This window comes from Anas platyrhynchos, chromosome 1 (genome assembly GCF_047663525.1).
Source record: "Anas platyrhynchos isolate ZD024472 breed Pekin duck chromosome 1, IASCAAS_PekinDuck_T2T, whole genome shotgun sequence".
Lineage (NCBI taxonomy): Eukaryota > Metazoa > Chordata > Aves > Anseriformes > Anatidae > Anas > Anas platyrhynchos.
In genome coordinates, this window is record NC_092587.1 from 29,811,277 (window position 1) to 29,883,365 (window position 72,089).

The 72,089-nt window shown below is 35.5% G+C and overlaps 1 long non-coding RNA gene across 1 annotated transcript; it reads right to left on the reverse strand.

The window, feature by feature from the left end:
• Positions 1–18,258: 18,258 nt before the first annotated feature.
• Positions 18,259–37,231, reverse strand: LOC140001616 (uncharacterized). Its single transcript, XR_011807036.1, has 3 exons — positions 37,082–37,231; positions 30,413–30,445; positions 18,259–28,247 (listed from the first exon to the last, which is right to left on the reverse strand). It is a non-coding gene; the product is annotated as an uncharacterized lncRNA (long non-coding RNA).
• Positions 37,232–72,089: the final 34,858 nt, after the last annotated feature.

A 72,089-nucleotide genomic window follows, 5' to 3' on the forward strand; every position in this document is an offset into this window, starting at 1 on the left:
TGACAGGCAAGAATAAAATTTACAGGTTGGGGAAGAAACAAATATAGATTCAATAATATTAATCAAAGAGAAAATTGACAAATGCTAGTTTTTCATTAATTTGAAAAACATTTATGAGGCTAGCAGATTGGCTGTGAACATACTTTGAATTCATAAGCTTTTTCTGAATGTTCTGTATGTGTTATACAGAGATGACAGATTGTTTACATTGGCTGTTCAGTTCAAACAATCTTACAGCATTTCTGTCCCTTTACTGCCTGACAAATTTATTAGCAGAACAGTAAGTGAAAAAATAGCAAATAATACACTAATGAAATTTCTGGTTTCCCAAAATAACTACTGAAAGCATAAAGAGCCCTAGTTATTTAGTCACACAGTATGTACAATATGTAGCCCTTTTTATTTAAAAAAGAACAGAATTCAAACACAATCCTCTCCTCATTGAATCACCTTGTCATTTAAAGAGATTTTGTGATTCAGCAAAACATAGAGGGTAATGCCCTACACAGAAAATCCAGATGTGCATTGCCATTGTCAATGTGTTTACATATATTCTAACCTATTTCTGCATTAACAGTGCTAGCTTCTTGAATGTTCTGGTTCTTCAAAGTACACTTTGGAAAAATATTTTCCCTGACAACATTATTCTATTGTGTAAAACAAATAGGTGCAAACATTAATTTAGCTTGGAAGGTATTTTTTTCCCTCAGAATTGGTTGAAAAAGCTGCACTGAGAGAGAGCAACAGCATTCTTGGAACAAAGTGGGTGTTTTAGGCACTTTAATACTAAGCACGTCATTTATCCTCAATTCTCCTCTTCTATAGCATGCTGTCAATGGCTGAAAATAAAGGCAAGCATAGTTACTGAACCTCTACATGAATCCTGAAAAGCTGGTAGTGCTGCAAATGAATTAGAAAATCACTCAAAAGAAAGGATAACAGAAGCAAATCACACGCAAAAGTTTTCACACAATTAAGAGAAAGGTGGAAAGTACAAAATATCAGAGGTTCTGCACAAGGGAGTGATTTAATCAACGTCAGTGTAACCAAACATCTACATTGCCAGCTGGCATATGTACAAGGAAATGTCCGCGTGGCAATTTTCTTTTTCTTTGTTTCTTCTTACTTTGGAAACACATGCTGTGCCCTTTGCATTTTCTACATCTGAATGACAGTTAAAAATAGGAGTAGACATGTTGGGACTTTGTCCTTAAAGCTTTCTGTAAGGAAGCCTAGGTAAAGGGTATATCAGAGTCTGCACAGTTTTCCTAATTGGCAAACCTGCTCCTGCAGATCAATTTGCATGAGAACTTGCATAATGGTACCTTTTTTCCTTGAAGAATTCTTCTGGCAATACAGATACCCTGAATGTCTTATAGGAAATTTTAGGACTCAATGAAATTGCATGAAGCTACAAAGAAAAAGCCAGAGATATGTCCCCAATGTAGATTCCACAGAATTATCAACTTATTTGCTCCGAGGAGCAATTTTTATTAGAATCTTTTCTTTCCTACTTGTACCAATCACTTTTCACTATATTCCACATGTCTAGATAAAAAATACTATAATTGCAAATCACAGCCTTTGGTGTGATCATAATTGTTGTTCTGTGTGCTCCAAGAAAGTAGGCAGGCTTGTTCTCCCACTTCCCCTTGTCTACATCAACTAACACTTTCCTTCACTACTTTAGTACTTTAGTACCCTGTTCCTGCAGGAAATACATGAATTCCTAATTTGTTGACTTGAGACTCTTCTGTTTGCTCAGTAACCCACTACAGCAAAATGGCCTAAGTTAAACAGAAGAGTGTTTTCATTCACACTGCAGCTCCACAACAACATTAACCAAGCTAAATTAAAACCCCTGTGGTGCCTTTTCCCTCTTTTGCCCTATAGCCACATGGGTGTTCTCTGCACGTTGTGGTGGTACTCAAGCCTGTGTGACACTTTTTCTATATTTGTAATTTTTTCAAGCCAAACTGTGTCAGAATGAGCATAACTAGTGCTTGTAGCAGGGAGGCGGAGACTACATGGCAAGGTCCTGACTGGATGCAGGAGTCAAGTTTATTTAGGATGCCTCAGATTGCTATGGCTCAGCACTGACTCAGCTGATTTTAACTGAAAGAAGAAGGCACTCACCTCCAACAAGAGAAACTCCTCCAGCATATCTGTAGCAAGCAGCTGCATGGCTGAACTGCTCACAAAGGCAGTAGTCTGTGAAACAAAGAATTTATGCTTTTGAAATGAGCAAATCCATCCAACGCAAATCCCTAACAACATTTAAAGAGATTATTTATTTATTTATTTATTTGGGAGGCTTTTGTCCAAAATAAAAAGGAAAAAAAAAAAGGCAAGAAAGTGCAAAATAAAATAAAATAATAATAGCTCTTGCTTTACAATCACTGTCACTGATTGTATCTGTAGGCCAAAAATCTTTATACCAATAATCAAATAAGAAGAATGTGGTTTGAATATGGGGAATTCTAACTGTTGTAAAGAATGGTAAAAAGTCTTGAACTTTCTCAAGAAAGCAGCCATCAGATTGATACTAATATTTAGTTTGTTTACAATGGGGTTTAATACTTGTATAAGGAGACTCTCGTGTGATAACTCTTCTTGGAAAGCAGGGCTTCATGCTCGCAACTAAAGTAATAAATGCTCCATTTGAAGAGGATTATCTCCTCCCTCTCCTCTTCTGCTTTGCCAAAACAAAACAGGAGGTGGAGAGAAGGAGGGGGAGATAATCCCTTTAGCATGCAACACTTCACACCTGCCAGGTAAGTAATAAATGCTGCATTCCGGAGGGATTAGCACAGTAGTTCTTGTTTGTAGTGGAGCAAAATATATTCAGACATCGGACCAAGCCCTTGGGACTAAAGTCCAGCTGGGGTTCTATCATTTTCTTATGTACCTGCTGCATTTGTTTGTTTTCTAAGTAAATCAAATACAACTGTAGAATGAAAATAACAAAAGCTGAATTTCTGGGTTTATTTGTATATGCTGTGAGAAATGCTAAGCATGTTGATAGGAACCACTGATAATGGAATAACATTTTATGATTTAAAGATATGCATTCTACAAGAGCAAAGGAAGAGTCAGGCTCCATTCAATATAGGCTCCATTCAGCCTATATTCCAAACAATCAGTGGTCTTTGAACTGAAGATATCTTGAAGGAAGTTCATACTAGTCAGTAGTTAGTGGATTCACAGTGCAACTCAGCAATCTGTGACATCCTCTGTGTTATAAATGAGGTCTCAACTCAATCTGAATTTTGTAATATTTATAAAACAAATATTTCTAAAAGGCATAAAAGGCAAGTAAACAGCGCTGGGTGTGCGGGGAGTCTACGCTCCACCAACATCAAAACATTCTACACAAACATCAAACATTCTAAATATATAGAACATCGCTTTACATACTAAACGCAAGTATGCCTCAGGAAAGGTAACAAACAATACAATCAGGAAAGGTAACAAACAGTCCTTTAAGTTCCATGACTTAACAGTCTCCATTTACCTTTCCTTATCTTGATTACAAGTAAGTCTCCATTTTCCATTCCGTTTGAACAATATATCTCGCTTTAAGTGGTCAAGCAACTCGGTCTTCAGGCCTTATGTATCCCGTTCTTCCCGGATCAACGTAAAAGCATATCCATCTCCTTTTCAAGGCCAATGAGGCCTGGGTCAAAAGGCACATCCAGGTCAGCAGGGGGTGGAAAAGCAAAAGCTTTCAATGGCTGTAGCAGCAGAGGGGCCCATGGCGTAGCAGTCAGATCAGTAAAGGAGCCCGCAGCTTCCTCACTATCTGGCAAACCACACGTTTGTGATTGTGGCTCCACATGGCTCTTTAAGGCCTGTAAGGTTACCAGGACAGTCTTTGTTTCTAAGAGCGTATGATTCCCCATAATGCACAACTGCTTACCAGCGAGAGGCAGTTGGAGAGGCAGTTGTGTGCACGGGTCTGCTTCTCTCAGCTCGAGCTTCTCTCCAGCTCCAGTGTGCCTATTTCCAGCAACTTTCTGTATGAGCTTCTCTGAGCAGTTTGCTGAGTTTGGCCGAACCTATCTTCATGAGGCAATCAAAGTTCTTGTTCCTGTTCTGGTCTCCATTCTGCCAGCCTGTTCCTCTTCTTTTTCCTGCTTCTTTATTGATGTAACTTCATCATGTTGCCTCTTTTATCTTGAGGGCAGGCTTCCCTTTTATACCCTTCTCTCCACAGCAGTTCTTTTCAAAACAACTTTTCATTGGTAAAACAACTTTGAATGTAACAACAACAGCAAACACCCAGAAACATCCATGCCTTAATGGCTGGAGAACAAGCAACCCATCTGGAGTACAAGAAAACGGAGACTGCATGGAGTCTCCTGAATCACCCTTCTTTGTTCCCTGTAAACTCTTTTATATTCCTGATGGCCTCGTCGTTAAGAGTCTAATGTTACCTCAACCACGGGGCTTTCAAACCCCCATGGCCACATTCCCAAATCTCCCCCTTCTTTTTTAATATCAACCATTTCCTGGACACAAATTACCACTCCATATCACAGAATCACAGAACTTCTAGGTTGGAAGAGACCTCAAGATCATCGAGTCCAACCTCTGACCTAACACTAACAGTCCCCACTAAACCATATCCCTCAGCTCTACATCTAAACGTCTTTTAAAGACCTCCAGGGATGGTGACTCCACCACCTCCGTGGGCAGCCTGTTCCAGTGCCTCACAACCCTTTCGGTAGAGAAGTTCTTCCTGAGATCCCAAGAGGCCGCATTTGGGGACGGAGGCAGCAATTGCCTCTTACACTTGTATTTTTTGATATTGACTTTGTATTTTACTGCAGAAAATATAGTTTTTTAATATATTTTAAATAGTATAAAAGCTGATACTTTTTTTTTTTTTTGGTATTATATTTGAATCAATCTGTCCAGAATTCCTTTTGGGGAATTGCAGAAGTGGGTCTAATCTGAACCAAAGGGGTTAAAAGGGTAGAAAGATCCTATCATTTTCAAACAATGAGAGGATCATGATCTCTTATTCTCTATTTTTCCTTTTTAGGACTTTCTATTATCTTGTTCCATGTAACTTGAGGATAGCATTAGAGCTAGATTATATTAACTGTGCTTTTCTCCATATCTTTGTGTGCTGCTTGAACACAGACAAGATAGATACCAGACAGGAAACCCCAGAGTATATCAAATGGTATCAGATACCTATGTTATCTACCTGAATCATGCTCTACATAGTCTATGTGTAATAGCTTTTGACTATAATGGAAGTTCAGACACCTAGTTTACATGTTGACATTTTTACTTACATGTCTTGATTTCAGATTGAATCCCCCCTTTTTTGTCCCCTGGTTTCTAATATGGGCAAATAAAGAAGCTATCCCTTCTGTTCAAGACAACTATGGCTAAAACATTTACCTTTCTTCTTCCTGGGGTGAATACAGTTTCACTTTCCCTTGTCAAAGATGTAGTGGGACAGTCGAACATATCTCTAGGCTTGTTGGGGCTTTTTAGTCTCAGACACAGGACAGATGAAAATTTCCCCTTGCTAGAGAGGTCTCAGGTAGCCTCTGCGTGACTCAATTCAGTACCAACCCACCTTAGGAGCTCTCAAATTTGCAGAAAATAGCCTTTACTCTTTGGAGACAGCTAAAATAGTTGTTTCTGTCCAGACATCGTAGTTTCATGCCTATGTTAAGTTCTCTGTTACAGTTCAGTAAACATAAAATCTTCATAGGTAAGTTATGTAAAAGGATTGTCATATCACTTTGTAAAGGAGGAGGTGGGAACATGAATGACAACCTTCTTCATGAAACTCATAGTAACAGAAACATAGTAAGCTGAAGCCCAACTTCAAAATAATAATTTCTTTTTTATTTCATTTAATTCCACAGGATTGAAAAGTAGATGTACAACAAAGACAAAAGAGTTAATAGGAAAATATTTTTTGTTGTTCTGAAATGCCCTTTTTATCATCTACAAAGAAAAGTTAAACTATTACCCAGCATGCCTTTTATTAGGAGAGCATTTCAGCAGGGAATATCGCTACATAAAATACAATCATTAGCTTCACTGAATGTTAGGTATTGAGTCACTAAATATAAACCACAATAAACAGATAACAAAATTTATGATGTCATCATACCTGGAAGAATATATAGAGGACGATATGTGCTTTCAAGTTTTTAACAGCCCTGCCATACTGACTGTGCAGTCTTGTACCTAACTAATGAGAACAAGCATTATTTAGATTTGATATGTATGTATTTTTAATTCCATAATTTTAATTCTTGGAAAGGGCATAATTCCATCTACTATGGAAAAATTAGTGGAGAAAAAAAATATAATAAAATAATTTTCCTATCATTCTATCTGGGAGACAGAAGGCAATCCAGTGTCTAATTCAAATACCATTTGCAGATATTAACATTTTCTTAAAAAAAAAAAAACAAAAAACAAAAAAAAAAAAAAAAAAAAAAAAAAAAACAAAAAACAGCAAGCAAACAGGAACTATCTCAGGATATCAACTCAAAATATTAAATTCCCTAAGAAAAAATCTTAATGCTATCTGTCCTTCTCTGTTTTTTCCTCCCCTCCCCCTCAAAAAAGCCCAAGGAACATCACAGAATCATAGAATAATTTAGCTTGGAAAAGACTACTAAGACCATCTAAGACCTCAACGTCCACCCTTTAACCTAGCACTGCCAAGTCCACTACTAAACCATGTCCCTAAGAACCACATCTGAACATCTTTTGAAGGCCTACAGGGATGGTGACTCAACCACTTAATAGGAGCTTTTCCTTAACAGGATAAGCAATGTCCTATTGCTTGTTGTTTGGGAGATGTGACTGACACCTGCCCCACTACAACCTCCTTTGGTGTAGTTGTAGAGAGCAATAAGGTCACTCCGAGCCTCCTTTTCTCTAGGCTAAACAATCTCAGTTTCCTTAGCTGCTCCTCAAAAGATTTGTTCTCTAGACCCTCCACCAGATTTGTTGCCCTTCTTTGGACATATTCCAGCACCTCAATGTCCTTCTTGTAGTGAGAAGCCCAAAACTCAACACAGTACTTAGGGTGCAGTCTCACCAAGCATGTCTGTAATTCATGATAGTTTGTTGGTACCGCATTCTGTCCATACAGAATAAAAATAGAAACACAAAGAGACAAAGTCAGAAAATAGAAAAGGACCTTCAGGAGCTAGAGAAGAGCGGGAAGACACAAAATTTGTATTTGATTTGCTTCTGTTAGTCTCATTTTGGATTTTTTTCTAAGTTCAGTGCTAGGGAACAGACATAGAACATGGGTTGCTGTTTGTAATAATCACAATAATCACTGTAAATAAAGGCAATGAAAGCTTGTCATTACACAATCAAATCTGTAAACTATTGTTTCTGAAAAGTTAGGATGAATGAAGGTACATCTAGGCAGTACAATAAAAATTGAAGACGAAGGAAGGCTTCTGCCAACTCCTTAGCTAAAATGGAGTTAGTGAGGAAGCAAGACCAGGTAGGGGGATTTGACTATGATAGCAATACAGGCAAATGGTTTAAGATAATATTGTAAGCTGAATGTTAGAAGATCCAGAAAAGTGTGATGGAGACTTAAGTAATGCCAGTAAATATAAGCTTAGACCACATAAGACAGATGAACATGGCACATCCAGATGGTTGAGCATCAGAATGTTAGGAAGTAGTAGTGTGGAGGAAGAAAAGATGGTTTAAGATAACAACTATTATAAGTTTCTTTCAAAGAAGAGATACTAATGATAAATCTACAGTAAAGGCTTTCAAGCCACATGACAACTTGAGGTTTCCCCAATCCAAAGTTTTTTAATTTGTCTGTTTCTCAAGAAAATTGATGGGATAGATGTCCAGCACACTGCCAGATGTGATAAAAGTATAAACTCCAGTATGCATATTCATTAGGTATAAATTGAGTTGATACTTATTGAGAGACAAGAGAATAAAAGTCCATTCAAGATGTCATAAAACAAGCTAGAAGGCATTTGAAAACAAGATCCACCAAGTCATAGGATCTGACAGAAAAGTTACCCTGAATTATATGGCTCAGCTAATTGATTTATTTATTTTTTTAATGGAGCTAAACAAGTCCCAATGGCAGAATCATCTGACACATATGCAAGAGCATGTGGATGAAATTTAAAATGTGGTAAGCATCTAACAAACAAACTTCTGTTGCAGACAGTATAAATGACAATTAAAAAAAAAAAAAAAAAAAAAAAAAAAAAAAAACAAAGGAAAAAATACATTTTAAGACCTAGATGATGAAAATAATGGGAACACATTACAAAGAGCAACACAATTTAGGATAATAAATATTCTCCCTTCTTTGCATATCTTTTAATTATTTTTTTTTTTCCTTTAATGCATCCCAGGCTATTTTCCTATCTTTATTTTTTATTTAGCTCTTCTGAAACATTCTGTAATAAGGATTCTGACTATGTCTAAAAAAAAACAGAAGTCATATAGTTTTGATAATTTTCTGTCTACCAGAAGGGTTGTATTAAATTGTATTATATTATGACATCCCACACAAATAAATAAATATGGGACTTCATCTATTTGAAGAGTTTTAGATGTAGCATAGAAATTATAAATAGGACATATATATATAGGTGTGAATGGAAATACTTATAACAGGTCATACATATCTGAATAGAGGCATATATACATTCTTACACATGTTGAGAAACATACACAGTCATTTATCCTGCTATTTTTCATCACTGTGTTTACAATTACTTTGTCTAGTCTAGGTTTAAACAACTTATCTCAGGTGAGATAGCTAAGGAGATGAAAGTCCACATAAAAAGCTGAAGCTTTTGGAAAACCTTGCTTATAATTTAAAATTACTAAATCTGCATTTATGAAAATGAATTTATGTTTGAAAATGCTACCATTATTCTATATTTTTGAGGTAGTTACTATTATGTAGTGTACATTTGCCAATTAATGATTATTATATTTATTTTGGAAAGTGGGGATGTCTGCAGTTCATATCAATCACTCATTGCTGTGTTAATTAAGTAATATCTTGTCCCAGTACAAAACAAACACTACTTGTTGAATACAAGCTTTCAATACCTGCTTGCAAAGAGTAAAAATATATGTATTTCTTAAGGATTGTTTTGGTTTGAGTTAATTGTTAATTGAGTTAATGCTATCCCATTACTTCCTAGTTTTATCCTCACCACCACCCCAAATGTATCTTTTCACATAATTACCTTTTTTCCCTCTTTATTTAATCAAAGTCTAAAAATGATAAAATGGTTCATTATATCTCCTTGCATTTACACACCACTAATTCTCCATACAAAGAAAAAAAATATATCTCTAACAGTAATTTTTCATGTATTGTCTCAGAACAAAGTTGATTTTATTATTATTACATAACTTCAACAAATATAATGCACCTGTATAGAGACATGTTGAGTTATGCACTGGAAATAGAAGACCTGCTCTTCCCATGTAGTAGTCCAGAAAAGCAGTAAATCAGTCAGATAACTACATGAGCTGTTTACTGAAGGCTCCGATATCTCAAAACATTTTTGGAGCCAGGTTAAGGTTTATAAGATGGATAAGAATGTGTGTGAAGGGAATTTAATTTTTTATTTATTTATTTTTTCAGTCATTCATAAAGACCAGAGAAATGTAAACATGACTAGAAAAAGCTTGGTGTCATTTGATACAAAATATTTATTGAGAGAACAGCAAAGCTGCCAAGGAAAGGTTTTACTAAAAGGGGAGAGTGCAGTGAATTAAAAGAAAAACAGCTTAATTACTAGAAACCGCCTAGACACTTAGGTACTAAAAGAGTAGAAGGGAATAATAAAATATTTTATTATTCCCTTCTATAATAATAAATAAATATATATTTATATATTTATATATTATATATATAATAATATATATTATATATAATAATAATAATAAAAATAAAAAAATAAAAATAAAAAAATGAATAAATAAATAAATTAAAGAAAAAAGAAAGAATGACTTAAGGGACTAGGAATCCACCTATTGAGAATATAGGGGGAAAAAAAAAAAAAACTGAAGATGAAGGGGGGGGGAGATTTCAAGTGATAGAGGGAACAAGGTGTGAAGACAAGAAGGGCTGGGAAACAACGTGAGATTTACCTCCTGTTGGTGGCAGGGTAGTGTGGAGAGATGGGACAGGAGAGCTGCTGGGTGCTGGTAAATCTGATCACAGTCCTGGCAGAGTGCAGTGCTTAGAAAAGACAGCCAATATAGGTGAATATGGAAAGTAAGCAAACAGGCCAAATAATGAGCTACAGAAGTGAAAGGGAAATGGTGTGTTTTGGATGCTTGTCAGACAAGATGCAGAAATCATCTGGGGTAGGAACTGAAGACAGAAGTACAGGGCAACTTTCAAGTAGGGCACTTGAAAGATGGGCACTCATCTTTCAGAATGATGAGCAACCATTGGTAAGAGCATTCAACCTGTGTTCAATCTTTACCTTATACACCAAATAAAGATTGCGTTATTCCTCATGGTTAAAAGGCAACATTTCCCAGGCTCTTCTACCTCCTTGAAAATCCCCCCCCCCAAAAAAGAGAGTCTAGACACACACAGAGATTGCTTCTGTTCACATTATAACAAAAAATGATTTTCTCTGATTATTGAATATAAAACACAAGTTTAGGAAAAATGGAAACATTCCGTATAAACATCTGAATATTTCATATATTGTGGCAAATGTTTTCAAGTGGTTTCCTTTTCATTGTTCTGACAGTGAATACAGAGGAAATTAATGTTATACAACAAGCTTTGTGTTTCTGAATACTTCCAATAACTTTGATGTGTTTGTGTATTGACTATTTGAAAAAAAAAAAAAAAGTAAAATAAAATCTTAAGATACCAGCATTAGAAACTGATTATTTTGCAATTTCATATAAAACAATGATTTTTATTGTTCTTTACAGAAATATAACAATTTTGAAAATATTTCATATTTCATTTCAATATTTCACTTAGATTCCAAAATTTTCTCTTATATATTTTTTTTTCAATATTTTTGGCAAAGACAAAAATCACAGTGATACAGTCTGTCTGAAAGTAATCAGAAAGCAAGTAATCAGAAAGCTTGCAGTTAAGTAACTAAATGAATGTTTTCATACTTCTTTCTTTTTAGAATAAATTAAATTACGGAGTAATAATTTTTTAGTGCAAGATAAAAAAGCTTATCAAATTGCTTTCTTTTTACTCTATACGTCTATGTTCCTTGGGATATTTTGTGTGGATAATTAACTTTATTTACACAATGGTGCATTAGATGGTACTTTTTTTGCCCCTGTGCACTTCCACACATATGAAAGAACAGTCCTGACTGGCATATTAGTACATGCAAAATGTTGGACTTTGTTTCAGTTTTGCACAGAATTACCAATATCACCAGTGGAATTCAGCTGTATTCTGTATTATTCCATATTATTCAAAGCTGTACAAAAAATAATTAAAGACCTATCAGAAAAATAAAAGCAGAATTCTACAAGTAATCACAAACATTGCATTTCTGTTGTATTCAACTGAAATTAAAACAAACAAACTAAAAAACATCATTCAGTTTCTTTGTGCAGCACACTAGCTTGGAACCCTAATGTGGTAATCATAAAAACTGAAGCAGCAGCTTAAAAACTTATTCTCTGTAACACAACTTTCAGTGAAGGTCACTGAAATTTCAGTGAAGTTATGTGAACTCCAGCTTGTTGGGCTTCCATAGTGTGAAACCTTGAAGATTTTTCTCCATCTGAAAAGTACTTGATATAGCAAAATGCAATTTTATGTCATCTTGTTTTACTAGCTACAAGTTATTTCATTCTACGTTAAAGTTACCCTAGTTTCTTTCTTAATGAATCTAATTCAGAACGTCTCAGTGAAAACGTTCTAGCCCTATGAACCAGGCAGAGCTGCCAAGTATTTCTTCACCTTTGAGTATCACTTGACTGTTATGCTTACCTTGAACTGACCCCTGCTTATCTGCATTTTTTTTCATCCTGACATTCAAAACCTATTATGTGATTAGCCCACCAACCAGATCTGTCACTTTCTTTTTATGCTATTATTTTCCATTATAGAGATATATCCACGTCATTGGAATAATGAAATTGTCACCAATTAGAAGGCTTCTTGCAGACAGAACTTAAATTAACTGGGTCTGAACTACTGGATTTACTTTTAGTAAGAAATAACCACAGGCTACTGTGCTACTGGCTACTATGTCGAGGGGGGGGGGGGGCGGGGGGAAGGTCATAATTCATCTTCCCAGTTATTTTCCTTTCTGAGTAATGTTTTGTGAATCAATCAAATATCTCCCTATGTTTAAAGTGCAAATAATGATTTAAAAGCCTCTATTACCACTGCACAGAATCTGTCTGAGTGCCGCTGTACACTGCTTGTGGCAGAATGATAAGAGCTTCATCACAGACAGCCCACATTAGTGCTCTGATTAAAAGGCTCCCTTTTGTCTCCATTTTCAGGACCTTTTCTCCACAATAAACTGCTATTCTAAGAAATAGCCCTCTGCTGCAATCCCTTTAGAATTGTAAGAGCTGTATAATGACATCCATCAGACAATTGTCTGAGTGAAGTAAAATCTGTAACAATCATTAGTAGATGATGCAGTCTCTTTCTCTTCTCAGTTTTGAAACTTGAATTCCTTTGAAAGCAATTGTTTATTGTCCTTTATTTGGGGGCTAGGAGAATGCGTTTAGCTGGATTACTGCAAATCAGTGTTTTCAAAGCTGAATGCGAAAACAATATATGCGCTTCCTATGATACAGAGTGCGTCTAGTCTGCCTTCTTTGCTTTCAGACTTGCAGCACTCACTTTGTCTCAATTGCTGCTACAGTAAGTTCAGTCTGAGTAAAGAATGTAACAATTTAATGAGGGTTTTGGTGTTAGGTAATGAAGTAGTTCAATGGATATAAATGAAGTGTGGGATGTCCTAAAAGGATCTTGCCAAGGGTATGATGAAGATGTTTCAGAATATACTCTGTCTTAAACAGTGTAGATATACTTGGGGTAATCTGCAGATGGCAAGGATCTAGTTGCATCACTGCAAATCACAGACTAGTCTACCTGTATTCTTCACCAGTTGTTATATTCGTATTTCAACAGTCAGTCTACGAGAGTGAGGTCCAGAGAAAATATCGCATCCGATTCAGGTGGTCTATAGAGATACACCTTACATATGAAGCCAAGAATTTACTGTTAGTCTTGATGTTCTGGTCAGTTAATTATTAATCTAGTTTCAAGGATAATAACACTCCTAAACCAAATTATCCAATTATTTCAACTCATTCCCTGTAACAGAGGAAAAATTATATACTCAAGCCTCACTCTTCCAGTTCTCCTCTGGGTCCCAGAGTTGTCCTCCCAAGGTAATTTTTCCTTCTTATAGGGAAAGGTAATGGTAAATTATAGCATCCAATATCTTTGTTGGCAGAAATATAATGTTGATTTTGAAAGGAGAAGCATGCTGCTGGGAGCTGTGAAGGGAAAAGCAAGAGCAAGAGCTGGAGCTGTACCAAGGCACCTAGGAGAAGAAAAGAACTGGTTTGTCTGAGAAGCAAAGAAGTTTATTGCCAGAGATCAAATGCAAGACTGCATCATGTTATTATTCTGTGTCTTGGTGAGTATCTGAAGCCTGCCTTGCATGAAGAAGCAATCATGTTTTGTCTCATCATTCTGTGCCTGTCTGGGAGTACATTTTTTCCTGTTTTATCTATAGTTAGAGTGACCACTGTCAAATTACAAGCATGATTTATGACCCAAAGAACTTGTTAGAATGTCCTGAGAAAAGCTAAGTGAATTTTCTCAAAATAGGTGGCTACAGTGCTGCCATGAGACTTTGTGAACTTATGGCTTAAGGAGGCTGAGGATAGGAAGATAAGAATCAGCAGAGGGGATTTCTCCTGTGAGAAAGAAGAGCAGGCTTTTCTTTTTTTTTTTTTTTTTTTTTCCAGGATCAGACCATGTAAGCACAATGAATGCAGTCCTCCCTAAACTATTGTACATAAAAGTCCATACCGCATGTGAATTCAGAGCACATGCAGAAGCTACTGCTGAACCACCTGCTAAGAGCACTATAGCAGAACAGTGAGGATTATGAATCAACTGTGGAAGGTTATGGATTTCTAAGTCACATGGAAATTATTGTGCAGCAAGATTATGTCAGGTACTACAATATTATGATGGTTCCAGTAGTGACCTAAGCTTTGAAATTGTGTTGTACAAAAAAAATTCCAGGCTGGACAAATGCTGTTTATTAAACTAAGTGCATGTTTCAGTGTTCTGGTTGGAAGTTTGACAGCTGGTGAAGATGGGTTGGTGAACTATATTGAAAGGAGGGACAAGATAAGATGTGCTTCTGGTGTATTCTGTTTACACCTCGGCATTGTGTTCTCTTGACCCTTGAATCCTGCCAGAGATCATCCACCATTCAAAGTAAGTTTTGTGTTTAGAAGACATATATGACCACCTTTGACCACTCTGTTTTCCTCTTTACTGCTTCCAGCAAGACATTTGGTTGTCTATAGACATTTGGTGATGCTGTAGATGGCATCTGGACAGAAAGTCTCAGTGGTGACTCCAAAGCTGATAGGGAGACAGTCAATGTGCATGATCTGGGAGATCAGTGACCGTGTAGTCTGGGCTCTAGGGGGCCTTGCTTACCCTTAGCATGAAATTTTGAGAGATTCTAGCAGCACGCTGAAGTATGACAAAGGTAATTTCTGATATTAAGCCTGCAATAAAACATCTACCTTTTTTTTTTTTTTTTCTTTTCATTTGAATCAATGCAAGTCCACTGCTAGAATGACTCTTTATGTTTTCTATACAGTAAATGCACAGAAAATTTCCCGAATACTAAATAATAATTTGGATGTTCTTTGCAAATGTTCAGAACAACATGAGCTATCTCAGATTGGCTATATAGGCAGCTATATATGAGTTTCTAAAATAACTGATATGATGGATGTGGATTTAACCAGAGAATGCAAAGGCTGCTTCACAGATCACCAGCCATGGCATTTCACAGTAGACTACCAGGACTTAGCATGAGATAACTATTGAAGAAAGTGCCTGGTTTGCTAGACAGCTTTGAAAGATTCCAGGGAAGTAAAATAGAGCTGGGTCTGGCAGTGTTATATCCATATTACCAACCTTTATACAGGTTATACTACACATGCTTATTATCCACGTAGGTGCAGAACTGGAGTGTTATTCATCTCTCCACTGCATGCAAGTTTCCACACTCAAAAAGACAGTTGGTAAGCACTGGTGCAAAATCCAAATGTGGCCAAGCATGTAGAGGGTGTTGATGGCAGGGTGGAGGGTGAGAAATGCAGAATTGTCTGTAGAATAAATGACAATGTAAATATATTCTGTATGACTACAGGATCCTTCCAACAGACAATAAAGGAACAGGTTCCTTTACTTTAAAAAGCACCAGGAAAACTGTCATTTCATTTCACTGTTATACGTGACAACAGGAATTCTTCAATGGCATGTGATTCTATTCAGGCTGTTCAATTTCAGTGTCTGGTTGCTGGTGAGATCAGACAACTTATTCTTGGATGTACAAAGCACTCAGAAAAGACTGCATAAAGCACTCCTCACTTCTGAGTTTCCCTTTTTCTTGGCTCACTCTGTAGGAAGGGCTATGGCTATAAATTGTACACCAGTTAAAGTTCTGACTAGACTAAACTCGTATTATTCCTTCTCACAGCAACTGTTCTGTGAAATCATAATCTGAAGTTAAAATCATTTGGCAAGATGTCTGTGTTTAAAGCAACTTTTGGTGTTTACTACTTGACATTGTTAGGGGCCTTTCATGGTTCTTAGCTGCCAAAGGAGCCACTAATTGAATATTCATTCCCACCTTTCACAATTTTTAGTTACAGAAAAGGGCCTTTGCTGTTAAGTTTGGGTTAAAGTCGCTGTGTTCTAATCGAGTTACAACTTAACTTCCTTAAAAGAGACATGCAATATCTGAGGAAAGCTGGAAAAGAGCAGAGGTCTGACTAAGGAGGTGATAGCCTGGCTGAAGAAAATACTAATTAAAGTGTTTGACATTTCTTTTCAAAGGTGGTTTTAAGTGTCCATAATGTCACTGCTGAGAGCTAAACTGCATTTCCAAGGAAGAGCGGTGATTACGTGCCTTTTGTGCGCGACCTACATCAGTGGTCCTTATCTGCATTCTGGTGGAAGGTGCCTGATTATGGAGCTGGTGTCTGCTCCCTGAGAAGCCAGACAAACCAGACCTCACTGAGGCTCACCGATAGTGCCACATCTAAATACCTGTGGCAAAATATAGCCTGCTCACAGACCTGTTGGGAAAATTTTTCTTGAAATCTCTTACAATAAAGTCCAGAATACCAGAAAAGTTTTCTAGCCTTCTAATGTACTGCAATCTCTCTGAACACCTGTAACATACCAAAAATCAGAGAGCAAAATTGCCTAGAAGGCAGAAAACAAAAACTTGGGTTAATGTTTGATTTTCATCAAGGCAAAAATTTGCCAGAAGTATGTTAGTATATCCTTCAGTAAGGGACTTTTTTGTATATTTATTAAAAAATCTTAAAAAGGAGGTGATTAGAGAAGCAGAGACACCTGCAGGGAGATGAATGTGGCTTGGATTAGTCTGGAACCAGAGACAAACAGGGGAATGTTAGAGATCTACACATGATAACAATGAGATTTAGTATGAATGAATTCTAAGTATGTCCCACTACAGGAGAAAAAATAAAGGGCCTTAGAAACTGAGGCTTTCTATGCCTTAGAAATCTGTCGCTTTTAAAAATGGATTTGGGAGAACTGCAGAAATCTCACTTCTGCTCAATGTGAGGCTGTTAGGAAAAAAATGTTAACGAGGTTGTATTAAAAATGAAGTATTATAGTGCTATTAGAAATCAGCTGCACTGCCTTGCTTACATTGTAATTGTGTACCAAGTTTTCATCAGACATGTTTGTGCAATATAAGTGGCTCTGAGAAGGGTGACAAGGCAGTAAAAAACTTTCTTAAAGGTGGTTACAGCAAGTCTAGCTTTTTTATTTTCATTTAGAAAAGAAACAAATAAGAAAACATATGAAAGTGTTTTAAACACTGTGATAAATACTAAAATATATGAAAATAAGTAATTAAACATATATATGAAATATATTAAAATAAATAATAAAATATAAACTAGCTCAGGACTGTCAGTTCTTGCATTTCTTGAAGAATGCTTCTGCTCCCTTCTCTCTGACACCCATGCCCACGTCCCTTGTCTTGCTGTGTCTCAGGCTGCACAGCACCCAATCTGGGTAAGGCTCTATGGTTCACACACTTTAAGAGAAAGGAACTTTCAATTTTTATCTTTGCAACTTTATCAAAGAAGTGAAACACCTCGAACCATTTAAATGAACAGTGACATGTGTTGTTATATATAGTGACTGCGATCAAGAATATAGATGATAACATCTGTATTTAAATCTACCATTTGTGAGAAACACTCCGTAGCCAATAACTTAGGCTCAGGCGAGGATCTCAGTGAAGTAGTAATTTATTCGCGATTGCAATGGCGGGCGCCCCACAAGCAGGAGAGAGCGCATCTACTAGTTCCAAAACACAGTTTATATACCTTTTGATGGCAGGACCCTCCCCTGTTTCCCCACTGAGTGGGTAATCCAGGTTCACAATCTATCTGATGCTTCACAAACAATGCATAGTCTTCAGTTGCCGGCCTGTTAAATTTCAAATTTCTTTTGACATTTTTACTGCTTGAAGTGGTAATGTTTCTTCACTTATCTGACTTGACTTGACACCGTGATTTTCACCTAATTGTCCTAAGGAGACTGGTTGTCTGCATTTTACAAGGTCGCCTGCTAAACTTTCTTATCACTGTAAGCATATCTCAGTACCACATTCCCTCCTTCTAAACAATGTAACTCTGCAAAAACAACATTTCTATTCCCACAATTCCCCCCTTTTCTTTTTTTTATAAACTGTTGATTTTTGCAAAACCTTTCTCTAAGGTGCAATTTGATAGACTTCTTCTTCTTTGCTTTCCATCTCCTCATTATCTCCTTATCTGAGTAAGGTGGTAGCTCCATGGTCATTTGTTTCAATAGTGCGGTTTCAGTTAACCACTGTACTAGTCCTCTTACACAGGGGATAATGCAGCAACCAATGGCTGTCAAAACTCCTACAACTACGATCAATGTTGCAAATATGCCTATTTTTTTTTTTTTTTTTTATTTTATTTTTTTTCTGCCAATTCACTGGCAAGGGTGGTAAGCCCTTGCAATGCTCTTGTTACCGAGCCATCTGGGACACTATTGTTGGGTATAAGAGTGCAACAATGGTTGCTCAGTATTACACACACAAACACACCTCCTTCCTCTGCGAGCATCATATCTAATGCTATCCTGTTTTCCCAAGCCATTTTGCTGATGGCATCTAGTTGTTCAGCGATTCCTCTCATTGCATCCTTGGTATAATTGATGAATCTCTGCTGATTATAATAGAAATAATTAATCCAATCCGCATTTTTATTGATTGTTACCCACCAGAACAGTGACTCAAACCCTGCAGCAATTTGATTTCTGGCTTTATGTTCATCTGCAACTCCTCTAGGTACCCCCATAGAATCTATGTATACTCTATCATCAAATGATATTCCTAAGCCTCTTTTACTTCCTCTGGGTATTTGTGATGTTTCTCTTTCAAATGCCAGGGTGAAGGGTATAGCTAATTGAACAAGTGCACAAGTGCCTTCCCAATTAGATGGTAGGGTGGACCGTAAGATCTTCCCTCCACCGTACCACCAGAGATCTGCCCTGGGGATCTCTAGTCTTGAGCAGTTTCCCATCAAGTCCTTGGTAGCACAAGGCAAATTCTCCCAGATGCCAGGTAGCATTCACACCCTGCCGTGAGAGGCAAGCTGTATGGCTATCTATAGCTGTAGAGAATGCAGGGGGAACCGTGATACTGTTATCATGCAAGAAACAGCAAAGAGAGACTTACAGGCCTCATTTCCCCAGGCAGTCTTTTCTTGGTACAATGCAATCATACATCGCATCCCTTGGGAGTCTTTGGTCCACCCCCATGGGAAGGGCACTATCTGGGCAATCGGTCATCCCGAGGCACAAGCATAGCAGTAGCTACGGTTGAGACTCTGGACGGTATATTTGACCCATTCTATCCAGGCATTCACATCCCCATACCTTGTTTGAACTGACACATTTCAGAGGGCTTCCTGTTTTCTCTCCTGTTTTCTCCTTGAGTTTCTCCCTTTCTCTGATGGCAATAGAGGATTGTTTCCATACAGCTATTCTCAATCTGGCTGTTGGGTCTCTCCCAGTTATTTGTTCTCTCTGCTCAATTGTCGTTGGGCATTTAGATCTCCACAAGCTAACACCTCACAAACATCAAACGTGACAGAATGTGGTACACAACCCTCTGTCACAGTCACCCATATTTTGATGGGGTATCCCGTTTTTGCTATTATCTGGTCATGCCTTTTGCAAGTTGCCAATTGACCAAGGCCTTCTCTGAGGCCTAGAATCACTAAAAACAAAATTAGTAATCAATTTTTCCCTGTCATTATTTTTAAACCTTAGGTTTCCAAATAATTATCGATACAAAAAAATAAGATGTACACTACTACTATAACAACCCCCCCCTTGGGAGCACTGCATTTCGCTATAGGTCTGTTCTTTCTTTCAATCACAAGTCACAGTCGTTAGTTACCTGTGAAAATAAAAGGTTAGTTTACAATTGTAAGCTCTTATCCTGCTCAGAGTCCACTATGAGATTTTTCTATTCAATTTCAACTTCCAACAAGTCTTTTGTAGGAACAGCTTCCCAGGTACTAGCGTCGACGGATGCCTTCACTCGAGTATAGTGAGTCCAACCTTTTTCCGCAGTTCTTACGGCTGTTTCAGTGGTTAGTAATTGTCCTTCCCATTCAGGCCAGAGTTGACTCTTTCCAGGTCCGAATCAGGACCCGGTTTCCTGGGTGATGGTGGTGAATGGGGAATTCCAAAGGTGGGGTTTGAGCCAACAACCCACAGGTCCTGAGAAATGACAAAGAAGAGGACAACCCCAGAATACAGTTCTTAAGAAAACTCTCTTGTTTTGAATTGTGGTATCTCATCCCTTCTGCCCAGATAGGGCAATCTGAACAGCATCTCATATGGTAAAATTCCTGTATCCTTTCTTGGTGCTGTTTAAACCTGTAGGAGTAAGCATTTTACCCAAGGAAGTTGGGTTTCTAACACTAGTTTAGTTAATTGCTTCTTTAATGTCTGATTCATTTGTTCCACCTTCCCAGAAGAGGAGGGGTGCCAGGGGCTGTGAAAATCCCACTCAATCTCTAAGGCCTGCTTTAACCCTTGCAGTAAAGCTTTACACCCATCCAGTCACATGGTCAATTAGAACAAACAAGTAACTCAGTAAAGTCTACCTGTATATTTTGGAAAGGTCAAAGCCCTGGCTCCCGTCCCCCTCTAGATGGGTTACAGAAGACCTTTTTATTTACCTTTTGACATGTGGTACATCCTCTACATATGTGCTTCCCTAAAGTGTATATTCCTACACAGACATACTTTCTTAGCACAACATCACACATTGCTTGCACTTCCCAATGACTCTTTTGATGTAAAACAGTTAATATTTGCCTCATTATCACTTTATTCAGCATTTCTCTCCCATTAGGGAGTATCCATTTTCCTTCAGACTTCATGGCTCCTGATTCCTTAAAAAAAATCTTTTTAAAACTTTTAGTTCTTTCTTAATTTTCAACAATTCCCTGAATCCTCTCTGCATTTATTCTGTTTTCTTTCAGACATTAGATGCCTTAAATACCTGATTTCTCTTTCTCCATATTGTACTTTATTATTATTATTTATTTATTTTTAATACTCCCAAGCCCTGCTTTCCCAGAAAGTTGAATAGCTTGTTAGTAGCTTTCTTCACAACTCTTTTCTCCTGTCCTGACAATAGAAAATGATCCACATATTTGTTAACATTAATACCTCCTTGGGAGGTTATAATTGCTCCAAAATATATATATATATATATATATATTTTTTTTTTTTTTTAGAACTTACCCAAATAGATAGGTGGCCCTGTAAACCCCTGAGGTAAAATTGTCCACCTATATTGTTGCTTCCGCCCCCATTTCAGGGTCTTTCCAGTAAGAGGTGAATATACATGTATGTTTGCTCTCAGGGCCTGAGAGCACTCCATTAATAACACTGTTATTCCAGTCTAACAATTTACTATTTGAATGCCCAATTTAATCATCAAATCCCTTCTCAACAAGTTAGTCCCTGCCTTGGGTACATACAATAATTACCCAGTGATCATTTTATCCCCTGGTCTCAGCTTGGTATCCCCCAAAAGTGGCACTGTTATCCCAGCCCCTTCTGCCCCCATCACTTTTTAGGGTTTCATTAGTTAATTTAATCCCTGATACTTTACAAGTCAGTAATGACCTAGCTGTTCCCCAGTGTATTGGGTTTGATGGCAAGGTTCGGGGGGGTGTGAGAGGTGTGGGGGTGGGAAACTGCAGTGGCAGCCCCCGTGAGAAAAACCCAGAAGCCTCCCCGTGGCAGGTAAGGGACAATTTCATCTGGCCCCAAAGGGGCCCACTGCTGCCCAGAGCCAAGCCATGAGCAATACAGTCCCTGCCCCTGTGAGAGCACATCCACGAAAACAAACAAACAAAGAAACAAACAAAAGCCTGCTGCTCAACAGCAGTTGGGAGAGCGAGAAACCCCCCCGCAGACACCTAAGTCAGTGCAGAAGGAGGGGGGAGGAGGCGCTCCAGGTGCTGGAGCCGAAGCCCCCCTGCGGCCGCTGGAGAGGCCCCTGGTGGAGCAGGCTGTTCCCCCCTCCCCGATGCTTGGGAAACTGAACAAACACCACAGCAAATATACCAAAACTTCTAGACTGTTACTTAGATAATGCCTACATCACCTTTCCCTGCTCATTCAACTTCAAACAGCTCTGTTAAATACTACATGCCACACCTTTAACACCTTCAACAACCCTTTTAACACTTCCTTTATCTTTCTCCAGCCTGTACTTTTCTAATACCAGCACCAAAGGCTCAGTCAGGGTCCAACTTAATTCCATACCTTTTCCCTCCAAGATAAACAACATATCAATATAGCGTATTTCATCCAATTTTCCTTCTTTCTTCCTTCTTCCACTCCAGATATTCCTATTCAAAGTGGCCAGCCTGGCCACACTTAAAACATCTTATCAAAGCCTGTCTCTGCTAGGACTCAGGCCACAACACAGGCAGCCTTCTTTGCCTGCCATTCCTTCATCTCTCTTCCTCTCCTTTCCATCCTGGCCCTGACTCCCCCTGAAGATTTTCTTCCTCTTTCTCCAACGCTCTGCCTCACTACCCGCTGCACTGTCAATACCATTAGTTTCGCTCTTTTTTTTTTTTTTTTTTTCCTTCTTATCTCCCCTTCGGACACACACCTCCAGGGCCTCCCGCAGGAGGGTCCCCCAGTGACTGTTCACTACATCCCCCCACCTTCTGAATCATTTTCTGCGTATTTTGCCAGGCTTTAATCACACAATGAACTTTCAAGAGCCCTTGGGTTACTGGGTCCTCAGGTCTCATCCCCAAGTACTTTCTCATTCTGACCCCAAGTCTCTCATATGATTTCTGTGTTGCACACTATTATTATTCCAGCCAGGATTGGCAAGTGGGTATTTCTGCCCTGCCGGTATTACCCCTGGTCCTGGAGGATGAGCTCTTTCCCATTCTTGTATAGCAGCTCTCCTCCTGATCATTCCCATTTCTTTCCCTGTAAACAACATACTTATAGACATAATTCCCTCCCCCAAGAGTATAAATCAGGTCATAGGAACTGGTCTACTTGTTCAACTAGGCTGTTGGGGTCCTCGAATAAAGACTTCCTCTCCTTCTTAAAAGTCCTAACCTCTCTGCTGGTAAGGAGGAGGGGGTAGTTCACCTAAGAGGATACACAATTAGTGTTAGTACTGTTAGTATCAGGGAAGGCAAAATTCTCAATATCTCTTCTACCTTGTTCTAATTCTTGCTGGAGCCTAGGGTACGATACTTTTTTTAGGGACAGTGTTAATTACAGTCCCCGTCTCCCTTCCTGGAGTGACTGCTGCTGCCACCAGTTCAATATTAAGATTATAGGGAGCATAACTTGGCTCCTTCTCTGAAAAAAGAATCTTCTTGTTTACACATAAATTTAAAGCCTGAATTTTCATCAGACCCGTATTTTGGCCAAAATACTGCTGTTTCCTTAATTGGTTCTTTTGTCCAGACTGATACACAATATTTAACCTTTTTAAATTATTTTTCTTTTACAATCCCTCTAATTTTGGGATTATGTTTCCAATTTCTTATCATTCTTCAGGAAGAACTATTAGTAGGCACTCCCCCAGGGATATCTCCCTGTCCCCTGGAACTCATATTTTCCCATTTTTCCTAACCCTCGCCAGTATGTGCTACAGAAATTTCCCTTCTGCAGTGTACCACACACCAACGTACTGAAAAATGGGGGTGTACCGCCAAGCACTTCCCCGTGCCAGCGTTACCGCACACCTATGAGTTTACCAGATTCCCTGGTGTACTTCCAAGCACTTCCCCGTGCAAGGATTACCGTACACCAGATTCCCCTGGTGTAGTGCCAGCACTTCCCCGTGCAAGGGCTTACCATACACCAGATACCCGACCCCCAAGGCAATACTTAATATTTCTTACCTTGGTCTGTGCACAGAGTTACCGGATCGATTCTTAAAAACCCGGAGTGCCTACCTTCTTCCTTTCCCCACTACTTCACGGATCCTGCCTCTTTAACCAGTCTCGGGCCCTCTGTCAGCTCTCCGCAGAACCGCCACCGTCGATGCACAGGACCGCTGAAATCAGCGGGGCATGCCTTCCTGCTGCTGCGGCGGTGGGGCTCCCCAGTAGGTGACTGGCTCCCGGACGAGCCCCCAAATTGTGAGAAACACTCCGTAGCCAATAACTTAGGCTCAGGCGAGGATCTCAGTGAAGTAGTAATTTATTCGCGATTGCAATGGCGGGCGCCCCACAAGCAGGAGAGAGCGCATCTACTAGTTCCAAAACACAGTTTATATACCTTTTGATGGCAGGACCCTCCCCTGTTTCCCCACTGAGTGGGTAATCCAGGTTCACAATCTATCTGATGCTTCACAAACAATGCATAGTCTTCAGTTGCCGGCCTGTTAAATTTCAAATTTCTTTTGACATTTTTACTGCTTGAAGTGGTAATGTTTCTTCACTTATCTGACTTGACTTGACACCGTGATTTTCACCTAATTGTCCTCAGGAGACTGGTTGTCTGCATTTTACAAGGTCGCCTGCTAAACTTTCTTATCACTGTAAGCATATCTCAGTACCACATTCCCTCCTTCTAAACAATGTAACTCTGCAAAAACAACATTTCTATTCCCACAATTAATAATAATAAAATTCATGGTTTAAGGTAAAAATTGGGATCTTTAGAGTACTAACAGTTTTCTTCCTTTTTTGCACACTTATAATGTCCCACTGGATGTATGTTTATGATGTTCTTAGTACCTACAGGTTACAGAACTAATGTGAATTCAGATCTGATCTCAAGTGACACTGATATACTTTTTTTAAATCTCATCTTAAAGTTCTTAAGCCCGACAATAAAATTAGCAAGATATTTCATCACAAGTCATTTTTGTTACAAGAAAGTTAGAAAAAGAAACTTAACCTTTTTATTAGGTACTGTGACTCATTTGAATTTGTAGGCTGGGTAGTATCTTCACACCAATTACTGTATGAGTTTTATTTATTCCTCCGTTAAGAAATAGGACAGTGTCTCACAGGTCTATGTCACAGACTAATTCCATATTTGCAAACCTCAAAGGTTTATTGTAAATAGACAGGACTGAATTTCAGGTCACAGCAGAAAGGACATAAAAAAGCAGGAGTCTTCTCAGAAGATATACATTTTGCTTAGAGTTTTACAATATTATAAATTTCAGGCACCCTTACATGCCTTCCCACATTCAGGCTTATAAAACCAATGCGTTAACATACACAGAGGTCACTGGTGATAATAGTGGTGAATAAACATACAGAGAGATCACTACAGTGCAGCAAAAAGTTCATTTTGGGGTTGAAATGGAGGTACCTACCAATACCTAGCAACCATGGCTATTTATTCAGTCTACTCACTGAAAAAGATAAAATCTGAAAACATAAATTTAGGGTTAAAAATACTTATGAGACAGAAAAATAAAATATTTTATACAAAGAAAGGGAAAAACAGTTATAGCTTTTCACTATTGCAGACAAATTCTTACATTTAAAGCATGTGTATTTTTGGTTGGTAGTTCTCAGTGGCTTTGGTAATATATCCAATAACTGTTTCTTATTTGCTGAGATATTTTATCATTTTGCTTAGTAAACTTGCAAAGGTATGAAATTGGCTGTATTTTTGTTTTGCTAATGCCAAGAAGATTTCTCATTAGCATTATCTTTTACTTCAGCTTCATGTTTTATTTTAGCTCCTACAGTAACTAAGCTTGTTAGGGAGTTTCAGCCAAACCAGCCAGATGCTCCTAGCTCCCATAACATTTTGCAAAGTCCTCTTGTGAAGCCTTGAACAATAGGCTGCATTCCAATACAACCAAACTGAACCTGAAGCACCAAATAGATGATAAACAAAAGACAGAGGAAGGGAGGGAACATTTGGCACTTAAGAGATGAAAATCCACATGCTTATTTCTTACATTTCTGCTTCCACTACTGGCACCTGAATGTCAGTTTGATTATATGAGATTTTTTATGCAATATTTAATTCAGTTAGCACATATGCTTAGGGCAGAATATTTTAAATTACAGTTAAAGATATTTGAAATGCTTCTGTGGAAAAAAAAAAAAGGCAACAGGAATCTGAAAACTGATTTTTATCTTAGAAAGGTGAATAGGGATTACTCTTAGTATTGGAAAACAATCTTTCCACCAGTGGACCTAGATAGGTCCCAACCCATCTGCAGCAAATGCAAACTATCATCTTCATCCATGAATTTGAATATTTTGGAGAGGGAGTGTGGCTGAAAAGCCAAGAAACACAAATACAGGTCAGGGAGAGCTCACTGGAGAGTGAGCAAGGTCCTCTTTGGAACCATGCATTTATGTGTGGTACTAGATATATTCTGATGACCAGCTACTTATCAGATTGAGGAAGTAAAGTGGAAAAAGTTAAAGATAATATGCCAAAAAGTAGATACATATGTCTGGGTTACAAATTCATTTTTAATATTTCACTTCTATCCACTAAAGTGCATGGGAATTGCTGCTATCTGTCAATGCAATCAGAATTATTTTTGTATACTGCAGCTAGAATGTGCCACACCCTTGCATTTCTGATGATGTCAAAACAAGATTTTAAGTACCATTAATGAAGATTTTACCAAAAAGCAGTGGAACCATGTAGCCTCAAAGTACTGACATTATTAATAACAGGTTATAAGCTCTGTTTGGAATTTAGGTAGGCATTCAGGACTGAGGATTGTCAGGCTTGCTCTTTCTGAAATTTTCTTGACCTCTTTGAAATTTGGCTTTGTTGTGACGGCCATCTAGTTGGCCAGGTGTCTGTCAATAATTTGTTTTCATTTTGTGTAACTTTGTGTGGTACAACTCACAATATAGTTTTATATACATAATGACAGAATGAAGTATTTATGACTCTAACACAATGACAGTGTAGTACAGTCCTGGAAGGGTGGCAGAAGTCTTGAGAAGAAGAGACACACAATGCAGTGAAGAGGAGTGCAGGTACAGGGTGGTAAGTGATAGGGTCCAACCTTTGCACTGCAGCCTCCACAGCTACAGACAACTCAACAGTGGTCAGTTAGATAAATGCAGACCTGCAGCTGCACAAAAATGGTATTTTTTGATTATTTTTTTTTTTGGGGGGGGGTAACAAATAGAAGAATGAAATAATATCTAATGTAAGTAAAAGTCACCATCTACAGCAAACTAGGATGTTACCTGGAGCTGCAGACCAGTGAAGCAAAAGCAAAGGTTGAAAAGGGTACTAACAAATACAAATACATAACCACAAGTGGGTCTTAGAATGAGAAAGAATAAACCATCAACATCATATTTGTCCTGGTGAGATCTGCCAAGTGTTGACTGATACCCCTGTCATCACAGACATTGACGTAAAGTATGAAAATTTAGGACCCAGGAGAGCATGGAAAAGGTGAGCATAGCACCATGCAAAGGGCTAGAAAACAATTTAGGTAGGTAAAATTGTAGGTAAAACAATTCTAATTGCATTCTTATTACAATGTCTTATTAATAACTAGATCTGAACTAATAATCTTCAGATATTAAGATGTCACTTGTATTACATATAAAGTCTTGGCTTTACATATATATAAAGTGTGCTTCATCTTTGCTCATAAAGAAAATCTTGAACGTAATATGTTATTTTATATTACAAATTCTGAAAAGACAAGAAACAAACAAACAAACAAACAAACAAAACAGGCATTATATAGATAAGAAAATGCATGACTGCTAAAATTAAAACAATTTAAAAAGCAAACATGACTGTCAGAAGAACCAGAGGAAATACATAACAATTCCACACTTATCAGCCATACTACAGTGAGCATAGAGAATTGCTGAAATTTTCAGAACATGTGAACAGCCTGTTGTCCATTCCATATTTCTCTTTTCTTTCTTTCATTTCTTTCTTCCAATATACTGTCTCTGCTACAGATTTGTTAATTTCCTAAAGAATCAGACCATTTAAGAAGCTGGCAGTTTTGGAGATGTTAAAATATTTGTTTATACTTACACTCCAGTTTTCAGGAAAATACATTTTAATCCTTAATCCTCTGGCTCATTCTGTCCGTGTTTTACTATTGTATATATTCAAAAACATTTACATATGAAGATGTTTGTCTGTAAAATAAATATGGAAAACAGTATGCAAAAATTACAATACATTGCCCTGAAAAATTATCCACAACTAAGCAGAAAATCAGATGAAATGGAAGACAGAGACTTTTTTAATCTTTCAGTCTTCTGATTCTATATTGCACAACATGAGAACAAGGATATATTTGGTTTCATATCGTGTGCCAGTGTAGGAAGCATGTGATGACAAGTACAATTCCAAAATGTCAGCAGTGTGAAAAAGAATCCAAAACCTGAAAATTAGAAATTAATGAGGGTTAAAAAATTAATGAAATTTAGATGATGCTATTTAAATAGATCATAACTCTATCAAAAGTGTTTTACTAACTTGGGTATGTTTAGACATGATTAATTGATTAAATTAACTTACTTGCAATAAAGTAGCCGTTTATGAAATGCAGTGACTTAAAATCTCAGATTTAAAGTAGAGTTCCAAATTGCCTTTTCTCTATTACAACCTTCAGTTTAAGACATAGATTTGAATCCTAACTAAATTTTGCTTCGGTATTCAGAATACTCCCACTATAATAGTTTGACAATTTTTATCTATTTTTATTTATTTGATTTTGCAAGATACATGGGAAGGGGAGGTGAGGAAAAGGAAGAGAAGGGAAGGGAAAGGAAGGGAAGAGGAGGGGAGGGAAGAGAAGTGAAGGGAAGGTAGGATAAATTGTTAGGTATTTGAGATATGCTGATAGGCATGAAGACCTAGGTGCACCACTCATGTTTTTAATACTAAAACTGAGAAAATAAAGTGTGGACTTATGAGCTCAATTGGAAACTTGTTTTCTGACTTTTTTGCTTGTGTGCCAAAGGTATTTGTATAACACTAAAGAAAAAGAAAATGCATAAGGCCACAGAAAGAAGAGGAGGCTGTAGATACCTTGAGAGAAAAAATAAATAAATAAAAAAATAAGAGAGAGAGATGTCTTGCAAAAGCTGTAGGAGGTAAAGCATGTAATAAAGGACAGTGAAAAAAATAAATAAACATATACATCAGGAAGCATGGGAAAAAAGTCAGAAATTTTCACTGTAAATCTGTGGTAAAGCATTTGAGAAAATTAAACCTCAGTTTCTTCACCCGTACAAGCAAAGAGAAGAAGGAAAGAATTTTATACCCCTAGGTTGTATAATAAATACAGCATCATGAGAAGATAATCTAAACATGACTAATATTGAGTTAATCTTTTGTCTCTATTTAAAGAAAGGATGTTGAGTATGGGGTAGCACTGAACATGACAGCAATTATTAGACTACTCAAATCAAGGTGTAATTAAAACTCCAGGTACTTACTATACTCCTATATTCTGTCTAGATACTGGGTAAACACAGTCTCTGAACTCATTCAACCTGAAAGTTTGCCATAAATATTTTCCTTTTTCTACTGTCCATTGAATGATATTTAGCACAGTACCACTAAGAAACAAAAAGAGAAATGATCCAAGTAATTATCAAACTGACCCATTTTTCACCAATAAAGACTTAATATTTTAAAGGAAAACCTAATTAAAGATGTAGGTAAACAAAAATATAATGCAACAAGGTATTAGTGATGTTATATCATGCTAGACTAGTCTCACAGTTTTATTTGCTAATATGATAGAATTTTGAGGAAAAATAAATGCAGAAGATTTTTTTCAGGATTTCAAAATAACAAGCAATCTTGTTCACTGTGAGAAATGATTAGTTAGAATGGCATAGAGGTTAGAGACATAGTCAAAGACATGCAGAGAGAAAGAAAAACTATCAGACTAGAGGAAGAATAATAGGAAATACTAGTCCAGCAACAGGTCTTTAATATTTTCATTAATGAAATAGGCACAAAAATGAAGCTTGGATGAAAATTGTTTATGAAACAAGTCAGAGAGGAGAACTAAGCTTTTCAATAAAATCAGAACATGCTGGCCAGGAACAAACAGCTTTCACATGTTGGAAAAATTTCTGACATATCAGAGAAGAAAAGTCCTGGACTAGATTCCTTTCAGTAGTTCTGGTGAAGATGTGACTTGTTTAAGATAGAATGTAGTATTTTATTAGAGTGATTGGTGTCACTTCCTGCACTGTATCAAATGATCTACTATGTTTTTTGGTTTGTAGTTTCTTATATCTTTCAGGTGTTACTGTTAGTAATATTAAAAGGAAACTTGATCTGAAAGAGGAATTTTGCCCCCCAGAATTTACGGGAAATTAGTAGTATTAGATCTATACTAGCATTATTAACATCACCTTATGGTTTATCTCCATATTTTCTATATTCATTGAAGATTCAAACCTGCAATCACTGCTGTTGTAGTCAGACTAGGATCAATTCCTTCTACGTATTTTAAGTGGGAATTTGTTCCTCTTTAAATTATGCCTCCAGAAAGCATTTGGAATATCTCTTAGTGCTATTACTCACCTTACATGCACAATTAGTCAGCTCAGTACTTTCCTATTATAGGGAAAAAGAATAGTGTGAAAGTTAATGGATGATTAAGGAATATTCTTAGATCTAATGACCTTGATTTAATGTGTCCTTGGGAACTGAAATTTGCTTTAGCTTGCTAGTTGTACCTCTTGTCAACTATATCTTATTTCCCATGTTTATGGAATCCCTAACAGTGCTTCCTTCTATTATTATATAAACAGACGTTGATGATTAATGTTAATAAAATCCTTTGGGATCCACACACTGTTCACATGTATAAATGAGATTTCTCTTTCAGGTATTACATAAAGCATGATGTAAATGTCCTCTTTCTGCACCTCTCAAGCTTTAAAGTCAGCATATGTATCACCTCATAAATTTGCTCATTTTATATTCTTCGTCAGGAATACTGCTGCTATCAGGGAGACTCATTCTATCTAGAAAAAATCTCCCAGACCTTTACCAGAAAAGGCAGACACTGCTATGAATGCTAAGACTTGTAAATATTCCTACTAAAATTGACGTAGAATGTAATTTGCTTTACTGCAATTAATGACTTTTCTCAATTTATGTCAACTGTGGACCTGATTTAGGTTGGTTTATATTTTATTGTTGTTGTTGTTTGTATTACTATTAATTGCATTCATAGACATTTGGGATACTGAAACTTAATATTTGATATAATATTCCTTCACAAAAGACAATATTATTTAACTTTACCTCCATTACCTTTCACTGGCAGACATTCTAAGCAACATAAATTGAATAGCTTTTTGAGATAAGTTGATAGTTTTCTCTTTGTTTATCTTTCTAAAGTTTATCTCTTTCTCATAAAATCCTCTTAAGTAGTTGTGTTCTTGAACAAATCTAAAGACCACTCTAAGGGCAGGCAAAGTAAAGAGTTAGAATACAAGTCAGATTTGTTTCCATTGGTCAGTAAAGGAAACTGCAAACACAAAATATAGACTAACTTCAAGATTACTTTCTTCCTGCACGTCAGGTACTGGCTGCAGAAATGATCATTTAGTGTTCTTTGTCTATGCAAGCAACCCAGATAAACCTAAGTATCATGCAACTCAAATCACTTGAAAAGTCCTTTGCCAGTCCTTAGAATTTTTTCCTAAAACTTGCTGCTTCCTTACCAAGCAAGAATCAACCTTGCCATACCTTCCATCTCTACTCTTAACTACAGAACTACATAAAAATCAGATGTAGAAGAGCAGAAAGCCAAAATATTGTGTGACTGGTGTTGCTGACTTCTTATCTTTATCTGTAGTAAATAGGCCTAGCCTGAGATAACGAGAAAAGCTTAAGCCTGATATCCTGATATCTAAGCTCAGTCTGGAAGGATAGAATAAAAGGAACAAAATATTTTTAGTTGCAATCCTTGGTTCTTTTGTTAATTCTGTCTGTGAATGTAAATCTATTTCATTCCTAATCCAGTCTCTGTATAGTTTCTTCCTCTTTCCTGTTGGTTTCTAGTTTCTGAGTAGATTTTGTGGTTGGGAGGAGAGTATTAAGTCAGTGGAATTCCAGGCCTGAGGTTTAGCTGCAGCTTAAAAATGTTGGCCCAATTAGTTAAAAATAAATAATAATAATAATAATAATTTTTAAAAAAGGTTAATTCTACTAACATTTTTTCACATTGTTAACCAAATTCTTACTGAATTATAAGATCTGTTTTTTGAAAAGTATGGTAAAGATCATGCGTTTCTTTCATACTTTTGTTAACCTGATCATTCTCTAATTCACTTTTTTTTTTTTTTTTTTTTTCCTGAACCTTTCAGCCTGACTTAGATTTTTGCCTTGTTCTTATTTATTTGGTCAGTCATGTATTATCTGAGCTGCTCAGCTACTGCATTTATAATGGATTATGGTTTGGCTCTAATTGATTTATTTCATGCAAAACATGTTAGAAAACACATAGATAAATTCTTAATTTGCTGTGTATTATTCAGATCATACCTTCAGAATACATTCTCTTACATACATATACAAGAAATGTACTGACTCAAAGTATAGAAACTCAAAAATTAGTGCGATTGTCAAGGACTCAGTAGCTAATACACTTTTTTTTGTTGTTGTTTGTTTAATCTTACAACCTGATGGTGAGTATTTATGTGTAAACTTGTATAAGAAAGTAGCAAACTTGGACTTTATTCAATATGTGGCAGGAAAAGAACATTTTAAAATAAAAGTTATTTTCATAGGGATCTATTTCTCTGTTTTTATAGAAAAAGCATAAAATTATGAGTCTAAATAAAGCAACGGAAGAAGTCTCAATCACTTCCAAAGGACTGGATTTCATCCACAGGGTCAAGGGATATTCATCCAAGTAGACAGACCAATGTAGACCCATTTAGGTCTATGCACAGCACTAGGCTAAGCACTCTGACTCTCCATACATTTATATCATAGGCATATATATCAGCTAAAAAGTAGGTTAAGAACATAGCCATGCCATGGTATTTCTGCGATCAATAAGGTAAGAAAGGGAGGGGGAGATGTGCTTCAGAGAATAATTCATATTTGTTCTGTGGAATGTCTGTCTCTTTCCATTGACTGCAGGAGAAATTAGAAGTATTTCATCAGTGTAAGACAGTTAGTACCTAAGGATAAAACAATCTTTATGTCCTGTATGTAGATCACACATTCCCATTTCGTTTCCTCTATGTCAGTATAATACAAAGATCTGTCAAATCAGATTTCTGAGCTTAGGTATATTTAACTAGTCAAGGAAGTAGAACCTAGCCTTATTTGACTAAACAATCTAAATGGTTCAAACATACTCGGCTTGAATTCAGAAAGGCATTCATGATCTTTATGATCTTAACACAGATCTCTGTTCATTGGTAATATCATGGAAATATACTGAATACATTGCTTCATTTCACATCAACTGGCTTAAGTTATAACAGCAACTGGGTTTTCATTTCTGGAATTTTGGTAACAATGCTGCCTGGAATAACTGTGAAATTAGTCATTACGGATGGTCTCTGCCTGTCTCCTGATAGGTGGATTTCTGCTTTCCAGAAAAAAAATAAAATAAATGTAAAAAGAGTAGGTCATAATAACCAACAACTGTCAAGTGGGAACAAAATATCTGCTCCACTGTACTGGTGGCTGTGCTTCAGTGGTGTCACACTGATGAAATTGTGCAGTATTTTTAAAGGACTAGGAGAGTCCAGAAGGAAAGGTACTAATAAATGTCATTTTTCTGTATACCTAGTCATAGTAGTAAAGTAGCCATTTTGGGGTGGTAGTTACCATTTCATTTTATTCTGGCTTCCTATTTTGAAAATAATGCTTCTTTATAAGGCAGGTTAACAATAACACTGGTGCTATATAATTCTAGAAAGCAGAAATGGATTTTTGTGAGGAGCTGGATACATAGTAACAGCACAGACTGGAAAAGAAAAATAAATGCTTTATCAACAAAATGGGCATGATTAATCTTTCGCAATGAGTATGCTCTCGTCATCTCAATTTAATTATGGATTTCTTTTTTCAGAAAATCTTTAGTCATACAAATGGCTTCTTTTGTGTTGAAAATATATGGTTACTGACTGCAAAGTCAAAATGTGTCAATAATAAATTATATTACTGGTTAATATGTTCAGCAAAACATACTTGGAATTGCATAGTATGTTCCTGCACTTCAGATGTATTTGTCACAAACATTTTTTTCCAGTTGGTGTTGATGCTAAAAGGCTAATTTTGATAAATTTGTTCCACTGGCATTAAAACAAATCCCTACAACAGATTATTGGTTTGGTCTTTATGAATTAGTGACATAGTTTAGTAGTATTAGTATTAGTATTAGTATTAGTATTAGTATTAGTATTAGTATTAGTATTAGTAGTATTGGTATTGGTATTGGTATTGGTATTGGTATTGGTATTGGTATTGGTATTAGTATTAGTATTAGTATTAGTATTAGTATTAGTATTAGTATTAGTATTAGTATTAGTATTAGTATTAGTATTATTTTGGGGGGGCTGGGTGAGGTATCACTGGCCTTTGAATGTATAAATAGATAGAAAATAACTGTAGTGATTTAAGAACTTGTCAAATATCTTGTTCAGATATCTTGTTCAGTCTGCAGGGATATTTAAACAGGCTCCAGAGACCATGTCTTGGGCTTGGTTCTGGGTATTTTCTCAGTTCAGTATATTCATGAAGAATGTGGGCAATGCACATGCAAGTTTCTTGTAACTTCTTGCTTAAAACCTTAAAGAGCACGGATTTCCCTGGTAACTGGCACTGTTGAACAGAAAGAGCAGCCTAACACTGCCTTGGAAATGGCCCTGACTGGAGCTACAGAGACCAGGCACCCATCAGCCAGTTGTTATAGTAGTTATAACAGTAACTTAGAGGATGCCCCTGTTGCCAAGAGGAGGAAGAATGTGGAGAACATAAGGTTAATTTGCTGCCAAGTTTTAAATCAAATGAAATCTTATAACCAAAGATTCAAAATATGTTGGAAGAGAGACATGTTATGCAATCCTTTCTCAGGTTTAAGAAGAGTTTAGTCAGCACAGAGCTTTTAAAATATTCATTTCTAATGACTGGCTATAAACTTCCAGTTTTCCTTTTATTTCTCTGTCAAGATACATTGCTAAAGCACTACCCTAAATGAACATCTGACAAAAAGTGATCTAGGCAAATTAGGAAGGAAGCTCGTGTAGGTGATGACCTATGGTCTCACTTTTATTTTATTCTGGGTCACAACAAAATACTCATTAGAAAGTAGGACTGCTCAGTTATCTAGTACACCTACAAACAGTGTTGTTGTGTTTTAATACTATAAAAGTTAACATTTATACAAGGTTCTGGTGAGTCTGAATACAGATAAGTCAATCTTTTGTGTAAAGTACATTTTCCTTTCCTAGGCATACATTGTTTTTTCTTCCCCCCAAGTTCTATCATCTCATTTAAGAAACAAGAACAACAACAAAAACAACAACAAAATCAGTATTCATAATAATGATGTAATGATTAAATTGTCCTAAAATGTGCAAAGTGTGCAACTTCTTTAAAGAATAAAATAATGTTCAAGATAAATGATTCCATTTCATTTAGTGAATATTAATCAAGTTGCTTTTGGTGGTGCTTCCATTAATTTATTTCAATATCTGAATATTTAAATAATATTTTCATTAAATATTTATGTTAACAGTCACGCATCGAAATTGAAACACATATCCCTTGCCAGTCAGGATGGTTTCTAGGCTTGCATCAGTGTTTTCTGGTATTCATAGAGCTCATTTGTTTAGAATTTCTGTTATGTGCAGAGATCTTAAACCTGACCTTACAGTCAGTTCTATTCAGGGTGCCATTTCCTTCTTGTGTGATTTTTTTCTTAATGAATATTTAGACGCTATATTGACTAGAGAATATCAAGTATGAATACATTTCCCCTTTTAAATACAGTCAAATATGCTTTGGGTAAGATTGAACAAATGTGTTAAGAAGATGAGTATCTATGAATCAGATCAGAAATTTCAAAAGATGATAAAATTTAGCTAGTTACTGAGGAGATCTGTTACTTGAACAGAAAAGACCTTTAGATAGATTTTTCTATCTAAACATAGAAGTTTGCTGTTTTATGAATAAAATTTATGAATAAAATTTATGAATAAAATTTATGAATAAAAGTTAAAAGTTCGGAGAGAAATCACTGAAAGACAAAAGATCAGGTTAAACAATATTAAATGAAGATTTTACATACATGTAATTTAGTACTCATCAATTCATAAGAACTGACTAATTATTTACAAATTTGCCATTCAAAATAGATGAAGCCCTTTTTATGATCAAATTTGTAAGTACTTGCCAACCGTTTCTTCCTGTTTATATAGTTTGTTTTGTTTTGTTTTGTCTCTGGCACTCATTTTGCTTTGGAGATAAATTTGTCTTTACTTATTTATTTATGTGTATGTGTCATATAAATTTATTATATACATATAGATAGGAGATATATGTACATCTGCATATGTCCATAGTAAATTTTAATCCTTTGATCTATGACTCGTAACCTAAATATCATGCAATTTATCTATTTGATTCTAATCTAGACTCTGTTGATTCTAATAAGAGATTTCTAATTTAATTCTAATAATACTTCCCATGAAGTATTATGTTTGTGCCTAATGCCTCCAAAAGTGTCATTACTTTCACTGTGATTCAAAGTCCTTGATTTATGCTATTTTACTATGAGTCTACTAAAATATGTGTTGTATGATCGTTTACTTTCATTCACATTTAAGCATACAGTGAATATTTATAATAACTAATGTTTAAGGAAATTTTCACATAGTTCAAACATATTTTGCAAGATCTAAACAGAAATCTAATTTTTTATTACTTGACTCAATAAGTGCCACTGGTACCACTCATTAATCTCAAACTATATTTTGGGACATTTTTATACATTATATGTATCACATTTTGGCACACATAGCTAGGTGTGTATCTGCTGTTCAATTTGAATTTATCTGTCAGCTCCTTGGGGCCAGGACTGTCCTTTTGATTTCTAAAGTATTAAACACAGTTGACAATACAAAGAATTCATTCATATACCAGATGATATCCCCTCCACATATAGCCGCTAAAATAACTTTGAGGTATGTGACTCTTATTGTAGTGTATTGCACTTACGTGACAAGGGCTTGATAGTGTGGGGCTGCAGGGTTTTCCTCCATGAAAGCGCCCAGCAGTTGTCCCATGTCAGATCAAAGCCAGCTCCAGACGGCTCCAAAAGGGACCCGCTGCTGGCCAAAGCCAAGCCAGTGAGTGACACTGGTTGGGCCTCTGAAAGAACAAATTTAGGAAATGGAGAAAACAAACAAAAAAAAATGCTGTACAGCAGCAACTGGGAGAGAGGAGTGAGAAAATGTGAGAGAAGCAGCCCAACAGACCCCAAGGCAGCAGGAGGGCAGGAGGTGCTCCAGGCATGCAGCAGCAGTTCCCCTGTGGCCTGTGGAGAGGCCCCTGGTGGAGCAGGCTGTCCCCCTGCAGCCAATGGAGGAGCCTGGAGGAGGCTATGGCCCATGGAGAGAAGCCCACACAGGAGCTAAGGGTCTGGGGGGAGCTGCCACCCATGGGGGACCCATGCTGGAGCAGTCTTCTCCTGACAGACGGACCCTGTATGGACCCTGTGGTACGGAGCAATATAGGAGCAGTTCTTGAAGAGCTGCTGCCTGTGGGCAGTCCCCGCAGGCTCAGTTTGGGAAGGACGTCATCCCATGGGAGGGACCCCACATGGAGCAGGTGGAGCAGGGGCATTTAAAAAAAGATTTAGAATTTTTTAAATAAAGCTCTCAGTCATTCTCTTCAATGACTATGAAGGAGCGGAGGAGATGAAGCACTAGGAGCGTACTGCTGCACCCGTTCCCTGTTCCCTTAAGCTGCTTGGGAGGAGGAGATAGAAGAGGGTGGATGAGGGGAAGGTGTTTTTAGTTTGCTTTTAGTTTCTGACTGTTCTAGTCTATTTGTGATAGGCAATAAATTATATTAATCTCCCTATGCTGAGTCTGTTTAGGCCATGATGATAACTGTTGACTGATCTCCCTGTTCTTATCTCAACCTTTGAGCCCTTTCCATTGTATTTTCACCCCATTTTTCTTTGAGGAGCAGGAGTGAGAGTGCTGTTTGTGGAGTTCAGCTTCCCATCAGGGCAAAAACACCACATCTATATATGTGGCTCTCAAAAAGATTTAGAATTTTTCATTTTTCCTTCTTAAATTTTCAGACTCAGTTTAATATTATTTTTTTTATATATATTCTTCTTTTTTTTTTTTTTAATAAAGCTCTCAGTCATTCTCTTCAAATGTTGCAGTATTCATCAGGGTTTCAAGGCTCCATCCAATATTTACTATTCCCACATTATTTTGGCTTTTCATGTGGAAAAAAACAAACAAACAAACATCAGTGTTCTTGTATCAATACGTTTTAAACAAGAGAAAGTATGTTGTCCAAACATACTTTCATATGTCTTTCAACATAAACACAAGAAAGCATGTTATCCAGAAATGCCAGTTACCAGTCTACACTAATATTTTTATTCTTATTTTTATCTTCTTTCCTGAGGTCATTTATCTGTTTAGTTTTATAAACTATAGCAGCAGAAGACTGAAAATTTTGGTTTTGATGGGGATCAAAGGTGAAGAACCTACTTACTAACTTAAATTATGAGTTTTGAGGATCATACAGCCCACATACACAGTTTCAATGTCACAGTAATAATTACTAGTAGTTCAGAGAAATGTCAGAAGTATCATTCATTTGAATGAATATTTAATTTATCATATAAATTGCAATGCATCTGATCGCATAACAGCCAAGAAGACAATCAGACAAATTAACTCGTGAACAGCAATGAGCTATATTGGTATGGTAATTTTTGTTTTAAATAACTGTTGATAATTAGGATTTTAATTTTGTCACTAATCAAATATTTGTCATTCTTTTTCTAACCTAGATGAGGGTTACACAGGCACCTGTGTAAATAACACACAAACTCACATTCTGTTGCAGGATACCTCTTTTCTGTGCTTCCTGAATAAAATTTTATGTTACATGAAGATAGTTAACTTTGTTTACAACAAATCCTGTTTTCTCTTATCTTTAATGCAGATCAAGGCTTCCCTCATCATATTTAACATCTCTGTCCCATGAAAGTTAGGTAAAATTAAACAGAACTATTCTGGTACTGCTGATTCTTCACCTCTACACTGAGTTAGTAATAACCTTTTCCAGACCTCGAGTATCAATTAGAAAATTTTCAAGACCTTCAGAAAAATCACAACCAAGTTTCAGAGTTTTTCAAGTTTTTCACTTGCCCCTCTTTTACTCTTAGATGGACAAGATGTATGTTTTTCAAGCTTCTAAAAATTGCAGTATGAATTATCCAATAAATGCTCAAATGACTATGTTTTTATAAGACACTGTCTAGAATCCTACTGTTCATGAGGTCTTCGATCCAACAAAACAGTAACGTACAAGCTCTTTTTTATTTACAGGATCCATGCCAGCACTTAACTGTTGTTGTGCGTTATCTTTCAGAAATTGTTTTTTGTATCCAGGTCTTTTAAAAGCCAGGGGGGAAAATTCAGATTTCATAACATGCCCTACTGTTAGTTCTAGTCTGATAAGGACACCTTACAGGCATTCAGTTGATACAAAGTACTGCTGTTTATGACAGAAAAAAATCCCTGGTTTCTACTCAGATATAAGATGTAAGGTGCCACAACTTCTTGACAGGCCTGAATGTGCAAGGGGAGCTAATCAGGGCTCCAGCTTTTATGGAATGCCAACATTTTTTGTCCTCATAGAGCCAAACTTTTACTGGTATGTTTGCTTGGTGAGTCCAGGAGTGACAAATTTATGAGCAACACTCTTGTTTTATTTTACTGTATTTTTAAGAATTCCAGCAAGTAAAATACAGAGCAGAACAAAAACCTAACAAACAAACAAACAACAGCACCTTCTTCCAACCCCCCCTCCAAAAAAAAAAAAAAAAAAAAAAAAAGGCTGTATGGCATCATTAAAAAAAAAAAAGTGAAAAATTTATAAGGGGAAAATATATTATGAATTTTATTAACATTTTTATTGACACTATCTTTTCATGATTTCTCAAGCAGCTCCAATTTCAAATGCTTTTTGTTGTTTGCTTTTGTTGATGTTTTTTCTTTTTTATTTTATTTTATTTTTTTGCTACTTGTGGCCATTTCAAGTAGAATGTGGCATCCTTTTACTGAAGTGCCTGTGAGGCCTTTGAAGACATTACTTTGATCAACAAAGCTTCTGGGGACATACATTTTTGCTCTGTGTATTTGAGAAGGGCTTACAGCCTTGGTGAAAACTGCTACAGGCCATAGTCTAAATTATGCTGGCTGCTGAGCCCCAGCTGTTTACACTTTTTTTATATTTTGTAATATACCTGTTTCTTTCTTGTTTTCTGCTTATTCTGATCAGCTGAATCAACACACAAATTTCAGCCTCCTGGACTCCAGCTGTCTCAGTCCCATTGGTGTGCAGTGCTAAACAAAAAGAAGTCCTGTCTTTAAGAAGTTCCTGGTATAATTGCAAGCAAAAATTGTTCCTATAAATTTGAAAACAAAGATATTTATTTTTCTCTTTGCTACAGCAGATGAGCAACCAAAATCATTTTTTCTCCATCCTAGACTTGCTTTTGTTTTTCTTTTCTCTCACCTGCAAGAAGTAGAAATAATGTAATACAGAAAAGTATACCATTTTTTCCATGTCATTACATTTTACTTGTATTTCAAACCAAAATAATTTATTTTTTTTATGTGACAGCTTCCATTGGATGCTACTAAATCCACTGCCAACTATCTTTGTAGTGTATGCCCCTAAGTAGCCAAAAGGTAGAATTTATTTTGGCATTCAGTGATTCAAACAGACAAAAATATCAATTATCACAACAGTGAGAACAGCTTCAGCTACCAGACTTCTTCTGCTTATTAAATCGCATCTGGGATCATTCTCATTTTGATTTCAGTGTTAGGCATCACCAGACACTTCAGTAGTCAAATCAAATGACCAAACAATAGCCCTGAAACAGGTGCAGAAACATAACTGCGCTTATAACTATCGGTGGCAACATTTTTTGTTTTGTTTTGTTTTTTGGTGCAAGAAACAAAAAGAGGGAAGAAGGGTTTAGAAAATGTATCTGATGCCACATGTGCATGAATATTCAGAACCACGGACAACAATGCATCTGTTGTTGTTTGATTACAGTTATTAAGCAGGCGCTTCATCTATAGCACAAATATTCTGTCAACATCTATATTTTGAATTTGAAAATAAATACACGTTTTTAAAAATCATGTTTAGTTTGTAAGCAGTTTGCTACCAGAAGAAAATGTCTCACTGGTGAAATTGCTTCAAATAAAGAGCTCAAGAGCACCTGAGTTGCTAGCATCACTAATCTTTTCAGCTGCTTTAATGCTTTAATCCTTTTTTTTTTTTTTCCTTAATTTACTTTTTTAAGAGAGACATTGTATAGATATTTGATTTTACCTTACAATATTGTAAGGAAGGTCCTTGATGATGAGATGCCTTTGGAAATGGAAGGTTCTGTGTGAACAAGTGTAGTGCAAAGAGGAATTCATCTTATACATGCACTGCAATAAGATATAAATATTGAAAATATCAAAATACAATTTCAGCTAGAGAAAGATTTCCATGAGTGATTACAAGCAAATGAGCTTTGGTCTTTACATGGTGTTTTCACACTCTTGATACAAATGGAGCCTTCAGATAAGAGAATATTATGTGCACTGCAGACAAGAAAACAGTGTGCTTTATTCACAGAAAGCAGGCTGTAACGCAATCCTTAAAATGATTTCAAGTGAATTTCAGATAGCAAAAATATAAAGGAGAAGCAGTAAGTGGAGACTTCAGTACACTTCAGTATACCGTAGCTTTTAAAGGTTTTTGTATAAATCTAGCCTGATCTCTTCAGTGTTTCTGTTTTCCCTTGCAGATAGTATAGCATATTGGTCTAGACTCAGTCCTGCTGCTGTATTTTTCAGTCTGGTTGTAAGTAGGATACATTTGTTTTGCTGTCTATTTATACTCTTACCTAGTAACGCAGTACATAAAAACAACAAAGCTTTATTTCTCAAACAAACAAAAAATCTCTTTTATCACTTCTCTCTGAAGTATACCCATATAACGGCCATCTCAGTGGGACAGAAAAACATTGGGAACTACAATAAAGACAGACAAAATCAACAGTCTGCAATAGCTTATGTGACTAGATCAAATTGGTTTGCTTTTGGCTTGTTGTTTTTGTTTTTCTTTACAATCATTGCTTTTCAACAAAGTGTGTATCAATGTTTGTATAAGGAGTTGTTTTATTTTGTTGTTGTTGTTGTTGTTTTTTTTGATTTCAAACACTGTTATACCTGAATGACTTTCTGAAAAAAAAAAAAGAAAAAAGAAAAAAAAGAAAAAAAAGTAATTGTTTGTATTTCCAGAATTACGCTTCTTTTTTGCTCCCTTTTACAATTCCTTTACAGTGCAATGATATGACAGTGTTGACCAGAGCTCTCATGACGTCTTTGAATATGAAACATCTCTGAACAAATGCTTTATCATGTACATGCACAGTGCATAATTTTCTACCAGAACTACATCCCTGGGGAGAGACTTCCTGTAGAGGCTTTTCAAAATAAATTGGATCCTGCTTGAGAGGATTTTTAATTTCCCTGTTAAGTGTAATGTGCAGTCATTTCTTTTTAAGAGATGTTCTTGGAGAGGCTGTCTCAACAGCCACATTTTTGCACTGCAGACAGCATGCAGGTGTGCAGCACTAAAGGAAAGCCTCAGAGGGTTGGGTGGGATGGAGGAATGAAGTCCTACAAAGGTGCCTGACAGACTCCCACCAACAAGCTTTGCATGCAATCCTCTACTCCTGAACCACAGCTGTCCAGTTTGGCATGCAAACTGGCATGCAAATCTTCGTCTTCTTGGGTAGACATTCCAAGTTCCTCAACGTGTGCCTTCAAAGAGGTTTACAATGAAAAAATTTTTATTATTATTTTTTTGGTCCTCAGTAGTCTCCATTTTGGGACTGGTCATCTGGCTAGGTGTAACATCTCTTAACAGAAAATAAACTCTATTCCTTATATTTGTTTAATAAAGCCATCAGGCAAAAGTGAGCAAAGTTTATTCAAACTCAAAAATTTATTACCCCAAGATCCAGACTAAGGGAAATCTGTGGACAGGACTGTTGATCAGAGGAGGTTTATTTACTTTGCAGTTGCTTAATCATGTTTTAAAACCAGAAAACTGATTCTAAAAAATATGGTGTTTTTTTTTCTACCCAAGGTCTTTTCATAAACATTTTGCACACATAGCTTCCAGAAGACAAAGATAAATCTACATATGCTGTGCTTGACAGATTGCTATCAGTAGTACTCAGTTAACCTGTTTCTAGTTTGTTCATGTGTGTCTCCATTACAACTGCATCATTTCTATAACCATGCTGTAAGAAGATATGTCACTTTTTCCAGTCCCCCCACTCACAAAAATATATGTATATACATATATATGTATATATGTGTATAATATAAACGTGTACAATATAAAATACATATATTCTGTTCTCCTGCATACTTACAGCCTTATAGATCTCAAGTGATTTGTAACATCATCCTTATTTTCAGCTTCTGGTGCTCTTTTTGTGCAATTGCTTTTTCTATAATCCCGTAATGACCAGATGTCCTCTGTTTTCTGTCTGTAGTTCACTTAATCTTTGCCTGTCTGCAGCTCTGCTGTGCTACATCTCAATGCACTCTTTCATTCATACCTTTTATTTCCTTAGTCTTCTTTTTTGTCCTTGCCTTTCTCCATTTTTTTTCCTTGTCTTTAATCCATTTCACGTTTCCTTCAGACATTTTCATAATGTTACACTATTTTATCAGAAAATCCCTGAAGGATTTTACTTTCTCACTACATCTTGGGAACCACTGTTCATGCTGAATTCATGTCACTTGTTGAAGGACTGAGTGTGGAAAAACTGAAAGTAAAAACTAATTTTAATCTAGTTCTATCAGATATTGTCTGATTGTACACAAATGGATAAGGAAAGAACTTGTGGTACGAAATTCCCAACATCTTTCAGGTCAATGGGGAAACTGTTTGCAGTTAGCTCATGTATCTATTCTGTAATAGGGATACAAACAGGGAACTTTTACAACAAAACTCTCAAAGATGGTAACTAAAATTGTCATTGAGAGATCTGTGGGTGGTTTTATTTTTTTTTTTATTTTTTATTTTTTTTTGTGCATGTTTTGTTTTGATTTGTTTTGTTTCGGGGGGGAGGGGAGAGGGGGCGGGTTAACTTAACTTAAGTTCCCTGGGTTATTTTCTGCATAAAACTCATTATAGCAGCCAACCTCACTGGCAGACTGATTGGACATGGGTGCATCAGGAATACAGGGAATATTTCCACAAACTACTGTAGTAGTTTGAGGAAATATTCCCTGTATTCCTGGGGAATCCCTGTATTCCCCTGTATCCACACAGAGAGTGGACAAGGGAAAGTTCTTTGCTCCTAGAGTTACAATCTGTTGTGTTTCTTCAGAGCTTTAGGTTTTCCTCACAGTGTTGTGGTTCATGGTGTATAAGAAGGCTAGTACCCAAAATTGTCTAGAAAAGCTTCTCTAATAAGAAATTAAGGGTATAATTTTCTTTTGGCACCACTGGATTTAGAAATATTGTTGAACATAGGCAGGAAACAGTCTGACAGACAAGACAGATAATTTAGAGTTAAAGGAGGCTATTCTTTTGCACATTACCATGAAAAACAATGTATTTTTCTTCATTTACAACCCACCCACTTCACACCCTCTTCCCCATGTATATTTATTTAGTATCTTCAAATATTTGAAATATCTAATCAATGTTTTCACAGTGTCAAAGGAATCTCGGGAATTCTGGTGAGAAACATTTTTTTTGTCTGGGATTGAAAAATGCATACACCTGGAGTATGATCACCAGGCTGAATATTCAGCTCACTGGCTCCTCAGCTGCTAAATGTAATGCAAGACAGAATGGGAAATAGAGGCACTTCCTAATAAGAAATAATACTGTACACAAATACTCTTTCATGGTTGTATGTAAAATGTGAAAAGCTTACATTTTGAATGAATTTACACTGGCAAGAAGACAAAAAGTGGAATTGCTCTCAAATTACATAGAAGAACCTGTCACAGATCATTTAATACATCAAAAAGTCTGGATAAACACAGGAGTATACCTTTAGGATGGGATGGAAGACCTTAACAAGAAGCAACCAAGAAGTTAATGTGTTTTCTTTTCTCAGCTTGTTCTAGGAAGCAAAGAGATTGTGACTTCCATCTCTCTTTCTCTGAGCCCTAGAAGACATACTATTTTGTGGTCTTGAATCCACAGTCTCTATTTATCTTCCAAATTTGGTGATCCTGGGGAGCCATGAGACTAGATTCTGTACGTGGAAGAAGGAAAGTCTGATAAAGCTCACTCGGTTGAGTACGTCTGATAGGTTCCATGTTTCAGTATGTACATGTAATTCAAATATTTCATTTGATTTCCTGAAATGCTGAGCTAGTCTCTCATTTGGCATCTGAAAGAGATTTTTATTCTGTAGCAATACTGACAAACTGCCTAAAGGGATTTTCATTTTTATGCAACACTGGAGCATTTTAACGGATACTTAGAGTTTGATTGCCTTTCTTACTGGGATCATAATGGACCTGCATCTCCAGGAAAAAAACACTAGACATTTTCCTTTCCTTTCCTTTCCTTTCCTTTCCTTTCCTTTCCTTTCCTTTCCTTTCCTTTCCTTTCCTTTCCTTTCCTTTCCTTTCCTTTCCTTTCCTTTCCTTTCCTTTCCTTTCCTTTCCTTTCCTTTCCTTTCCTTTCCTTTCCTTTCCTTTCCTTTCCTTTCCTTTCCTTTCCTTTCCTTTCCTTTCCTTTCCTTTCCTTTCCTTTCCTTTCCTTTCCTTTCCCTTCTCTTTTCTACATATTAAAAAAAGGTTTCTTCTTCAGTGTGTTATCATCTGAGGGGCAGACACTGAAACTACTTTTTGCTGGATTTTTGTAGTTCATTCGGAACTCTGGAGTGATGTAGTTATGGACCCACTGATCCATGTGTATAAAAGATACTTGAAATTTCACTGTTGATCTCAATGCTCTGCACATTTGCTTCATTAAAAAAAAAAAAAAAAAAAAAAAAAAAACTTTCAGAACAAACAGGAGGTCTGTATGGCACCTGATTAGTGCTCTTCTGTCTTTTACTATTTTTTCAGACCTACCTTCTAAATCAAAAATCCTTGGGTGAATGTCTGAGCTTAGTGCATCTGTGACAAGTGTGTCTAGTGATAAGTTAAATAAAAACATTTTAAAAGTTAGATTTTTTTTTTTCCTCTAGTATTATGGAATGAAACATAATAGTAAAATTAAATACTTAAAAGCCAAAGCAAGATCAGGCAGTCTTAGGCATCTTCCCACTAACACGGAAGAAAAGTTATGCCTGAACACAATTTGGTTGCTGGTTTTGTGCCCAACAACCTCTCAGTTTAAGTCAGTTATACTGGAGTACTTTGTTGTGCATCTTTATATGACAAATTAGATATTCAATTAATTTAAATTAATAGAGTATTTAAACACTTTCCCCTGACCCTGCTCAAGGAAGACTTGGCACTTCTTTGTGTAGAGTGCTGAGTCTGCCAGGAACTGATACTCCTGGGAGAAAAAAAAAAAAAAAAAAAAAAGTGTTATAAAAAAAGTGTTATAGACCCAAATGAATGACTTGGGGAAGGGAATGGACAAAAAATAATTAAATAAGAAAAGCTAGCTAAAAACATACAGGGATTGCACAAGATGTGACTAATCTTGTTGAGATAACAGACCCTCTGTGAGTAAATCTGCACAGTGGGAAGATGGGTATTCGGAATGCACACTGTTTGGAAGAGATTAATTTAGAGGTAAAGGTGTTAATATAGATTTAGAAAAAAAACTGTTATTAAAATAAAGTACCTTTAAATTGCTAGCATTGTGAAAACATTTCTGTGATTTTTTCTATGTTTTCTAAAATGAGCAAAAAGACCAAATACTGAAAGTTTGTCCAACTCCCACTGGAAACAACAGGAATTTTGTATGTTTGTAACAGCAAAAAATCTTTCAATTGGAGAAAATTAGCCTATATTTAGTAGCCTACATATATCTGTTTTAAATTATAGCACTTAAAACAAAAGGTAAACACTAGTGAATCTCTGTGCAATGAGTAGTCAGCATCATTCATTGAGCTCCCATGATATGGTGCTGCTTGAATAACTATTTCTCTGCCATCTAAGCACTGGTACATTACACTGATGAGTAATGTGACAAGTAAAGTGCATGTGCGTGTAAAGTGCATGTATTCTGGACTTTTATTGCAGGTTTTCTCAGTAATAATGTCTCCTTTACTCCAGTCTAGCCAGCCCCTGCTCTCTCAGCCGCTCCTCAAAATACTTGTTCTTTAGACCATTCAGCAGCTTTGTTGCCCTTCTTTGGACATGTTCCAGCACATTGATGTCGTTCTTGTAGTGAGGGACCCAAAATTGAACACAGGATTCCAGCTGTGACCACCAGAGCTGAGTACAGGGGGAGAATCACTTCCCTAGTCCTGCTGGCCAGTATTTCTATTGCAAAGCAGGATGCTGTTGGTCTTCTTGGCCACCTGAGCACACTGCTGGCTCATATTCAGCCAATACCCCCAGGTCCCTTTCTGTTGGGCAGCTTTCCAGCTACTGTTCCCCTAGCCTGTAGTGTTGCATGGGGTTGTTGTGTCCCAAGGGCAGGACTCGGCACTTGGCCTTGTTGAACTTCATACAGTTGCCCTCAGCCTATCAGTCCAGCCTACCCAGATTTCTGTGTAGAACCTTCCTACCCTACAAGTGCATAAAGTTATAATTGTAAAATAGTAACACACATTTTAGAATTCTAAAATACCAATAACTGAAAAACAACTAAGGTGAATAAAGAATTGCACATTTTGCATAGAAAAAAATATTACTTTTATTACAGTGATCTGAGCTAAATTAGAGGTTTGTTCTCATACAGTCAATATGTATTTGAAGAAAAAATGAATCTGTCTTAAAGCTTCTTAAGAATATTAAGAAGAAATAGTTTCTAAAGGCTCTAAGAAGTCTCTAAGAAGATAACAGCAGTTAAGAAGATGAAAATTCAGAGAGTCTTCTCACATATTTTATCTCTAACCAACGTAGATTAGAAACATTATTTGTAAGGCAGACCTGAGTATGTATTTCATTCTAAATATTTTGCTTACATGCACATTTTGTGGATGCAAGTCAACATTAAGGCTCCAGCCTGAGATGGCATTCAGAGAGGAACTAGGTATGGGGGACTTTCTTCCAGGACACAAACTATCCTTTTTAGGTGAGGGGCACATCATTGCCAGCACAGTCATCTTGTGTGATCAGCTGCCTTTGTGGCAATGTCACATGGTTATTCCATACGTCCTGATAATTTTATTACTACCATTCATTTATTTGAATTGTACATAAAAATTAATCTGCCAGCCAAATTATATGGACTGCTGCTACAGTCATTGCCTAGCAAGAAATTTAGGTGGAGGACCAGGGTTAAGCAGTGTGAACATGATCCAGCTACACTGTGTTACTGCTTGACATCCATGCAGTCAGGCAATAAAATACTTTTAGGGGTAGATAGCTCCTTGATATTAAAATACATCCACCTATAGGTGGCCTTACACTCGGAAAAGCACTGTGCACACCTTAGCCAAAGTATTTCAACAAATGGATGCATGTGTATACAGCTGTGTATGGGATTAATCTGACAAATGCAGGCACCCGTCTCTTCTATTCATATATACTGAAAGAGTCATCCTACACTCTCTTCATCGTTAGAGAGAAATAGCCACTTTCAGAGCACAATGACTCTCACCCTAAGGTAGATGTTGAAAAGACATCTCATGAATCCTGCTTCAAAAATGTTCACTCCTCTCCACCAATCATGAAAGCAGCTCAGCTTGGTTATAAAACTGCATTGTAGACCTCTACAGTTGAGTACAATGTATCCTACCCCAGTGTCCAATTTATTGTAGTCTTTATTTATGGGAAATATTAATATTACAGAACATTAGAGAATACTACCTAAGGGATTTTTTATTTTTTACTGTACATATTTTAAGTATATCTTTTATCAGGGAATAAGTCTTATCATTGCTTTCAACAAAAGAACACAGCAAGACTTGTACCATTAGCAGCAAAGAGCAAATGCCACTAAATATGCCTAGTAGATTCTAGGAGGTAAGAGTCTGCTTGTATATATAAGCCACAGCCATATGTATAAGTAATTGGTAGTTCTATAAAGTAGTATAAAACCAATTTTTACATTAATATTTCTATTATCTTTTCCATAGCTAGATACATTCCAAGTTTTTGGTTTACACACAGAAGCGGAAAAAAATGAAACTAAAGATAAGAGCAAACAAACTTATTCAGATCTCTCTTATCTACAGAAAACCTACATTCACTAATATTCATACTTTGACTCTTGACATCTGAGAAATTTTCTGGCAGACAGTTCTGCTTTTACAGAGAAGGGACTACTGTCACTGGAATTGGAATAGAAGGTTAGAATTAGTTTTCTGCATAAACCTTCTCTTCAGAAAATGAAAGGTTTGGGGTTTATTTTGAGTCTGTAGCAACAGAGAAGTTAGTCATTCAAATGTCAAAAAAGAGAAACCAAAAAAAGACATGACCCAGTATTTATTTATTTCAACATTTTAATTAATTCTCCTAAGAAAGAACAGATCACAAACTAAAACAGATGAGAACTCTGGCTTATTCTGAAAGAACAAAATCTCTTTTCATGAAATCGGGAGCCTATTTATTATATTCAAATCCTGTCTATAACAATGACCTAAATCTGAGACAACTTCCTACTACTATATCATCTGTCATGTTAGACCGGTGACAGCCTTCCCTTTTTTTTTTTTTTTTTTTTTTTTTTTTTTCCTAAGATAAAATGAAATGCTGAGAAGTTTGGAATAAGAGAGAGATCACTGGCATTTCCATTCCAGCAGATAATTTTTAGGATGTCATGGATGTAGATTAGGAGTAGAATATTATACAAAAATCAGTTAACATATCTGTTCTACTAGGGTTCCAAATGTTTGTCCCTTACATTTCATTTTTTTGTAAGCCTAGATTCCATTTTTAAGAAGTGAATGTCAATAACCAAAATTATATTAAAAGTTTAAAAAATTATATATATTTCCTAATCGTTAATCTGGATAACTCTAAATTAAAATGAGGTAGTATCAGGCACAGATTTTCTAACTCCCACTGACTGTATCAGAGTTAAACAATGTCTTTGAAGGTCTCATGTTTCATAGTTTAAGAATATGCTTCTGTTTCTAAACATTCTTGTTTATAAAAAATATGCTAAATACTTCCTCCTTATCTCTTAAAAAAAAAAAAAAAAAAAAGTTAAATAATTAAATTTGCTCAGGTAACTCCAGTTTCTGAATCCAATGTAATTCATAATAACTAAATTGTTGCTGTTACTATACTTGTAGGTTATTGTAAAATATCTCCATAATCCCATTCAGAGCTCACTAATGTTCTATTATGATACCCCTTATGAAGCAAAAGTGTTCACAAATTCACACATATTCAATACATTCTGCTTTATAATGTATGAAGTAGCATTCATGTCCCTTTTTTCAAAAAACACCTTTTGCAACTTCAGTAGAGATGCACGTATTTCTCAAATGTTAAAAAATCCAGTGAAGCTCATGGTAAAGTTCTCAATAATCCCCACTAATATAATTCCATATACTCTATGATGTTGTCATAATACTGACAAAACCTGTTTTAAAGTTTGGCCAACATTATGACTTCTTTGTCCTTTAACAATGACATCCTTTTGAACATGGCTCGCACATTTTCTTTGTGGAAACAGCAGGATGCATTTATAGAGGTCTCTGTAAGGTGCACAGTCTGCGTGTTGTGAAATCGGGATGGGCTAGTATCAGAAGCGTGAGAAAATAGGTTCCCAGAAACCCTTACTTTAAGGAGTTGTCAAGAGTATCTTTTGAAATTTGGAGTGAAAATGAATGTGCTCTCTGTAAGTTTTGTGTAAGCATTCTTTTGTTCATAACGTAATGGGGTGAGCTGGGAGGAGAAATTCTATATCTTTTTCTCTCTCTGCTAAGATCCACAAGACGTTTCCCAGTCTGTCTGTGTTTCAGTGCCTTTTCTCATGAAATATAATCTTCAGGCTTTTCAAAACAAAACAATTAGAAAAATAAACACAATTTGGGTGGCTGAAATCCATAAATGATAGGACAAGGAGTTTGATATATCAGCAGTCAGCAGTGATTCTGTTAGCATTTTAATCTCAGGGAAGAAAGATCAGGAATAATATTAAATAAATAAATAAATTCTTCTTTATGAGATCTTTTGTTCACATGTTCACAACAGGCTACCTTTAGGTGCACTGCTGCTAAACTGTCCAATATCCCTCATTGCTCCACCTTCTGAATTGCCCATGACAAACTCAGATGAAAAGTTCCTATGCCCCCATGCCCACTTCTCTTTTTTTGCTTTTTTTTTTTTTTTTTTTTGAATGGCTCATTTATATTTAAGCCTTTGACAGAATTACCTGTCGTTATTCTATTTTTATTTCTGCATGTCCACAGTATTGTCTGGAAACCAATATAATTTCTACCTAAAGACATTATCTCTTCAAACCACCATAACCTTGTACTATCACAAGGCAGGAAAAGCTGGCCTTTCATGCTGTCTATAGTCACATATTATTCTGTAAATGACTTTAAATGTTTTTATGCAATGGACTACAAAGGCATGACAAGCAGAATATTAACAGTCACAATGAAGCTGAATATCCATTCAGACAAAAGTCTCTTGAACAACTTTGCTTCTGCCAACAGCCCATCCTTGTTTACACTTACCTGTTATCACACTAAGCAAATGTAAATGGCTTTTATGATTAATGTGGATGAGATTTAATTGTGCTCCTAGTTGCAGTAATACAGTATCCCTGTATTTTGTATTCTAGGACACCCATTCCAGTAAATAGAAAAATATAAATAAGTATTGTTTTCAGTCATAGAAAGAAGATATGTTAACTTCAGCTTTACAGGCTGTTTTACTCTAAATGTATTATACATTTTATGTGAATTTCATCAACTTTGCAAAGGATCGTCAATTATTCCTACATTATCTTTAATGGCATAAACAGAAGCATGCTCATTGACTCTACTATTTGCATGTTAAAAGGACTGTTGGAATAAAATAAGCTGTTCACTACACTTGATTCATTTCTTACTATAATGGGAAATACTGTCTTTGAATGGCTGTCTGATTTCAAAAGAGCATGCAATTATTTTAGATAATAAGAGTCCATAGAGAGAGTGTAGTAGCACCGTCTAACCAAACAGGACAATGCGCTGTTGATTTTTGACCTTCTAATGTTCCAAATTGTCAGAAATTTTCTAAGTGACCTTTAATGCTGCTGTATATTTGCCATTTTGTGTCAGCCTCTGATTTTCCTGGCTACGTGAGTTTGCACTTGCTGCTAATGTAAGCTTTTCACCTGAGCAAGTGATTTATGCACATGCCTGTGTGCACACGTGCACACACAGAGTAGGAATGCTTTGCTAGCTTCAAAGAATGAGAGCTGTGCTAGACTACAGATTACATCTCTCCCCTAACCTTACCCATTCAAACACTCACTGGTTTTGGTTAATAAAAAGCTTCTGATGTTTGAAAAATATTGTGCAGAGGTGAAGAATGTTTTTCAGACAAAAGGAAAAAACATACCTCAAAGTTCAGAAAGAATAACAACTAATTTTTCCCTACTAGAATTATTTATGTACTTAGAAGAAAAGCATTTCATTTTCAATGTGAATAAAACCTAATGGTAAATATACAGTAGTCTCTAAAAATGTGTATTATTTACCTGCACTTCTTCACTATACATATGAAAAATTCATCCTTTCAGTTTCTGGCCTACAGAGACTTTTCAATCATTAATGAATTGCTTTCAAAGGCCTATCACATTAATTCTCCAAGGCAAAGAGGTTGGAGGGGTATGGGATAAAGAATTTAAATCGAGCCACTGACAGATTTTCAGAGGCAATTTAAATCCAACCAGTGGAACTCTCACCATACCCGGTCTCTCTGGTAGGGCCCAGCTTCACCTTTCCCCTTCTGGGAAAGGTATTTAATGCAATTGTGAACCAGGATGAAAGGAACTGGCACAAGGAGGTTCAGAAGTCCCTGCAACCTCTGTTAGAGGGACAGGTAGACAGCAGAGGTCAGTGACTTGGATTTTAATCTTCCAGAAAACTGTCAGGTCATTTGATTGGAGAATCAAACAAGAATCATGAGCAATATTTGCTTTTATATGGGTAGCTCCATAGGAGAACTCTACCACCTAGTAGGAGGCTGGATTTCCTTCCTCAGTACTAAACAGTATATTGTATTTTCTTGGATATCCATTCTAACCGATATTCCAAACAACTTCAACCCTTCATTATAAAATACATTAAATAACTAAGAAGCTTTTCCAAAGACCAAAGTTAGTTTATTAATGCTAATGGGCCAGAACTTTCACCAGGAAGAAAGAAATCTGAAAAAGATAGGTATACCTTAAAATTATTCATCTTGCTTCCAATTTATTATTTCACCAAGATGGAGTCATTTATAGTGAGTTTTGAGTCTAAATTTATAGATCATGTTTTGTTATGTAAAAGACTAGAAGTTTACTGTAACTTCTTTCTGTAACCTTTCCCCCTCCATGGGGGTCCAGATGTTTGTAACTGAGGGTGCAAAGCCCAACTAGATAAGGCCTAAGTTCGTGACTTTGGCTCAGACTGCTGGAAAAATTTCAAAGTTGTGAGAAATTGCTGCAGGAAGATCTGTGGAGACATGCAAGATCAGAACAATGCAATTACAAAAGTATTCTCTGCATCACAGAGTAGTTTGTTTTCATTGCATATATCACTGTAACTGTTGTCACTGACATTTTCCAGAAAGAAATCAAAACTTTGTAGAGGTGGACACAGTGAAAAATCAGGCAAAAACTGTATTATTCCATAGAAATACTGCAATGATGAATGGCTATTCATAGATATGTGCAGTGTTACAAAGCTTGCCCTTACCTGCTGGGCTGCAGACATCAGGATCCTGGTCCTTTTCTTATGTAAATGTTGTTCCTTTTGGAAAAAAACTGCTGGCCCTGATGCTCAGATTTAATCTCCATGGAAACATGTTCACTGAGGAACAGGTTTGATGGGAAGTTAGGCAGTTGGACTGCTGCACTGCTCAGTCTTGCCCCTAGATTGAAGCCAGGACATAGATGGCACATGTGTTGTTACTAGCCATGCTGACAGAAACGATTGTGCCTAGGTTACTGTACAAACTGAGAACAACATTTTTAGAAGGTGGTTTTAATTTATGTGCACTACCTGCAGGAAAGTCATGAAAAGCCTTCAGTAATTTATTTGATTTCTTGCAGTACAGATATTTAGGTCTAAATGTGACATTATCTACATTGATATGAAACTAATCGAACTGAAAATTTGTAATAATATCTGTAGTTGTGTAATCCAAAATTATTTTTCACTTAAATGCATTGAAAGATGGTCTCAGTTTCTAAATTAGCAGTGCAACTCAGAACTAATATATATATATTGTTGGTTGAGTATAGGCAAAATATGTAGAAAGATTGTGGATGCTGCAAGGAATGGCACACATTTTGTAAGAAAACCTACAAAGTTACAACAGCGAAAGAAAAGAGGGAAACACCCCAAATTACATACATACACTGGTAAAATCTAACCAGAAGAAATTGCGTAACACCTCCTTGTTGCTTTTAGAGGCAGAAGAGACAACATTTTCCACAAACTTACCAAAAAAATCATAAAAAGCTCAACATTTATTTCATTTTTCTTTCAACTTTTTTAAAGTACTTTTCATGTTGACAATTTTTGCAAACATGCAGGCCTCTGTACCACTGGCAATTTGAATTCAAACAAAACCCTTCATTATAGTCTGAAATTATTCTATGCCTCATGAATTCAAGTCAGTCCTCATGCATTAATTTACCTACAAATCATTTGGACTCTGTTCCTTTAAAAGTGGTTGTGGTTTTCACAAGTACTGCTCATCTGTTTTGAATGACTAGTAGACTTAGTGCAAGAAGACTTGTGCTGTGCACCTGAAAGAGCTGAGGCTGTGAAACTACCTTTTTTACCAGTTTCAGCTAACTGGTTGAAAAGGTTGTTGATCCATGTACATCCCATCTCTCATCACCACCTCCTTCTTTATTTCAACAGCAGAATACTTTGTGCAATCTCTCCCTAATCCCATAAAAAAGAGTCATATGATATTAAGAGGTTCAAATTTTATATCTCTCCTAATGGCAGGAATTTTTTAAATGCAGTGGAATAGTGACATAAGCAATCCAAACAGTATGCTGGGGCCAGTAACAATGAGCAAGTGCACCCAGAAAACTTGTGAGCAAACAAATTTGCTTTTAAGAGAATGTGTGAGTCCTTCAGCTTTGGATAAAGCTACACTTCAATCAATATGTAGAAATAAAATCCATTAGCCTTGTGATGATGTGGTTGGGTTGGTTCCTGAAATGATATGGATGCTTGAACATATTTCCCAGATTTAAACGATTAGGCCCAAAAGTCAAAACAAAAAGCAGAATGCATCTAGGGCCTACACAGTAAACTGCTTTTGCATCATCACAAGTTGAATAAACATAACTCAGATCTTTTATTTGTGCACTGTAAGACGTCAGTATATAGAGTCTGTGGCCTCCTGGGGTGTGTACATTAGGGTAAAGAATTCAGACAGCAAAGGATTATTTATTTCCAGGAAAAAAGGTGAAGATAAAAATGCCAAAAAAGCATCATTCTCTTTGAACACATGGTATAAAATATACTAGTATCAATGTTTGCCTCCCACCAGTCATGAATCATGTATTGACATTGGTCAAAAAAAGTCGCTAAAGACTTCCACTTCACAGAACATGAAGCAGGAACGGGAAATATTCCTATAATTTTTTCAGCAACCTGGTGGTTAGCTATGTTGCTTTTTAAGTGCTTACTCTGTAAGATTATCACCTTGGAGCTCTGTATTCTATGGTACTTCAAAACTCCACAAGATTCTAGCCCTGTTGACTCTAACATAAATTCTTTTACCTAGTCTCTCTTCATCTTAATCTTTCAAAATAAGCAGAGATTTCTCAAGAATGACTGATTTAGAGAGACTTCTACAGAACATTGCTTCTTTTATTTGGAATTTCTAGAAACTAAAATATTTGACTCAGCAAATTTTTGTACCACGGCAAGATATCCTTAGCTATTGAATTCTTAAATGCTTGGGCAGGGGGTGAGGGATGGTGAAGTGGAGAGGAGAACAAAAGCTCTTGGAAATTGCCTGTATTGTTGTATGCTTAATTTTCATACCTGACTTCTTTCTGGACTTATGCCATTTACTAAACAATTAAGTTGAAATTGTCTGTGAGAACATGTAAGAAAATATATAGTACCACCCAGTGTCTTGCAATTCAGAATTAATTTGCCTGATTTAGCTCTAAGTTTCAAAACAAATCTCCTTTTGTCTGAGAACATTTCAGCTCTGTATTAAGTACTAACTGAACTGAAGATGAAGATGAAGGATTTGGTAGGGAAATAAGGCTTCGACTTTACCTTTTAGAGGAACACTAAACATCTGCTAAAATAATTTGTAGAGTAAGTATATAAAGAATTCAATCATAAGCATGGGGAAGTACTTGGGAAAGCAGTGAATCTATGAGGTTTTTAACAGCATTGTGTTCAATAAGAAAACAGAGAAAAAGACACCATGAACAGACATGAGAAAAGTGAAAGCAAGAGAATAGAACACATTTTGAGTTGGAGAAAAACCCTTCTTTACAGAGAATAAGAAGAGATGCTGAACATCATTTGAGCCAAAATTTCACGGCACATTTTGTAAAGAATAGTTGCCTTAAAAAAAAAAAAAAAAAAGGCAAACAAACAAACAAACAAAACAACAACAAGAAATTGAAAGAATTAAAATGAAAGCAAGAGAACGTGAGACTCTTGGGCACTCAGGTCCCTGTAAAACTGTTGCACTGATTTTTGTGTTAAAATAAAAAAAAAAGAGAGTACAGAATAAATGTTCAGCAAAAGTTATAGCACTGTGTTGTTTTTTGTTTTATTTTGTTTTGGTTTTTAACTCCTATTGACAGATTTTTTTCCAAATGTCAAGATCCTAGATGTGGATTACATTACGTAGACTAAAAGGATTAGTTGAAAATAAATAAATAAATAAACTTTAAATTATAATAAGAATTCAAATACTGGTTGAGAACCTTTGCATTTATCAAAGACAAAAGTATAAAAAGACATTCAATAACAGCATATTCTATCATTTTGCTTACCACTTTGCCATACATATTTCTATCTACTTTCGTTTGACAAAGAAAAAAAAAAAGTTGGTCAGATTTTTCTGCGTTTACTGATAACGAGAATTGTGCAAAAAGTTCATTGATTTCAGTTCATTGCTTACTAATCAAGGAACTAATATGAGAAAAGATAGTAGAATTTGGCCCAGTGTGAGATTTTAAATCATTGGTTCTGCTAATTTGGGCACTAGACTTCCAAAAGAGTGCATTGATTTTTTTTCTTGAAAAAGTAGAGTTAAATATGAATTCAGAAAACAATTTTCTAAACTTGTGGTTTCTTGCTTGCAAGGGGACAAGGCTTAAAGAAAAGACCATCAAGAGAGAGACTGAAAAGTTAGAAAATATCCACGAAGCCCCAGCTGTCTCTATGTGTCCTCTCCTGATTCGATGAAATGAAACGAAATGAAACGAAACGAAATGGAGCTTATGAAAAAAAAAAAAAAAAAAAAGCATTTCTTAAATCTTAAGGTTTGGCATTCTCATTTTATGTTTATTCCTTTTGCATCAGTTTCTCCTCCATAGCTACAAAAGCATCTTAATGGCGAACACAAATATAAAATGAAGATGTAAGATGAAAAGCAAAAAGTTGTATTCTAAAATAAATTTATAATTTCTACTCTTGTCAAAATATCTTTTAAAAATAATTCTGGTAAGCTGAGCTGAATGTAGTCATTTTTTCTTAGTGATGGTGAATTTTTATACCCCTTTAGAATCAGCTTGAATTCACCTTTGGTCATGTAAGAATATAATTTTTTCTGTCATCTTTCAGAGATGACAGTTTTGCATTAAATAATTGCCCCACAAAAAAAAAAGAACAAAAGGTAATGGTCTCAAAAGCTTACAAAAACAAACCAAAACAAACAAAAAACTACGACAAAACAACAATTGTTTTTTTTTTTTTTTTGGAGGGATGACTTTTCTGAATACAAAGTCATCCCAATCAAAATAAGCAAATTTTTACTTACAGTGTAATTAATGTTATTCAAAATGTTATTCTTTTTACTGAGTTCTAAAACCAGCTATGTTAGAAAACAATGAACATTTTCTAGAGAAATGAAAAATGCATAATATGAACCTCTCTATATAATAATGTTTGTATGTGTAATGAACATAAACTTTCTAGCAGAGAGCTAAGTCTAACTGTAGCTAAAGCTAATGTAGCTTTAGCTCATCACTTACTATCCTCTGGGAGGTCTTTAAATTCTATGATTTTTTTTTTTAAAAAGTTAATGATATGGTAATTTAATACATGTTAATTAAAATAATATTCTAATTGCTAATTATAATCTGAAGGCTCTTTGGACATTGTATGTGTTCACTGCTACAGATGTTTTATACCTGCATTCAAGAATGTTTGTTGCTATATTGTGTCTGCATTGTATTTCTTAAACATTTTTTCACAACATATTTACAACATTTTTGTCATTTTGTCTTTACTTTCTTTCCCACCTCAATTCTATTTTAATACGTTGTGGTATAGCAACCAGATTTCCTACCCAGCCTCAGCTTCCTCTACTTTTCTTTAAAACCACCTTGATCACTATTTCATTGGAGGAAACGGTTTTCTCTGTTGGCGGTAAACCTTCATTCCAGCACTGATTGTCCCTTGTGTATCCTGAAGCCATATTCACTCATTTAATCCAGACTGTTGCAAACTTGTGCATGCATTCCCAACTGGAATAAAATAAACAAATTTAACAGAAAGCTTAATTTTTTACACCAGTGAAATATTTACACCTTTTCTCACTTTTGAACCATTTGTTAACATCTGTTTCACTTTTCTTAGTTGTTTTTACAGACTATTTGTTACAGTACTAGCTTTGTTTATGTAGAGCAGCTGAGAAAATAAATTGTAAAGAGAGAAAGGACCTAAATATACAGCACAAGAATCCTATAGTACAGGTGTTCTTTGTTGTTGTTGTTGTTGTTGTGCTGTTCTTTTTGTTTTTATAGGAAATATCTTCATAAAAGAGACACACTGAAATTAATGTATTGTAAATATGCATGCTTGGCCAGTTTATATTAAATTATGATGTTTTCACACAGACCTTTTTATACTGTTACACAGTTTTCTATTTTTATTTCTTTCTGAAGATTGACAAATAATTAAAAGTAAGTTAGCATTTTGTTTGTTTTTCTGAGAGTTTCCATTGGAATTGTATGTTATATTCTTCTGCAAATATTCCAGTTATGAGAAAACCACTTAAACATTTTCCCATCTCTTCAGGACAGTAAGAAAATATTGTGATTATTATAGTTAATAAGAAACCTATGAGCAGCTACTTCAAGTTTCTTAGTTTCTTTCACTTCATCTGTGCAACATGATAAAAATGTGTATAATGATAAATTTTGAAATACAAGATGATGCTCTCAGGCATAGCAACATGTATTTTTACTTTTCATGCAATAAATATAATTGTATTTTCTGCAAAGAAACACATGGACAAGTGATAATTTGTAAGTGTTTTAAGTCTCTAGACAAATTATAGTATTATAAATTTATTCTTTGTACTGTAGCACCATCACTGCTAAAGATTGTCATGATATATAACTGTATCAAACTATTTCACAAGATTTTTATGAATAATTTCTATTTTGTAGCATTGATAATGCAAGTTGCTTAAGCTGAGATTTAATTAAGCCTTCCTTTTCTCCCATTCTCCCTTTTAAGGTATTATTTTTTTCATCTTTGGGCTGTCTAAAAGACTATATTTTTGCTGAAAAAAAAAAAAGAAAAAAAGTGTTGAATTATGAACTACTTCACAGGGCTGATAATTCATCATGTTTTTTTTTTTTTTTTTTTCTGAAAATCAAAGCCTCAGGAGCGCGTTTTCTGTTGATCTTTGTGCATAGGAAGCCTCCAGCTGCAGAAATACAATTTGGAGAAGGGAAAAGAGAAGGAAATTAAAAAAAAAAAAAAAAAAAAAAAAAAGGGTTCTCATTGAGGTAAGACTATTGGATTGTGAAGCTGGATTTCTGTGGAGATCAGATTTATTGCCTAGCCAAAGGTGAGATGAGCTCTGCATAAGCCACTTCTGACAGCAGTTAATAAAAACTGTTCCTAAAAACTCCTGTTTCCACATTTCCTCGCATTCGTAACATTCTGTTCCAAAAATTTTCCTGATGTCTACTATAAATGTGAGTACTTACAGATGAAGACCTTTATTTTCCTGGTATTATAGCTGGACATTCCCTTTTCATACATAGCTGTTCCTTAAAAAATTTGAACTGTAAACACTAAACTCTCTTTCCTAAATTACAATTTCTTCAGACTGTCGTATATAACAGAGCACTGTTGCTTCTTGTCTTCTCAATATTTTCTCAATGCTCTGTGTCTTGCTTACAACAGAGCTCCAACATTTGAGAAAAATATTCAAACTGAAGCATTATCAGTAAATTCTTATAAAGAAAGAGTGCTTGCAGTGTTGACAATACCCCTGTTTACCACAGTCTCACACTAATATGATCAGGTTTTTTTGTTTGTTTGTTTTGTGAGAGAATCTGGTATGCAGAAAAACAAGTGTTTCTCTCCCTAGTGAACTACGTTGTTTGTTTTTTTTTTTTTTTCCTGATAACTTCTCCAGTTTCTCAAGATCATTTTGTATTTTAATAATCTCCTAAATTGTGTTTGCAGCTCCTCCCAGCTTGATGCCAGCTCAGATTTAAAAAGCAATACTTATGTTTTTCTTTTTTAAATTTTGTTTGGTTTATAGGCATAGTACAGTGTGTTGGTTAACTACACATTTATCTTAATTATGCATAGAATTCCAATTAATGTTTAATGTATTACCTAAGAATAAAATCATGCATTCTGCTTGTCACAACAACAACAAAAAATACAACTGAAAGGTAATAAAGTGTATATTATGTATTAGTGCCTACTACAGCAAAATTAAAATGAAACAGTTTCATGAATAAGGACTACATAAACATGAAGTCTGCAGGATCAGGCCCTTGGCTTTTTTATCTGTCTATTTCAAATTCCTCAAAATTCTTCTAATCTACATTTTTGATGGCAGAAAGATTTTGCATATGTTGTTTTTTGATATATTATTTTCACAAGATTTTTCCATATTATTTAAGATTAAACCACCTATGCATTTCAAAATTCCAGAGCACACAACGTGTTAGAATGTTTCAGCTGTAATATAGGAGAGAAAAATTATATATTAGCATTGATTTCTGGATTAGCCAGGACCTGGCACTGAGTATACAATATTGAGAGAACAGAATCACTCATTATCATATATCTGCTATACATGGAAGGATTTATTTCATTCCTTCTCCTCAGCTACGGGACTAGCAGCATTGCCAGATAAGAATTCCTTGCAATATTTGCAAATTAGGACATGAATAATTGAAAGTGTTTGGAAGTGACTCCATTCATGGGGGAAATTGTATAGATCTTACTCAATCATCTGCAGTGAAATGTAAGTATATTTCATTCATGTACTGCATAAATATTTTATTAACCAATGTGCAAAGCATTAGTAAAGCATCTGCTCAGCATGAGATTGAAACCTGGATGACACCAGTAAATACAAGGAATAAACTCCACCCAGTGGAAAATGTCAAATCCAAATTTGAAAATTTCAGTCTCTGATATTTTTATCTATTGTGTCTATTGATTTGAAAAGAATAAGAAAACAAACATTTAAGAAGATGGAACTGAAAGAAGAAGAGGTAGGTACTTTAGTACACACATTAGGTTGATGTGAACACTGGTGTTTTATCATGTGGTTAATTTGGGATTAATATTTCTTTTTCATCCTACTGAATCATAAGTTTATCAGCAATATATATATATATATTTTTTCTTTATGATTAAATATTTCTCCCTTGTGGTGAGTTATGATTTAGAATTGAACTTCCATAGAAAACTTGTCATAGATTGAAGGACAGCATATCTTGGATCAAATAATTTGTGCAAACTGATACCGGTGGGTATTCTTGTTTTGTTTGGTAGAGAGTAGTCCTTATTAACAGTTATTGTTGCTAAAAGCCTTTAAGAAGTAGTGATTTCATAATTAGATAGTAAAAAATAAAAAATAAAACATTATCAAACATTGAACCATTTCTAATCCTGAAGAAAAAATAAAATAGTGCCTTACTTTAAAAGTTCTAGAATATTTGACTGACCTTTTTCTGCTTCATTTCCAGCAATAAGAAATACTGCAAATATTTTTAAAAAGCATGCTTCAGTGTCATGTGTAAAAGTGCCAGGAACTGAAATGAAAAACAAAACAAACAAACAACAACAACAACAAAAAAAAAAACCAAAACTGTTTCTTATCAATTTTCAGCCTCAGGCTACAGATTTTGAGAGGTGAAGTGACTCAGGAAAATCAGGAAGTTCTGATATACCAAAAAAATGCTGTGAAAATTCCTGCTTCTCTTTGCTACAGGTAGCAGAGTCCTGTAACTTCTGGTGTTCTGGTATAAAGCTAGGAGAGCAGATCCATGAAACTGGAGTTCCTGAAATTGTAGATAAAGGACAACAAAGAGGAGTAATTATTATGTTAAAATTAACTATTTAAGAAACAGATGATATACAGAAAGAGGTATTTGTGATCCAGCCAACACATGAACTGGCTTTAATGAATCACAGAATCACAAAATTTCTAGGTTGGAAGAGAGCTCAAGATCATCGAGTCCAACCTCTGACCTAATGCTAACAGTCCCCACTAAACCATATCCCTAAGCTCTACATCTAAACGTCTTTTAAAGACTTCCAGGGATAGTGACTCCACCACTTCCCTGGGCAGCCTGTTCCAATGTCTAACAACCCTTTCGGTAAAGAAGTTCTTCCTAAAAGAAGAAAAAAATATTCACAATTGTGTTGCCAGGATTTTAACTATTAACAGATACAGTGAGATTATGTGCCTGTGGGATATCATATGTTGAGAGATTTCATTTTTATTGTTCTCCCCAGCTCAAATACATCTGTAAGATTTAATTTAATCTGTATTTTTTGTTAATACAAGCAATGTTTTTTATCGTACAAATTTTCAACCCTTCATGCAATTGGCAAAGAAAGCGCATCGCTTGTCAATATTTGTCTTTAGTCTGTCATGTTATTAAGGTGTTATATTGACTTAATTGATCTAATGCAGCATAATCCAGTAGAATTCAGTGTTTCACATATTTTGTTATATTGTCAAAAATCTAAATTTTGGAAGAAATTGACGCAACTGAATCACCAATTGACCCAACTGAATCACCTCATTTGTTTTAATAAATGGTTATATATTTGAATATGGTGTTGAGTTACATCACAGTAAAAAGAGGAAGGCAAAGGTAGAGTGAAAGAAGACAGAACTGTCTTCAGAAGTTTTTTCTGTAGTGTTCACAGAGACCCAGATAAGAGCTGAGAATGAAGCATAGAAACTTTCCTTTCTGATTTTTGCTCACTTAAAATGAAGCTACTCAAAATCCAATTGTATTTTGTGTTTATTTTTGTTCTCCCTAATGGCCTAGTGCGATTGTATAATGTACATTGCAGCTGTAACTTGATGTAATATGAATAAATGATGACATATGTAGCATGCTAAAAATTTTAAGGCCTTTATGCTATTTCCAACTTAGGAAATTTCTCTTGATATATAATTATACCTGATTCAATAATTATTTATGGAATTTACTGACGAAGTAGATTTCTACAGCCTTCAGACTTTGAAACCTCCATAAGAACAATGAATGATATAATGAAAACAAACAAACAAACAAAAAAGTTTTTGAAAAAAACTCTGTTTGGCAGTCAGCAGCTAAGTAAGGAGCACAATAATAGAGATTCTGCACCATAGCTTCTTTGACTGGATGTCTTCTGGTTTCCACAAAATATGTTGCCTAGACATATTCACATATGACATGACATGTTCAAGAATTCCAGACAAACCCAGAAGTGTATCTGCAAACACTTGCTCTAAGCAAGATCAAGCAATTTACTTTACTCTCTGAACTCAGGCTAGAACCTTGTACCTGACATACTAAAATAGCTGGTCTTGCAAATAGTCACTATTTACTCTGTGACTATTCTCAAAATAGTCCACTGTTTACTCTTGACTATGTCCCAATTTCTCGGTAACATCCAGTATGTCTCAAGGTGGTATCTTCACATGTTTCTCCTGGAAATGGAAAATAAAAGAAAACAAGGAACAAGAAGACCAAATTCCTGTCTATCTTACTTTTTTCTTTTCTTTTCTTTTCTTTTTTTTAAATAATTCCAAATGAATATAAGCTTTCTTATTTTTGTAAATATCTTGAGTGCCTGTCTAATTTGCTTCCCTGATGTCAAGAATAAAAGCAGTTTTAATCACTGCAAAAGGAAAAAATAAAATCAAAATAATGCAAATACAATTTGCTTGAAAAGAAGATACCTATGAAATGGAAACAAAACTCTATTAAGATAAAGTTACTTTAAAAGGATGATTTTGAAGAAATTAAAACAATGCTGCATTGGTTTTAAAGACAGTCATTTCACAATCTATTTTAAAGGGTTTCTTGAATAAAAATTAGTATTTTCAATATTCTATTAAAAATGTCTAGATTTTATTTCCCAAAATACTTTTCAAAATAAATCTCTGACCTCTTAAACCTCTCAGTTTGAAACTGCAACATTTTATTACAAATAAAATTAAAAAATCTAACATTTTTAATTGAAGAATTTTAATATATTTTTTAATATGAACTAGCTTATTTAGTATATAAATCCATGCATTCCTTTCAGTAGTATTTTGGTAGTATAATTAAATTCAATGGTTTATTCAATTACTTTTATGCTCTCTTGTTTTTATTTCTACTGTCTTCTTTTATTTCAGTGCATTATTTTCTGTGCCTTCTCTTTCACGTTTCAAATCTCCCTGACCATGTTCTCACTTATGACAATGCTTCATCCCTTCCTGCCCAGTGGCATCACAGTACTAAAAATTAAGATTTTCAACACTATAAATTTTCATTACATTCCAGAAAATAAAACTCCCAGCAGCCTATATGCTATATCTAGGAAATATAAATTGGCAGGTAAAGGACACTGCAAGCAAAACTATGATGCTTATGGACTCTGAATTCCTAAAACTGTTAGACAAAACATGTAAGAGTTACCTAACAGCAAGTAAGTTGTTACTGGAAAAGTGAGTTTTGTTTTGTTTTGTTGTGTTTTATGAGATTTCTTGCCTGCATCATCTTTCCCCCCTCTACGTCTGACTTCCTTTACAGGTTCTCCTTGCTCCTACATGTATGGTTGAGTCTCTCTGGTCCACTGCTGCCTGGACTCTCACTTTCATCTTCAGCCATTATTTATTGCAGTCTACCTAAGAATGTGTCATGTTCTCAATATGGTTTTTGTAATTCCTCTCCTTACATCTCTTTCGTCTTTGTTCCTAGACATTGAAACATTAGTTTCATTAATTTCACAGAATCACAGAAATTAACAAAATTAAAGAAAATTTCCATTCCTACCACCTCAGCTGGTCTTGATATAACTTTCCCAATTATTCACATATCATTCACCATCCTCTTTTCTTTCACCTAATTTTGTTATTTTACCTATATGCCAGGATACTTGCAACCCACCTGAATGCATAGCACTTAAGCTCTCCTTTGCCACTTATTCTTCTGATCCACATTCTAATAATAAAAATGTCACAAGCTTTAGAGATGTGTTGGAAAACACATCTCTAAATTAAGCAATTAAGCAGTGCTCACTGTATCCAAAAAAAGACTCCTCAACAGATAAAAGAATGAATCCTGTCCCTGTGAAACTACCTAAGGAAACCATATTTAACATTACATTTCACAACAATAGGTCTTCTATAATATTTACAGAAGCAGGTTAAAAACCAACCCAACAATCTCTGATTACAGTATAGCAAGTACAGTACTCGTAAAAGTATTACCAGGAAGTAGAACATTGTACAGATTCACAAAACAGAGCTCAAAGCCAACATTATTTTATGTGTGCTATGAAAAATACCATATCTAATGATTCAATCCTCTGCTGTGCGGAGTGCCTCCTGGAGGGTGCCAAGTGCCTTCAACTCCCTAAGTCTTTCTGTCTCTCTCCAGAAGCATTGGAAAATTGAGCTATAAAGCAGTAAGGTACTTCTTTATAAAATAATGCTTTCCATCTGACTTGAAGAGAAATCTTTCAAAGGAATGAAAGCTACTGCTGAGACATTCTTGACAGAAAAGCAAGTTGATTCAAGTGGCCACTACTTATGTTTTTGTGATAACAGTTCATCAAATCTTGGTAATCAAAAATGATGGAAAAGGAAATAAAGGGGAAAAATACATGGCAGCTAAATGGAGGTTTGAACTAACCCCAACAACTTTGTGGAGTTTGACAAGATGTGAAAGTTTGATATTTTATAGCACTTAAAAAGGGCTTCTTTATATACTGAAAGCCATTGTTTCCATAATGGTGATTTTACAGAAGACCATTTCATTCCTTAGATTTTGGAAAACATTTTATAGTGATCTATCACTCCCAATTTAAGGTTTATATCATGTTTATATTACCTCCAAACTGCTATAATAGAGATGGTTGAACACAAAATAACAGAGAGAACTTCAAGCAAAAATATAAATGTATATAAGGGACTGGTTTCTCTGGCATTATGCAGATACATACCACACAGATCTTAGAAACCTCTACGCTGGCATGCCATGCTTGAATCTCCAGAGCATTGGAGAAGAAAACTGTACTAACTTCCACCACCATATCAGTTCTGTGTGTACAGGATAGGAATGGAGGAGAAAGAGGATTAGCAGGCAGAATATATCCCTTGGGATAAGCCAATTTCCTAAGTAAGCTAACTCCTTTTAAGGGCATTGTATATACATACATTACTTCACTATCAGACCTAGTTTCAAAGGCCTGCAAGCTGAGTTGTTTATTTTTTCTTGACATCTCCATCCAAGCATTTTTAACCCAGAGAACAAAGAAGGCAACAGATCATCAAGGAGTACTCATCAAGGAGTACGATAAAATACCCCAGATCCCCAAACAAATTTCTCAAGTATAAATATCTGAAATTACTTACTACAAGTTCATCATTAATTATGTCCTATTCATGCTCATCTCCCTCATGATGATTGTATGAAATAAAGTATGTTGGGCACATCATAAAGACTGTTCATCTCAAAATAATATGCTTATATCTAGCAAGAACAGACATGAGTAAGAGTTATTATTGGTCACACACAGCTCTGTGTGTAATTAACTGACAAGAATGGTATTTCTCATAATGACTAAAGATTGTGCTGGATTGCTTCCTCATCTACCAGACTGAAGGCTGACCATAAAAAGAACAGAAGAAATCTAGTACAGCTTTTCATATAAGTTCGGTTATGTATGCATATAATATATATGTATTGTGTTGTGTAGGCAACAAATCCAATAAATCATCTCTAATCACCACAGGTGAAGTTCACATCCCCAAATCAATTAATTTTTTTTTTTTTTTTACTTTTTTTTTTCTTACATCTTTTCTTCTTCATGGGTTCAGGAGAGTTGATGCATGGGATGTTGAAATACTCACTAATACACTGTGTCACCAGTTCTAAACCATCAGGAAAAATACATTCAAACAACTGGTACTGCAGCATCATGTTATCTGACCATCTTCATTCCCGAGTATATATTTTTAAAAATTAATTAGTGAAAAGACAGAATGTGTAGAGAATGTAGAGAAATCCCTTCCTTATGCCAAAATATTTTCTATAAGGAGATGGTAAAAGTCACACATTACATCTGACAATATTATATATCTGGAAGAATGTTTCACAAAGGGAGTTTAAAAATAAGAGTGAATTCTTTCATCAGCAGCCAGACATATTTCTTATTCAGAACTTTAGAATGCCAGGTAAGTGGGTGTTGTATAAAAAGAAGAAAATAGAAGCAATCACAGAAAGGTTAACTTGAAATGTATGCAGTCTTCTTTCTCAATCAGCTGTGTTTAAAGTCAAACTCCATAAACTGCCTTGATCTTGAAATCAGCATGACTTGTGGGGCAGTGAAGTTAAAATAAATATGAAAAGGATGTGCTTGTAGAAATGACAGTACAGTATAATAGATTTCACTGTTTATCTCAATATTCAGACAAAACTTTCTTATCCTTAGTTTTATCTTTTTAAGAGTTAACACTATTAAGAGTTCAGCTTCAATAGCTAGAGATGATACTGCTGGTGATAAAATTATTCAGCCCTGTGAAAATGTATTCCCAATATTTGTCTTCAGGAAGCAATAGTGGATGGTCAAATATTGTTTTAAGTTGATTACTAACAACTTAATCATTTTTAAGTCTATGGGCATTAATTTTTTTATACATTTAAAAAAATAATTGCATATTTCTTTTTAAAGTTCATCTTCAGTTACAGCAGTCACCCTTGATAGCATATTATAATGAATTATGTTTTTGATGGAGAAAGAAAAAGGGTGAAAATATTAGAAAGAAATAATGGAATGAGTCCACGCTTTTAATAAATTATTAATCAGAGACTGATGAAGTGGCTTTCTGATATAAGTCTCCACAAGGATGCTTTTGCTGACTAAAGAGCATCTTTACATTTATTACTTTAGGTCTATAAATCTGGTGATGTTTTCTCTATAGTTAGCATAAATCTTCTCTAATGAAGATGGCAAGGTGTCAGGTAATAAGCTCATTTTGCTTCAACCTATAGCTTATTAGCAATTGCCAGTATTCAAGGTGGTTCAAGACATCAACACTGAGGGAAATTAAGATGAATATCCTTCATCTGGTCAAGATATTTTCCATCAACCTAGACTCAGGCAAAACTGGGCAAGTAATGGTACAGCTTCCTGGCATGGCTGAAATGTCTTGGAGCAGAGTCTACATGCCCACCTCCACCCTCTGACAGCCACCTCCTCTATCCCATTCCTAACTTTGATTTTGAAACAAAGATTCTGTGTTCTGTCTCTAGTGTTATCTTCTCATTGCTGGTACTCTCTTGACTGTCACAGAAATGCTTTTATTTTATTTTATTTTATTTTATTTTATTTTATTTTATTTTATTTTATTTTATTTTATTTTAATTATTTTATTTTATTTTATTTTATTTTATTTTATTTTATTTTATTTTATTTTATTTTATTTTATTTTATTTTATTTTATTTTATTTTATTTTATTTTATTTTATTTAACAAAAGACTATAATTTGCTTTTTGTGATATTGGATGGTTATTCTAAATTCAGGTTTCCTAACATCATTAACTACTGAATCAATTGAAAAAGGAAAATCTGATTGCAACCCCAATTATGCCATAGATGATTATAGATTAGTTAATGTTCGTAGAGTCCTGCAGATGAGGAGAACTCTCTAGCTAGCTTTAACAGCATAATCTTTGCAAGTTTGTTTATTTGTCTGTTTTCTGGCAAAGATAAAACATTTGGTAAGGTCACTGAATAAATTCTTTAATATCATAGTAGCAGGTGTGTTCTGTTAGTTATCTATAAGGGCTCATATTTTCCTCTGTTGTCTCATATCTGATCATTAAATATTATGAGATTTAATACATTTGGTTACACAATGCATAAAAATTGCAGATATTTTACTTTGTCCTTTTTATAGAAGAACATTTTAGGATGGAAGCATTGTACACAAAATAGAAGTGGTAGATAACAAAGTTAGGTATTATGACTCCGTACATTTAAATTTCTAATTGTATCCCAAAACCTCACACTACGGATGAAGGTAATCCTTAAATCCATCAGAATGTACATTTCCATAACTAAATTTCCTTAGGTAGTTGAAGACCATCTGATCATGTCCAAACCTGTTTTAGACCTTTCTACTCTGAGAAGCTGGGCAAAACAGGCATACAAAACACTTATCTTCAGGGCTAAGTAAATCATTCTCCAAGAACACTTATCAGATCAGTCACATACAGAGCAGAGATTAAACTGATAATAGTCTGGGAAGTCTTTCAGCTGTAAACAGATTGTTTTAGGATATAGAAGATCTTGTTCTTTTCCATTCTCCATCTGAGGAGCCTCAGATTTGATTTTTGATTGAGAAACCTCGCATACTAAATGTTCCATTTTTTTATTTTTTTTTTTCTGTTGAAGTTATTCCATTTACAGAGTAATTAGATATTGACTCATCCAAAGACCATGTGAAACTGATTATGTAACTGGTCTATTCACACTCGTATGTGGAGGGAAATTTAGTTTTCCCTTTCCTTTCCAAAACAAACAAGCAAAATATTAGTGGAAGAAGGAACTGGTCCACTGGTTCTTTCCTCAGGAGGAGTGCTCTAATGCGAAGTATAAGATTTATTTCTTTGGAAGATACTTAAATTCTTATGCGAAGTGGAACAATGTCAAGAAAACAGGTTGAGGGTTACTCATCTCAGAACGTCTTCCTGATGAAGTGTAATGATTAAAATGCTCTTTGGGGGTTATGATTCCAATCTACTTGGAAGGACGTAACACTTAACATGGGTCTCCCTGAACATTAGGTATTACAAATGATATTAGATATTAATTACAAATTTGAGTTTACACCTAGACTCCTGAAGGTAGGCTGATACTTAAGCTATAGGGAAGTGAAAGTCTGTTCCCCTCTAATCATCATCATAAACATTTTTTATGCCAACCCGCTCAGTTTTGTGAACTTAACACAGGGCTATTAATACCTTTTTTCTTCTCTTCACAGCTAATCAGTTAAAACAACACATTTTTCAAACTTGGTCACAAAAGATTTACCCAAGTTCATAAAACCATTGAAAGATCAGGTACTCATGGCCCACTCTGTTGACTCTCAGGTCAGTGTCCTTGTCAAGGCTGCCTTTCCCTTGACCCTCTCCAAGAAAGAGGATGAAAGTTATAGAGTTATAACAGTCTAGGTAGGAAATTTTATAGGAAAAAAAAAAAAAAAGTGGAGTCCATGAGTCCATTATTATTTGATTTTGAGTAATACAAAGCTACTTCGTTCTAACAGAGGATATGTTAATGTATTTTTCAATAGTATGAAAGTGAAATTCATTTAGAACTACCTTTACTAGTGCAGAATAAGTAGTTGAGAAAAAGAGAGGATGGAGCAGATGTAGTTCGAATGTGTATCTTTTGTGTGTGTGTTTGTTTTTCAGACAGGTTCCTACTCATAATATGGTTGAGTTCTTTCATTTAGAAAGAAAAATAAAGTGTCTTGTAAATAAAGTGTTACAAAACCTCCCTTTTATTTCCCGTATACCTCTCACTAGTTTGACAAGATGATAGGTTGTTTTCTTTGGGTAGTCAGAAATACTGCAAGGCATATTTTTTATGTTTATATATAAAATAATTTCTTTCAATATAAAAGCTGCCTTTTTTAGATTGCCTCAGACTTCAAAGAAGTCTGCTTTATTAGCCTTAAGAGTCATGGTTTTAAGATGGAGGCTTTTTAATTATGTTTTCTTCCTTTCCTTAATTCATTCTGGACTTCAAAAATGTCCTGACAAGATTGGGCTAAATGTATCTATTATTGTAAAATAACAAATTCTGGTTTGCCTAGTATGAGATGGGATATTGAAACATTAGATACAATAGGTATTTTTATCAGAAAACTCAATGATTATGAAGTTATGAATAGAATATTTTATTGCAAATAGTAAGCT